At 42.7% G+C, this 72,089-nt stretch overlaps 1 protein-coding gene across 1 annotated transcript; it reads left to right on the forward strand.

The window, feature by feature from the left end:
• Positions 1-310: 310 nt before the first annotated feature.
• On the forward strand, positions 311-57,707 carry LOC124788310 (15-hydroxyprostaglandin dehydrogenase [NAD(+)]-like). The gene is made up of 7 exons (XM_047255545.1): positions 311-402; positions 6,796-6,889; positions 21,975-22,098; positions 24,795-24,901; positions 36,109-36,282; positions 41,551-41,708; positions 57,504-57,707. Exons 2-7 carry the CDS (start codon positions 6,797-6,799, stop codon positions 57,619-57,621), a joined length of 774 nt encoding a protein of 257 aa, XP_047111501.1. The 5' UTR covers positions 311-402; position 6,796; the 3' UTR covers positions 57,622-57,707.
• Positions 57,708-72,089: the final 14,382 nt, after the last annotated feature.

Raw genomic sequence — 72,089 nt, forward strand, 5'->3', positions numbered from 1 at the left:
CATGTGGCGTTGCCTTACTGCTACATGCCATCGTGTCGACGGAAAACAAACTGCATGTACGAGTGGACATGGTCCCCACGCATAGGTGCTTATTTGTGTTGATCCATTGTGTCTTCGAGAATGACGAGATCGGCCAGGAAATGCTACGAAAACATCCCCAGACCACTCAGCCAGAGCTATCAACTTCGTTCACGTGGGCCACCGCCGAAGATAAGCTGCAGAGATCAGGCGATGAGGGATTCGCCGCTGAGACGGCCCGCGCCGATACCACGTGCCGCTGGACCTTGCTCCTGCCGTGACGTCACGAGAAGCGACGCCCGTGAGGTCTGGCAGAGCGCGGGGCAGTCGCCTGTTGCAACAGCAGACGCGCGCAGCCGGCCACAGCTACAGAGACAGAGACAGGTAGGCGGCGTATCAGGATGCTAAGTTCACCCAACCTGGATATGATGTGACGTCATTATGACGTATATACGCTTTAGTCGATTAACGCACCTATCGACTTTTACGAACGTCTGAGAATCTAAACTGTCATCAGCTAGTGGTTTGTTTTGACACGTGCGATTCTGAAAACAGCTCAGTGTGGCAGCGTATATGTATTTCGCCAAAATAAAAGTAAAAGAGCTGTATATTAATAGAAATATTCCTGACCGTGGCCTTGAAAACACCACGGACAACACGTTTCGTAAAAAAGTGAAGTCTTCATATGTCCCGACCAGATTAGATTGTGTGATTGTTGTACTGAATGCTTACGCCGAAAATAATATTTATTTATTATCAACATTTTAGTACGGTTTCATACAATTGGTCTTGTCAGTACATATTAGATTGTAGCAGCATACTCTTGCTGACCTTTTTTTCTTAATTTATATAGCTGAAAGAGAACTCGTGCCAGTTTGTTAGCTAAGTAATTTATATGACCATCCCAAGATAGTCTTTTATCAACCATAATTCCAGGTAATTTTACACTCGGACCGCAGAGACAGGTACCTTAGTGTCCAGTAATGACTGGTGTGTAGAATGATTGAATTTCGAACTTAAAAAGAAAAATATGAGGCATTGTTGAAGAAAAATCGTCGACCGGAGATGAAATACGAGGGGAAGTGGATTTCTCAATGTAATCTTAACCAAAGGTTAGTGTCTAGTACTCATTGACGTATGAAATGATTGAATGCAGTGTCAAAGCATTCCATGGTGGTACGATAAACCAGACGTACTGTATATTATGTCATGTATACAGCCACAATAGTTTTAGCATGTGCCTGGCCATGTCAATGTGGTTTATGTCAGCAGTATAATTTTCTAAGACAAGATTATGCAAAATACGAATTGCATCACATCATGAGCGGATACCTTAAACTATGCAGAAGTCTCGTCACTTTTGCTGGATGCAGCTTGCAGAAGATGGCACCAGTAAAGGTCTCTTACTCGGAGAACCAATGTGTTTAGTCATCATATACTCAGTTCAGCTTTGGAGTCTACTGTTCACAAACGAATGGCGCAGAGCACTGCGCTACCCTGTCACAACCTCTCGAAAGTTCACAAAAGTCGAATAGTTGATATACGGTTTCTATCGTTTTCGATGTAGCGTGTATACGTCATAATGACGTCACATCGTATCCAAGTCCGGTGAACTTAGCATCCTCTAGGCGGCATAGCGCTGCGCCATTGCAGCTGCCAAGCGTGTCGAGGCCTACCCGCTAGGACTCTTTAATATTTTTAACAGCGTCGATATTCCGATATATCGATATATAAGGGAAATCATTGTCAACGCACGATACATCGAGAAAATACATCGACATGTACGTATCGAAGTAGCGGCCTATAAAATGTTGGCTGTAAATATACTGCTAGTTTTAGAGCTCTATATCTAAGTATTGATCTATTATTAAACATTTCGTACATCAACTTGCTAGCAGCCTGCTTATCCCTCTTCGAGCAAGAACTGAAACGAAAACGATGCACGTTCACATTTGGCGATAATAGCTGTGCTGACAACGGCAACTGCATGTAAGCCGCACAATAAAAGGTGTCCGATAGGCCCATCCTTATGTTTCGTCACACACCGGATTTGTACTGAACATTTCATGTCGACATCCCTTTTTTTTTCATGACTGCAAAACCCAGCGGCCTAGCAGTTGTGTGATGAAGTTAAACGTTGTCGTTTGTGTTGGCAGCGCCGAGGGCCGATTGCGTTAGCATTTCTCCTCACATGTCTCCGCCCACGGCAAAGACCGATCTTCTCATTTAGATTTTTGTTAATCAAATGGTTCAAATGGCTCTGAGCACTATGCGACTTGACTTCTGAGGTCATCAGTCCCCTAGAACTTATAAATGCTTAAATCTAACTAACCTAAGGACATCACATACATCCATGCCCGAGGCAGGATTCGAACCTGCGACCGTAGCGGTCGCTCGGCTCCAGACTGTAGCGCCTAGAACCGCACGGCCACTCCGGCCGGCATTTTTGTTCTTCATTTTCAGCATTTGATCTCGAAGAGTGCCGATGTGAAGAAATAGCACGCTAGTTGCGTTAAAAATTGATTTTTAAATCTACTGGTATGCTATTTCTTCACTTCGGAAATCTTGTTATTCCATTCACGCCGCCACCTTCCAGTGAATCGGAATACTTCTTTCGTGCCACTTGTATTTGCTTCACACAGTCAAAGAGAAACACTGCACGCATTGAAACCTCAAAACGAGCTAAGACTCCTTCATACACTGAAAGTAAAATTATGTTCTATTACAATTTCAAATGATCAGTTTCAAACATTTATGGTAAAGTGCGAAAAAATAAAAATAAACGCACCCAGTATAACCATTTCAGTACCGGTATATCAATATGTTTGGCTTGCATACAGCAGGAACGTATCGATATTGCATTGGTGTCATTTCGATGTATCAATTAATCGATATTTACTACAGCGCTACTACCGTGAGCGACTACTGCAGCCAATATCGGCGTTGCTTATCGGACAGCATCTAACAATCCTGGCTTACACCACAGTGAATGCAAGCAAACGCAAGCGAACGAGCTATTGCAGACTGTACGCCAGTGTTCGCTACCATTCACTACAACCTATGAACTAGCGTTTACATTAAAACACTGGTTCCCAACCTTTGGACAGCATTACCCCTGAGTGCAGTCAGCTATTAGTTGCTGCACTCAGCCCCCTTTGAAAACTTTTATTTTTGAAGTGCTAAAACGTAACTGATATTTACATTTTGTAGGTGTTTTATTAAACCACGAACTGATTACTGGACTGCTTACTTCTGGACTGGTATAAATTGAAAGACTTCACGTTACTAACGCTTTTTGTCCGATTCAGATTACTAGTGGTTTGTGTCTGACCACTGCCACTAATAACAGTAGTTAATAATAATACTGTTTACAGCGCTATAGTAGCCAATATGTACTTGCTGGTGTGTTGTGTTTCATTGTATATGTATTTACTGCTGCTTTGTGTTTCAAAGCATCAGCAAAAATTACTTTTGAATACATTGTGTGAGTGAACAGTGATCAATGTATTACAAATATTTACTATTAAAAATTGTGATCAAGACTGTTTTTGATTGTAAAAAAATCAGTAAATAATTCCAAGAAATCCGCAAACACGTTTTTGCAATTGCAAACAAAATGACTTTGTGGCCAGCTCAGGTACAATTAACGTACTTGTAGGTTCCATCACTAGTGGCAGTACTATGCGAGAACAGACTGTAGCTGACCAGTACATTGAGTTTTGACCAGAGTATCCACAAATACTATAAATATGTATCTATGTATGTGCTTATGTTCAACATCTCCTTCTAAACCACTGGACCGATTTCAACAAACTTGGTACGTATGTGCCTTACTGTCAGGGAACAATTGCTGTGGGTGTAAGAACTACCTACCTGCCATAGTTTAGCAAATATGGCGGCATAAGCAACGAGATGCGGGAAAAAAAATGCTGCATCACCCTTGAAGTTTTAATACACCTATTCTTTACTACAGGAACTCTCGTAGAATCGAATCAGCTTAGGGAAATCCCTGACATCGGCTGCTCTTTTGACAGCTTTCGACTGCGAAGCGCAACTGGCTGCAGACGAAAGAAATGACCGTCTCTAGAGCTCTGAAGAGGTGTAGCCATAAAAACGTTTACAAAATCGCGTTGTAGACAAGCGAAGCAACTGCGCCCAGCGTACAGAAACTGTTTCGTAATTTATAAACTGAGTTCACTAATACATAGAATTTTCCCGATATTACACTGCAAACACAGTCCATTGTTTTTGTTTTCGTCTCCAACAGAAAGCTGTCGCAATGACTACACGAGGTATGCCGGAATTGCGAGCTACTGTAGTTTATGAACAAAAAGGAAAAGTGTCCTTTTGTGACAGACTAATAACTCAGTCGCAAAGCTACTCAGTTTTTCTGGCAGTTCATTTTTCATACATCGTGAAGCCATGGCATAGTTTCACAGAGCTTTCTAATGCGGACAGCCACAGCCATTAAACTGCATACTGAATGGAAATAAACGGATCGAAAGACAAAAAAAATGGTTCAATGGCTCTGAGCACTATGAGACTTAACATCTGCTGTCATCAGTCCCCTAGAACTCAGAACTACTTAAACCTAACTAACCTAAGGACATCACACACACCCATGCCCAAGGCAGGATTCGAACCTGCGACCGAAGCGGTCGCGCGGTTCCAGACTGTAGCGCCTAGAACCGCTCGGCCACCCCGGCCGGCCTGATCGCAAGACAGCTGCGACTGGCACACATATTCAAATCACAACATACTGATATAGTTATTGACAAGTTAATTTTTAAAATTTTCTTATAGTATTTAGATCATATGTATTATGTGGGAATTTTTAATTCTTATACAGTTCAACTGAGGATGCTGTTTTAGTGCAGCGAAACCGGTTGTAGCAAGAACGATACCACCAATTACAACAGTCTTGCAGTTCATTTTACTTCCATCCATCATGGCTTTGTTATCAGAACGGAAAATCTAGATAAACGAAATAGAACACAGCCAGCTGCCAGGTGTCGTTGGTGCAGAGCTACTAAGAGTGGTCATGATAACCTAAAACAGTGTTGTAATGGCGCCGCAAAGAAGACAAACTGAGAGCACTTAGCCATCCGAATGTTCAAATGTGTATGAATTCAATAATTTTATCTTGGAACTCTTCCATTTGGCCCGTGTTTGCATAGAAAAACAGTAATATCAAAAATTGAGTCCACCTTGATGCAAAACACCTTGTTATTCGTTTAATTTCGTTATTATCCCGAACTACTTACGGCGACAAATATCACCATCATCACTGGGGTTTCCGAACGAGGTACACAGAGCACATGAGAGCTCTAAAAAATGAAAGCACACATTCAGCTTCTGCAGAACATCTAATGTACAAAAACCATAACCCCACGAATATCGAAAACGATCTACGCATTCTGAGAAACAGCAACAGTCTATACCGAAAATTACTACATACAAAAGGCTATAGTCCAAGGGAAAAATGTAATAAATGAAAATACAACACTTTGCAACAACACACTCCTTACCGCTCTGAGAGAACTGACCAAGGACACACAACAGAAAGCACACACGCGCAAAACAACCACTTCCCCATCACACACAGAGACATAAATAATGAACAGAAGTCGTCGTAATTCGCGCTACAGTTTTTCATAGCCTTTCTCGCCACATGCGATACGCCTCTCGCGACACACGCGAACAGCAAGATGGCGTAATATTCTGGATCAGAAACAAAAGTGCATAAGATTTGTCTTTCTGTGTATAAAAGCAGCCACATACCATCCTACGAAGGTGAGTACACGAATAGCTAAGCAACAGCTCAGTACACACCAAATAACTGGTTTCCACTACACTACCACAACCCCAAGTGTATACTGCTGACATATAAAGTTCACGAAATGGTTCAAATGGCTCTGAGCTCTATGGGACTCAACTGCTGCGGTCATAAGTCCCCTAGAACTTAGAACTACTTAAACCTAACTAACCTACAGACAGCACACAACACCCAGCCATCACGAGGCAGAGAAAATCCCTGACCCCGCCGGGAATCGAACCCGGGAACCCGGGCGTGGGAAGCGAGAACGCTACCGCACGACCACGAGATGCGGGCTATAAAGTTCACGTTTTAGTATTTGTTTACTAACAGCCGCTCACATGGTTGCAGACGACATGATGTTCGCTAAGTAAAAAGACGGCAACAGAAAAAGAGCATAGAAAATAAGTCGCAAACAGCGCCAATAATTGCTTAAAACATGCTGTAACATACAATAAATAAGGTAGTATGAAAGTATGAATAAAAAACTGTATTTCAAAAGACAAATTGCAAAAATGTAATAATGATTTATTGTGTTTGTACAACCATGCCATTTTTTGCTGCATGTTTTAGATTAAAAAACCCTACTGATGATGGTGGTATTTGTCGCCGAAACTAGATTGGGATAATAAAGAAATAAACGAATAACAAGGTGTTTTGCATCAAGGCGGACTCAATTTCTGATATTACTGTTTATGTGTGAATTCCCAAGGGCCCAAACTGCTGAGTTCATCGGTCGCTAGACTTACACACTACTTAACCTGACTTAAACTAACTTATGCCAAGAACAAGACACACACCCATGCCCGAGGAAGGACTCGAACCTCCGCCGGGAGGGGGCGCGCAAAGCGTGACACGACGCCTTAAACCATGCGGCCACTTCGCGCGGTCCATCTGAATGGTGTAGCCTGTTTAGCCCACACATACGACTTGTGCTGCTGAGACGGTGTCCTGTGTTGCAGGATGGACCCCTCTGGCAAGGTGGCGCTGATCACGGGGGCGGCCGGCGGTCTGGGCAGAGCCTTCAGCAGGGCGCTGCTGACTGCAGGAGCCAAGGTGAGTCGCTGCCTCTGCTCATACCCCACTTACAGCCTTGGCACATACGGCCCCTAACAGTCTGATCACTGAAAGGCCAAAGGAACCGCTATCTTGTTGTACAGACCTTCTCATGCAGCACCTGTTTTGTTCTTATATCTTTCTCCTTCTAAACCTTGAAAAGCGTCAAAGCTTTTCATGTTTATAATTAAAGGACATAATTGCTTTTAAAATCAGCCATTAGTTTATTGCAATATATGAAGTGTGATGGAGGTGAATTATTGTGTCATTAAGCATCGGTAAAGGGCTATGGTTCTTCTCTTTGCAAACTTGGTACACTTTGTGCATGAAAGGAATTCTTCTGGTGCGTTCCTAGCTGGGAAGCCTGGCGACCAGGTGGACTCAGCTAGTGCTCACGGGCGAGCGGCGGTCGCGCGCCCATGTCGGCACGCTTCACAGAGGGCAGGCCCCCAGAGGATTAGCGACAGGCAAAGAGGCTGAGTACATCAACACGCTGCCGAGGGAAGCCGTGGACATTCGCACGTGTGCCCGAGGCAGCGGAAACTACAAACTTAGAGCGAAAAACAGCTTTGTCACGATCCTACGTAACGCGGACAGAACGGCGAGTTGTATAGCAACAGCACGACTAGGGTGTCCAAGAATCTCAACTGACCCGGGGAATTTTGGCCGTTTCCCGCGAGCAGAACACCTGGGAACGTAGCGGCAGTACTCAAAGGGAGAAGTCTTGGTTTATTTGTATACTCTGTCTCACACAGAGTGTCGCTACCTTTTCCTCGCGGAATGCGACGGCAAGGAGGGAGGAGATTTTGAAAGGGACCTCTTCATTGGCAAGAATCTAATGTTTGCTTTGAAAAATAGTACGAGCTATGTAATTTGCGGATGGGCAGAGACAAGACGCTGGAGGGGACCGGCTCTCTCTCTCCAAGTGCGAGGAGCGCACTAGTATTGGGCATTCCGAATATTGCTTCTGAAGAGGTAGGAGTTCACTCTTGACTGCTTCCGATAAGTCGCAACGATTCTCTTGTCGCTTGTCATGAGACAGTGCACTTTGCATTCGTCGAAAACAGCGTAGAGAGCAAAGTTTGTCAGATCCAAGTAGGCGAACTTCACTCACTGTGCGCGTTATCAAGAGTTTAACTCAGGATCACATTTTGATTTACTACATGTTCGATGATGGTAGTACTGTCAGAACAGTTTTGAATTTCGTTTAATGCAGTTTCACGTAGGTTTGCACTTGCAGATGGACGCATACCGTCGTCCAGTAATGATCCAGTAGCAGGTTTCGGCCACTATTTTCAGCGTAGGGCATGTTAGACGCCATCAACTACGTCGCCGGCAGAGTCTTGATGCAGCCGCACGCAATCAGCCGACTCCACCGCTACGCTGACCACGCTGTGAACATGGTAATACAGAAAACGTCCGCTTTCATAGCTGCTGATTCTTCTTTCACTTTCTTCAATTTCTTTGCAATGATTTAGATGTTCATAAAGACGCAAGGCACAGTATTCACCGTTTGCCCGTTAAGAGAGTCATATGTTCAGCTGTTTTTTTGTTTTTTAATTCCTTCCTCATTTATTACACCAGGTCAACCCGTCTCGTGTAATTTAAATTAGAATGAAGTCACACAATGGTCATGCTAAAAGGCAAATACCAGGACAGGCACCTTATAAAATTCACTTGTTGTGAGCTCTTGGTGCCAATTCAATTCTATTTGTTGTTGGTTTTTTTTAACATTTTCTATATAGTATCTGGCGACCCAAATTTTTTATTTTGGTTTATCATTATTTGAATAATTTGTGAGTGATTGTTAAATGAATTTGATAAAATTTCAATAATTATTGCATATGCAGTTTAATCCAGTTTCACTGAATAAATCACTTATACACTCCTGGAAATTGAAATAAGAACACCGTGAATTCATTGTCCCAGGAAGGGGAAACTTTATTGACACATTCCTGGGGTCAGATACATCACATGATCACACTGACAGAACCACAGGCACATAGACACAGGCAACAGAGCATGCACAATGTCGGCACTAGTACAGTGTATATCCACCTTTCGCAGCAATGCAGGCTGCTATTCTCCCATGGAGACGATCGTAGAGATGCTGGATGTAGTCCTGTGGAACGGCTTGCCATGCCATTTCCACCTGGCGCCTCAGTTGGACCATCGTTCGTGCTGGACGTGCAGACCGCGTGAGACGACGCTTCATCCAGTCCCAAATATGCTCAATGGGGGACAGATCCGGAGATCTTGCTGGCCAGGGTAGTTGACTAACACCTTCTAGAGCACGTTGGGTGGCACGGGATACATGCGGACGTGCATTGTCCTGTTGGAACAGCAAGTTCCCTTGCCGGTCTAGGAATGGTAGAACGATGGGTTCGATGACGGTTTGGATGTACCGTGCACTATTCAGTGTCCCCTCGACGATCACCAGTGGTGTACGGCCAGTGTAGGAGATCGCTCCCCACACCATGATGCCGGGTGTTGGCGCTGTGTGCCTCGGTCGTATGCAGTCCTGATTGTGGCGCTCACCTGCACGGCGCCAAACACGCATACGACCATCATTGGCACCAAGGCAGAAGCGACTCTCATCGCTGAAGACGACACGTCTCCATTCGTCCCTCCATTCACGCCTGTCGCGACACCACTGGAGGCGGGCTGCACGACGTTGGGGCGTGAGCGGAAGACGGCCTAACGGTGTGCGGGACCGTAGCCCAGCTTCATGGAGACGGTTGCGAATGGTCCTCGCCGATACCCCAGGAGCAACAGTGTCCCTAATTTGCTGGGAAGTGGCGGTGCGGTCCCCTACGGCACTGCGTAGGATCCTACGGTCTTGGCGTGCATCCGTGCGTCGCTGCGGTCCGGTCCCGGGTCGACGGGCACGTGCACCTTCCGCCGACCACTGGCGACAACATCGATGTACTGTGGAGACCTCACGCCCCACGTGTTTAGCAATTCGGCGGTGCGTCCACCCGGCCTCCCGCATGCCCACTATACGCCCTCGCTCAAAGTCCGTCAACTGCACATACGGTTCCCGTCCACGCTGTCGCGGCATGCTACCAGTGTTAAAGACTGCGATGGAGCTCCGTATGCCACGTCAAACTGGCTGACACTGACGGCGGCGGTGCACAAATGCTGCGCAGCTAGCGCCATTCGACGGCCAACACCGCGGTTCCTGGTGTGTCCGCTGTGCCGTGCGTGTGATCATTGCTTGTACAGCCCTCTCGCAGTGTCTGGAGCAAGTATGGTGGGTCTGACACACCGGTGTCAATGTGTTCTTTTTTCCATTTCCAGGAGTATATGTTGAACAGCACTCCTTGCATTTCATTTATACAATTTAAATAAAACTCACATCTCTTTCTTCCTCCCACACAAGGTATCTTGCAACCTCTGTCAAGTTTCATTATTATCGTTATAATTACTAATTTTTCCGAGGGCAAAGAAGATCTTATGTTGTCACATAAAATCACGGCATTCATAGAGAAAAAAAATTCGGATAAGTTCGAGTAGATCTTGCACACCGAGGGTTCTGTTCAAACTGAATTATGTATACTGACAGTTCATCCATCCCAGGAATCGAGGATCTCGACGATTTTTGGCTTTTATCGATATCGACACAGACAAGGTATGAGTTTACTCAATCCTGAGAAAAAAGGTAGTCTTAACAGACAGTTGGATAACGAATGACAAAAAATTAATTTTTTCGTATGTTGTAAATCAAGCATTTTTGGATTTTTTTCCTTTGAACAGCACTCTTTGCATCTCATTTATAGAATTTAAATAAAATTCACATCTCTTTCTCCCTCCCACACAAGGTATCTTGCAACCTCTCCTCTGTCAAGTTTCACTATTATCGTTATAATTACTAATTTTTCCGAAGGCAAAGAAGATCCCTCAGAATATTTGCTTAGAAGTAAGGGAGAGCTTGGAGCAGCTGGAAAATAATCGTATGGCATCAGTGGAGTAGAGTTCCCAGGCGGGAAGTTCGGCCGCCAGGTGCGACGCCACATTGGGCAGCTTGCCCGTCGACAGTGCGGATGAAATGATGATGACAGGACAACACCCAGTCCCTGAGGGGAGGAAATATCCCACACCAGCCGGGAATCGAACCCGGGCCCCCGTGCGTGGCATTCCAACGCGCTGACCGTTCAGCCCGGACTTGGAGCACCTAATATTGTCACATAAAATCACCGCATTCATAAAAAAAAAAATCGGATAAGTTCAAGTAGATCTTGCACACCGATGGTTCTGTTCAAACTGAATTATGTATACTGACATATACGAAGAAAGGTGGTCCGAATGGTCAGAGGTTTAAAACTTTCAGGCGGACAATGTGCCAGAACCATTGACCATAGGCGCTAGCTATTCCGTGAATCCCTACCTGCAAACTTTCAAGAAACAGTATTAAGTGAAGACTCGAGATATATTGATCAGACCCGTACGTATCTCGATCGCGAAGACAAGATTACAGTAATTACATCACGAGCAGAGCTATCTAAGCAGCCATTCTTCACACGCTTCATATCATGAATGGAACGGGAAGAAACTTTAACATGGAGTACCGTGTGAGGAGGATGAGGAGGAGATTAGTGTTTAACGTCCCGTCGATATCGGGGTCGTTAGAGCGGAGCACAAGCTCGGATTAGGGAAGGATGGGGAAGCAAATCGGCCGTGCCCTTTCAAAGGAAGCATGTCGGCATTACCCTCAAGTGATTTAAGGGAGGCACGGAAAACCTAAATGTGGATGGGCGGACGTGGGCTTGAATCGTCGTCCTCCCGAATACGAGTCCAGTGTGCAAACCACTGCGCTACCATACTAAGCAACCTCTGTCATCCACTCCAGTGTTACGCAGAGTACGGACGTAGAAATATATCCATAGGAAGACAGCTCCCTAAAATTACGTGGGGTGAGTGAAATGAAAACCTTAAATTTGTAATAACAAATCGAAATTTCGCGCCATTATCCTGGAAGTTGGTAAGCGTGCTACAAACAGCGTGCAGAATGGCATGTAGGTGGCAGCACAGTGCAGATACACACACACCGTCGCAGTATCAGTATAAAGATGGCCGCCCCACTTGCGACTTGTACCAGGGAAGAACAGCGTTCTGTTGTGGTGTGAAACTTATTGGAATTCATGGACGAATGAAGTTTCAGTATGGTGATGCACGTTTGTCACAGCAGCAAGTCTACGAATGGAGTAGGAAGTTCGCAAATGGTGTGACTTCAGTGGAAGGTGCTACTCGTCCAGATCAGACACAACGAGTTGTGACTCCCCAGAACGTTGCAGTAGTTGAATCCATAGTGAAGGAAAACCACCGAGTGACACTGAATGACATTGCAGTATGTTTACAGATTAGTCATGGGTCAGCACACCACATTGTGCATGATGTGCTCTAGTTTCACAAAGTGTCTGCAAGATGGGTGCCACGACGGCTGACTTCTGAAATGAGAGAACGACGTGTTGATGCCTGTGAAGAACTTCTTCGGCGCTTTGAACGAGATGGTGGTGGCTTCCTTGCAAGAATCGTTACTGGGGACGAAACCTGGGTTCACTTCCACCAACCGAAAACGAAGAGAGCAAGCAAGGAATGGCACCATTCCTCATCACCAAAACCAAAGAAGTTTCGAACGGAACATCAGCAGGGAACGTTATTCTGTCTCTCTTTTGGGACGAAAAAGGCGTCATTTTGGAGCACTACATGCTTAGAGTTACTACTGTCACCAGTGCCTCATACACAGATCTCCTAAAAAATCATTTGCGGCGTGCAATCAAATCAAAGCGACGTAGACTACTGTCAGCAGGTGTCCTTTTGCAACATGACAATGCAAGGCTCCACACTTCCCGTACAACAGTTGCATTTTGAGTGTCTTCCTCATCCACCATACTCATCAGATCTAGCCCCAAGTGATTTCCATATGTTTGGACCACTCAAAGACGCAATGGGAGGAAAGACGTTCCGTTCTGATTAAGAGGTACGCCACACGGTGCATGAGTGGTTGTGCGGACTACCAAAAGAATTTTTTTCTAAAGGAATTTATGCATTTTGTAAGCGATGAAGGACTTGCATTGAGCGTGGGGGAGATTATGTTGAAAAGTAATACATCTTTGTACCACTTCTGCACAATAAAAAATATTTAAAAAATTATTTAAGATTTTCATTTGACTCACCCTCGTAGAACAATGCTGTAATTTTTCTACTTCACAAGACCGTGTACAGACGAGATACAATAAACTACATGTCTGTCAGTCCCCCCTCCCGTATGGGAGACACATGAAAGACGTTATATTTAAATGTAGCAAAGGAAGAGAAGTGAATATAGCATTTGTCAGTTGGGAACATAGTTACAGAACAGAGCACTGAATATGTTACCACTCTGGTAATTCAAGACTTTGGAAACGCATTTGAGTCAATTTTTTGACATCTGCGGTAATGTCTTATGGGACCAAACTGCTAAGGTCATTGGTCCCTAAGCTTAAGCAATACTTAATCTAATTTAACTAACTTACGCTAAGGACAACACACACACCCATGCCGCAGGGAGGACTCGAACCTCCGACAGGCGGAGCCGCGAGCTTTTGAGTCAGAATAAAAAGAACGCACTCCTTATAATATTGATATGTTGAACAATGTAGGTAAAACTGGAATGGAGTTTTATCCTGAGCGTCATCATTCTGGACTGTGTTGTCGCCGGCCGCTGCAGCCGAGCGGTTCTAAGCGCTTCAATCCGGAACCGCGGGCCTGCTACGGTTGCAGGTTCGAATCCTGCTTCAGGCATGGATGTGTGTGATATCCTTAGGTCAGATAGGTTTAAGTACACTACTGGTTGCTACACCACGAAGATGACGTGCTACAGAAGCGAAATTTAACCGACAGGAAGAAGATGCTGTGATATGCAAATGATTAGCTTTTCAGAGCATTCACTCAAGGTTGGCGCCGGTGGCGACACCTACAACGTGCTGATATGAGGAAAGTTTCCAACCGATTTCTCATACACAAACAGCAGTTGACCGGAGTTGTCTGGTGAAACGTTGTTGTGATGTCTCGTGTAAGGAGGAGAAATGCGTACCATCACGTTTCTGACTTTGACAAAGGTCGGATTGTAGCCTATCGCGATTGCGGTTTATCGTATCGCGACATTGCTGCTCGCGTTGGTCGAGATCCAATGGCTGTTAGCAGAATATGGAATCGGTGGGTACAGGAGGGTAATACGGAACGCCGTGCTGGATCCCAACGGCCTCGTATCACCAGCAGTCAAGATGACAGGCATCTTATCCGCATGGCTGTAACGGGTTGTGCAGCCACGTCTCGATCCCTGACTCAACAGATGGGGACGTTTGCAAGACAACAACCATCTGCACGAACAGTTCGACAACGTTTTCAGCAGCATGGACTATCAGCTCGGAGACCATGGGTGTGGTTACCCTTGACGCTGCATCACAGACAGGAACGTCTGCGATGGTGTGCTCAACGACGAACCTGGCTGCACGAATGGCAAAACGCCATTTTTTCGGATGAATCCAGGTTCTCTTTACAGGATCATGATGGTCGCATCCGTGTTTGGCGACATCGCGGTGAACGCACATTGGAAGCGTGTATTCATCATCGCCATACTGGCGTATCACCCAGTGTGATGGTACGGGGTGCCACTGGTTACACGTCTCAGTCACCTCTTGTTCGCATTGACGGCACTTTGAACAGTGGACATTACATTTCAGATGTATTACGACCCGTGGCTCTACCCTTCATTCGATGCCTGCGAAACCCAACATTTCAGCAGGATAATGCACGACCGCATGTTGCAGGTCCTGTACAGGCGTTTCCGGATACAGAAAATGTTCGATTGCTGCCCTGGCCAGCACATTATCCAGATCTCTCACCAACTGAAAACGTCTGGTCAATGATGACCGAGCAACTGGCGCGTCTCAATACGCCAGTCACTACTGTTGTAAGGTGTCAGGCAAATCCAACACCTTCCATGAAAACCCTGACATGATAAGCAAATCCTGTAGTATGTCACATAGCTCCGAATAGATCGTGACATTAAATTAACCAAAGTAATACGAGTAACGACTGAGCAAACGGAATACCACAGACTAACACAAGAATGCCTAAATGGGTGTCATACCTTCCCACCGTGAGACAGATGCAGTTCCGAGGGAAGAAACGAGAACGGAAGCCGAGAGCAGAACCGTGTTAAGCTGGAAGGCCCTACGATAAGGGATGGACACCCACGTCGCCAGCTAACCGCTAGGACCACACCCCAGCCGCAAGATTTAGCGTGAGACTTTTTCGCGTCTCTGTTACATCAAGACCACTCCCCAGCCCATGTTAAAAGCTAGAGCCCTCCAGAAGAACAGTATAGATCTTATGATAACACAAAAAGGGCCACCCCAACCGCAAGTTTTAGCGTGAGACTTTTTCGCTTCTCTGTTACTTTGCAAACTTTAAAAACATTGCCCCACCACAAAAAAGTACAACGTTTCTCATTTGATAGACAGAATTTTTGTAGGCGGAGCTTAAGGTTAACATTGAGACCCTGATTGGTCAGATGAAAACACAACCAGATAGTTTTTTTAAACCAACTTCGGTAAATTGTAGTAAGGAGAAGTTAGGAGGGAGTTGCTTCCGAGATGGCGAGGTGAGCGGAGCTGTGCTGCCCGCCGCCCCCTGACGAACACCGACAAGGTAATGAACGCACGTGATGCTGCATAACAGCGCATAAAGCTTCACTCAGAACTGCAGAAGTCTCATCAGTTACACCCCCTTTTTGCGTAATACTAGTGTCGATCGTCAATTAAAGCTCATGGTGTTCACATTTGCCACTTGAAGTAAAAATCTGAAACGCGATGATTTTTCTGTTATATAGTTATTGAGAAGCCACATCAGCCACTGTAATTTACGACAAGTTAGATAAGTAATTAAAGATAGTTGAGGGTCACTGTAGACCATTTTGATAGTTTTCTCTTTTGTGAAACTTAATTTAAACCTAGATTATAGATGTGATATGGCATAGGTCATCCTTTGATCCATTGTAGAACTTGGAAACCCATTCAGGGAATATTCGTTCACATTTTTGTTGAACGCAGTTGGTTTTTACCATCCTGTATTAAAACATTTCCTTTTATCAATAGTGCAATTTATAAACAATGTTTTGAGAGTAGAATAAAATTTCCAGTGGTAAACTTAACTGCTTTTTCGACGTTATTTTACCAGCTAACTAAAAATAGGAAAGCCTTTAACCCCTTCCACTAAATTTAGTTAGTATTAAGATTCTTTTACAGGGAGTGCAGTGGAGCTGACGCTGAAATCATTAAGTATTTGGTTATATCATCGTTAGTCTCACTGAACTCTTCTGAACTCTACACGTCATGTGTGGTCTGACGTCTCCTTACCAGCAACAGGTCCCAGGTTCAAACTAGTCAGTTCCCTAAAAAACACGCTCAGAGCGTCGTTGCGCGAAAGTGGTAGGGAGACACGATGTAGAACAAACCATGCAGAATGTTAGACTTTTGATGAACTGTGGTATCGTGTTGAAGCTGCATGGGCAGCTGTACCTGTACACGCCATCCAAACTCTGTTTGACTCAATCCCCAGGCGCATCAAGGCCGTTATTACGGCCAGAGGTGGTTGTTCTAGGAACTGATTTCTCAGGATCTATGCAACCAAATTGCGTGAAAAAGTAATCATATGTCAGTTCTAGTATAATATATTTGTCCAACGAATACCCGTTTATCATCTGCATTTCTTCTTGGTGTAGCAGTTTTAATAGGCAGTAGTGTAGTTCTATCCAGGGGACTGATAACCTCAGATGTTAAGCCCCATAGTGCTCAGAGCCATTTGAACCATTTGACGTCAAGGAGGGTAAACGTATCCGTACTACAGTTAGTGTTATCAACAGGGATGTGAGATTTCAACCAAGTGCTGCCTGAGCTCCAGCACTGGCTGTCTTTAAGTTAAAACGGCAGAAACAGAAACCTCTGATTTCGGCCCTGTCGCACAGCATACCAGAGTCGATTCAGCTTCTAACCACAGCAACACCTTGCGAGATGCCGGGGCTAGCAGTGTATTTAACACTATATTCTTCTAGAATCTTTTTATGGAAATGATGCCCTAAGCCCCCCCTTTTCTAACTCCGACGTTTGCTGTTGCATATGGATTAAGAAGAAACGCGAACTGACTGTAATCGACCTTGCAAGTGGAGTAGAAAAGAGTTTGGCACCTGCAATAATTTGATAGAAATTAATTTGATAAAGGAAAGTTTCATTAACGTAGTGAGAAATGGAAGGGTTGCTTTACCGATCCACAGAATGAAAGTTCTGTCCAAAATAACGATTTGATTTATTATGACTAAACTGAAAATAATAAACATAACACATGAAACATTTACAATACGTCAAATTGGATACTCAAATAAATGCTGTGAAGGTGAAGTTGTCCATAAGCTAGATTGTGACATTTATGACCAAGTGGTATGTGGAACCAATTCCTTGCAACTCAAATCTTAAGAGAAACACCCAGCGAACCCAACATTAATTGCTGCTAAAGTAGTGAGAACTCAGACAATGAACACCCAAGACAGAACCACGTTAGAAAAGATGGGAATTGGCGCGCTCTGCTGAGCTCTGATTTAGCAAAATTCCCTGATTTGCCGGTGCTGCGGACATACATGACCAAGCTGTCTTCTTAACTGCAAGGACACAGTCTGGCATACTGGAGGTGATGGCTGGTTGCTTCGACATCCCGTCGTGGTGATAATAATGTCGCGAGTATAACCTGAAACAAATTATCCTGGTCTGGTTGTTTCAGACTGAAGACTTCCTAGCAACACAAATACGCCTCTGAGGGAGACGAAGAAGGCTCGCTACACAATCACTGACGGTATAGTGAGTTATTTTAACAAGCGAAGTCACACAGTAACTCCAATACAGTCTTTAGCCAAAACTGCTCAAGACGGACAACATAGGTCACTTGTACACAGAACGCTCAATTGCCAACTGTACGCGGAAAGTTATGTTGAAGTTGAAACTTCAGCAACTTCGTCAAACAGTTACAATTAAATGAAAGTATTTTAGACAGGAGGCAGGCTGTCCAGAGCAGCGAGAGCTCAGTCTTGTAACCTACTCCGACCAAAAGGCGAGAGCCAACTCTCTCAAGAGCACCCGTACAAGCTGAACACAGAACATTCCCGCCCCCACGACAATAGCCGTGGTTAAACGTTCCAATCAGCAACTCGAAAACCGGCGGAAAATTCCACTCTATTGCTGAAGACTACCATTCCACGAATGGAGATACTTGGCGCCAATTCCTGCACCGATTTTGTTACGTCACGGAGCTATGCCCTGAGCAAGCCAATCACAGTTATGATTTTGCAGAAAACGCGGGAACTTGCCCGCCAAGACTGCCTGGGAACACAAGTCATTCCCACGCCTCGCTGGTAGCCCACCAGAAAGTGTTTTCACTACGTTTCTGCGAAGTAACAGAATCTCTAGCCCAGCTGCTCTGTGGGGCCTCTGTGGGCGTGTCACCCCCACTCTTATGACAATGTCCCTCACACCCGTCGGCTTAACCCTTTCAAGATCAGCAGTACCTGCCTGTCACCGGACCACCCGGGTGACGAGAGACGCTGCGTGGGAAGTCCGTGTATGAAGGAATAGCAACTTTTCACCGCTTGCAATTAGAGAGAAAAATCGAATTACTCAGAGTAAGATAAAAATATGAGAGGGGGCTCATGCCACCTCTCAACCCGACGAGCATCATTGCCCTCTGCGCATGCACACCGGAAGTGGACACGACTATCGCTACATTCATACAACTATGAGTGCCCCTCCGGCCATGGCAAATCCCTGGTATTGGCTCTGATTGTCACTTGTCAAATCCTGTAGCAGTAACGACAGCAACTACCACCACATGAAGATGCCACGTAGTTCTTTCCCTGAAATACTGCGTGACTTGCGGAGTGTCATCCAGCGGCATACCAGAGAAATTCATTTGCAAGAATATATACCTAAGTTCTACAGCTTGCACTATACTTCAACACGGTAGTGAGGAATTCAGAATTGGAACAGGGCTCAGACAAAGTGATTTCAAGGCAGCAGTACTTACACTGGGCAAAGAATGTAGGAATATGGGTTCATGTAATAAACCTAAAACAACTGCTTTCTAAAAACGGCATTGTTCTTTTGGCTCTACTACAAATAAACTTCAAAGTGAATTAAAAAAACTTAATGCATCGACGATTACGTCGCGGCAATTGAAAATCTGTGTCTAATTGAGACTCTGCCCAGAATATCCTGGTTTAGACGAGAGCCGCCGTACGTGTCGCTCTCTTTGAGCACACCACCTGACGTGACTGGTTATACTTTCATGGTCTCTCATCTCTCAGCATCCGGACATCGTTTTAACTTTCTTGCTCGCGTCACAGGAATTTTCAGAGTATGTGCGAGCGTTGCAACATTCATAGTGGGCGCTATTTATTTACAGCTCACACAGAATATTTCGAACTTTAACTGTCGTTCACCGTAGCCGCCGGCACTGTGTATAACGCGCGCTGCCAGCCATGTGGCTGTCGTTGGAGACCCTCAGCAGCACCAGCTGTGGTGATGTTCGATGTTCGAGTGGAGCTCTCTGCTGCCTGACGAGTCGCTCAAATAGTCCTTCAATCTAGGACTAAAGCTGAAGTCACAAGGGCTTATGTGTGACGAGTGTGCTGCAGATCCCTGTGCCATCGCTCGAACAATTTGGTCACAACTTCAGCCAAATACGCCTGAACATTGTGCTTTAAAATGTCGTGCGCGATCACGCACAAAGTGTCGCCGCTTCTTTTTCTCAGTTGGTAGCCGGCTGTGTTCCAAGAATGAACAACTTAGAGAGAGACACCGCCCAACATTGTGCAGGACTGTGCTCGGACGCCTACGCCCTAGGGTGTGCACGACTTGTTCAATCGATTGTATGAATATCAAGAGCTCAGATGGAAACCCAGTTCTAAGTAAAGAAGAGAAAGCAGAAAGGTGGAAGGAGTATATAGAGGGTGTGTACAAGGGTGATGTACTTGAGGACAACATTATGGAAATGGAAAAGGATGTAGATGAAGATGAAACGGGAGATATGATACTGCGTGAAGAGTTTGACAGATCACTGAAAGACCTAAGCCGAAACAAGGCCCCTGGAATAGACAACATTCTGTTAGAACTACCGATAGCCTTGGGAGAGCCATCCATGACAAAACTCTACCATCTGGTGAGCACGATGTATGAGACTGGCGAAATACCCCCAGACTTCAAGATGAGTATAATAATTCCAATCCCAAAGAAAGCAGGTGTTGACAAATGTGAAAATTACCGAACTATCAGTTGACTAAGCCACGGCTGCAAAATACTGACACGAATTCTTTACAGAAGAATGGAAAAACTCGTAGAAGCCGACCTCGAGGAAGATCAGTTTGGATTCCGTAGAAATGTTGGAACACGTGAAGCAATACTGACCTTACGACTTATCTTAGAAAATAGGTTAGGGAAAGGCAAACTACGTTTCTAGCATTTGTAGACTTAGAGAAAGCTTTTGACAATGTTGACTGGAATACTCTCTTTCAAATTCTAAAGGTGATAGGGGTAAAATACAGGGAGCGAAAGGCTATTTACAATTTGTACAGAAATCAGATGGTACTTATAAGAGTCGAGGGGCATGAAAGGGAAGCAGTGGTTTGGAAGGGAATGAGACAGAGTTGTAGCGTATCCCCGAGGTTATTCAATCTGTATATTGAGCTAGCAGTAAAGTAAACAAAAGAAAAATTCGGAGTAGGAATTAAAATCCATGGAGAAGAAATAAAAACTTTGAGGTTCGCCGATGACATTGTACTTGCGTCAGAGACAGGAAAGGACCTGGAAGAGCAGTTGAACGGAATGGACAGTGTCTTGAAAGGAGGATATGAGATGAACATCAACAAAAGCAAAACGAGGATAATGGAATGAAATCGAATAAAATCGGGTGATGATGAGGGTGTTAGATTAGGAAATGAGACGCTTAAAGTAGTAAATGAGTTTTGCTATTTAGGGAGCAAAATAACTGATTGTCGAAGTAGAGAGGATATAAAATGTAGACTGGCAATGGCAAGGAAAGCGTTTCTGAAGAAGAGAAATTTGTTAACATCGAGTATAGATTTAAGTGTCAGGAAGTCGTTTCTGAAGGTATTTGTATGGAGTGTGGCCATGTATGGAAGTGAAACATGGACGATAAGTGGTTTGGACAAGAAGAGAATAGAAGCTTTCGAAATGTGGTGCTACAGAAGAATGCTGAAGATTAGATGGGTAGATCACATAACTAATGAGGAGCTATTGAATAGCATTAGGGAGAAGAGAAATTTGTGGCACACCTTGACTAGAAGGGATCGGTTGGTAGGACATGTTCTGAGGCATCAAGGGATCACCAATTTAGTATTGGAGGGCAGCGTGGAGGGTAAAAATCGTAGAGGGAGACCAAGAGATGGATACACTAAGCAAATTCAGAAGGATGTAGGTTGCAGTAGGTACTGGGAGATGAAAAAGCTTGCACAGTATAGAGTAGCATGGAGAGCTGCATCAAACCAGTCTCTGGACTGAAGACCACAACAACAACAAGGCTGGAAAGCGCTGTACTACTCACCATACTTGCCGGACTTAAGTCCTTGTGGCTTCAACTTGATTCCAAAACTGAAGGAAACGCTTCACGGTATTCGCTTTAGAACCGATATAAAGATTTGTCAGGCAACAGACTGCTCCACTCGAACTACCAGCACAACTGGCCCTGCTGCGGCTATCCCACGACTTTCACATCGTTGGCAACAGGTTATACGGCACGACTGTAAAACTTTCAAGCATGTATATCTACTTGGTATAAGCTGTGAATAAATAGTCGTCTCTACTAATGTTTAACACTGTTGTGTAGATGTAGATGTAGGTGCAGAACAGTAACAATGAAAGTTAGGTCTGGAGGCGTACTCACATAACCTAATGACTGAGGCGATTGCTTGCGTGCAGCAGGAAATCCAAATTAGAAATCCGATGCGTTCTCCTTCGTGCTGCTAATGAATTTGCTTTTCCAGATCGTGGCGTCGGACGCTGACGAGGCGGCCGGGAAGAAGGCCCTGGAGGAACTGGAGAAGCAGTTCGGAAAGGGGAAGATCGTCTTCGTCAAAGCGGACGTCACCAACAGCAGCTCGCTGGAAGGTAGCACCCCATCTCTGGAACCACTGGAGCTGTCTTCCAGGAGGCCTCCAAGGCTCTTCATGTTATTGATTCTACTGCCCACTGTGCATAACGCTAGCATAGTAAAGTGTCCTATCTTCTAAATAAGATTTTAATGTGTTTTGCTCAAGAGGGACGTGCTGAAGTAATTCTTTAGATTAGTTCTAGTTACCCTTGTGTAAGCCATTACTAGTGTGATCTCCCTTCCATCTCCTGTCTAAGCACGCTGTTCTGACGTGCATCATTTGGCTCACAAAGTTCGTGGATGATGAAACTGTATGTGCAAATTTTCAGACTGTAGTACATCGGACTGACTTCATTTGAAGGTATCTGCAAAATAGTTTGTAAATCAAATGTGAAACTTATACATGTATTTCCTGCTTTACATTTTCTTTATTAGCAGCCTTCACGTGAGTGCATTCATTTTTTCCTGCAATATGCTCATTATGTTGTGTCTCCAATGCTTGCTTTTCTTCATTACTCTTCCTTCCGACTCATACACTTTTGACATTCATCCTTTTTAGGTTCGCACCGTGTGAGAACGCAGTTCTGAAATTCTGAAAGAATATACTCCTATAAGTTATTGATGGTTATGAACTGCTTGAAATGTTTATATTCTTCCTTGTATGTACTATAAATACGAGGCGTGTTTTTTAAGTAAGTACCGTTTTGAAATTAAAGAAGACGTGCTAAGATATCTCAATAATTTTATTTTTACATGAAAGCCTGTACCCTAATCTACTTTTATACATAATTGCCGTCAATATTAAGGCACTTGTCATAAGGTTGTACAAGTTTTTGAATACCCTCCTCATATAAGTCTGCCGCCTGACTTGTTAAGCACTGGATAACCATCGTCTTGAAGACGCTGACCGCCCAGGTGTTTCTTCAAGTGCAGGAACAGATGGTAGTCACTGGGCGCAAGATCGGGGCTGTACGGAGGATGATCTAGAGTTTCCCATCGAAAAGATGTGATGAGATCTTTGGTCTGATTCGCCACATACGGACGGGCATTGTCTTGCAGCAAAACGATGCCGTTGCTGGTTTAGTTTCATTATGTGGAAGTCCCTTGCCTCTCTTACCACTTCCTATCAAAAGTTCATTCGCCCTTTTCCCTTTATGTACTGTATCAATGACGTCAGCTGACACAAACTTTTAAATTAGGTCTCCTTGCAGACTCTGTCTTTCTTATTATTTTTATTTAAGTACTCTACCGTAGAATCTTTACGTTGTTTCAGTGGCTCATCAGTACTTCGCTTCGTGCTGGAGTTAAACTCAATGTTTTACCAAGTATAAAATTCTTCTGCCTTGTATAATCGCAGTTGCAGAAGCTTCCGCAAAAGGAGTACGTCATTTCACCTGAAAAACTTTTGTTGCAGGTGTATCTTCATCTTTGGTTTATTAGTTTCAGTTGTAGTTATATTCTTCTTCCATATTTTGGGATAACTTTTTTCAATCTCGATCCTTTACCACTGTTTTCTTTTTTGCGACACTGACTTATTCACTCAGGAGATCTGTATCACTGCAACCAGGTTCATAGTCAGGATCCTTGATGTGGCAATCAGAGTCAAATTCGTTCACTATGCTTGATCATTTCACGAAAAGCATCCCTCCCCCAGACTCAGTTGATACAAGTTGTGCTTTGGTTTGTCTTCTGTTGTAGGGGGACTTAATCGTGTACTGTGCTTGTATGATCCGCTCTCCTTTCACTTGATGCATTTGAATATTCACCCTAATTTCCTTGAAACAAAAATATGAAATAAAATTAATTTACGCATGTTTAAAACATCAAAGTATCGTGAGAATTCAGTTCATGCTTGGAGTACAATTTTATTGCTTACCACCAATTACATCCTTTGTAGGTATCATTCTCTTGGCCAGTGACAAATGCAGGGCGCCTCTTGAAAACATTTTTCACAATTAAACTCAGTATGAGGTACTGTAGTGCTGCACTCACTGAACTCACTGCAGCTTCTGGTACAGTGGGCATTCTGCTATCCGCGTACGTAAACTAAAATAATCGACAATAATACTGATTCAATATTGTTAAAATAATGTGTCATTGTTACGTGACACCTTTGAATCACCTGCTTTCTTGCTGGCTGTTGAGAATTCGAAACACAGAGGTACCGAAGCCTGCTAATAAAATTTGTCTTAGATATCTTTCAAATAAGGGATAATAATATCTATGTGTCACTGTTTATGTCGTATAATATCACTGCTCACAAACTTGAGATCATTTTGCTTGTAGCCGAGGCTAAGAAGCACCAGCTGACTGCAGTCTACTTATAAAATTTATCTTAGGTATATCCTGTAATCCTACTGGTACCAATTAAGTGCACTTGATGGATTACTGTTGTTTAAACAATTTTATCAAGCCTGTCGGCAACGTGCAGGAAAAATCGTATAAGTGCACCTAAATGATTTTTGCGGTATTGAATATTGAACTGCGCACTTAACGTATTTGTGCCACGTCTGTTTAACTTCTTTGAGCGAGAACAGCCCTTAACTGGTTTTTCTGGACGAAAGATACTCATTTTTTTATATGAAATACATGGATAACCCAAAAATGATCAAATCTGCACTTGACTTGTTTTTGCAGTAAGCCAAAGGGTGTTGTGTTTTTATGAGTACGTGTCGACACTATTATTAACGATGTCCGTTTATTGTTGTTGCAGAGGCCTTCAAGACAGCCAAATCCACATTCAACAGGCTGGACATTGTTATCAATAATGCAGGCATGATGAGGGATTCGGCCTGGGAGAAGGAAATCGACGTCAACATGGTAAGTGGGAGATACGGAAGAAGAAGGACTGCTACGAAAGAGCGATGGACGGTATAGAGTTTATAGCATGGCTTCTACACTCTGCGACCACATATAAAGAAAACACATTGAGGAACATGTGGGCAAGGCTGCTGACTGTTTCATTCCTGTACAGCCACATTTTTATTGAATTTGCACAGACGAGTCAAAAAATTGCGACTACCTGCTTAACGGCGTGTTGCTCCGCCTTTGGATCGCAATGCAGTGGCGATTCGGCAAGGCACACATTTTACATGCACTCAGTAGGTTTCCGGTGGTATGACGAACGTGATGTCTACTCAACGGTCACACAAATCCCATAAATTGCAGGTTGGTGTTGTACGAGGTGCATTCAAGTTTTTTCTAATTAACTACTCACCCGAAATCGATGAAACTGGCGTTACTTCTCGACGTAATCGCCCTGCAGACGTACACATTTTTTACAACGCTGACGCCATGATTCCATGGCAGCGGCGAAGGCTTCTTTAGGAGTCTGTTTTGACCTCTGGAAAATCGCTGAGGCAATAGCAGCACGGCTGGTGAATGTGCGGCCACGGAGAGTGTCTTTCATTGTTGGAAAAAGCTAAAAGTCACTAGGAGCCAGGTCAGGTGAGTAGGGAGCATGAGGAATCACTTCAAAGTTGTTATCACGAAGAAACTGTTGCATAACGTTAGCTCGATGTGTGGGTGCGTTGTCTTGGTGAAACAGCACACGCGCAGCCCTTCCCGGACGTTTTTGTTGCAGTGCAGGAAGGAATTTGTTCTTCAAAACATTTTCGTAGGATGCACCTGTTACCGTAGTGCCCTTTGGAACGCAATGGGTAAGAATTACGCCCTCGCTGTCCCAGAACATGGACACCATCATTTTTTCAGCACTGGCGGTTACCCGAAATTTTTTTGGTGGCGGTGAATCTGTGTGCTTCCATTGAGTGGCGCTTTGTATCTGGATTGAAAAATGGCATCCACGTCTTATCCATTGTCACAACCGACGAAAAGGAAGTCCCATTCATGCTGTCGTTGCGCGTCAACATTGCTTGGCAACATGTCACACGGGCAGCCATGTGGTCGACCGTCAGCATACGTGGCACCCACCTGGATGACACTTTTCGCATTTTCATGTCATCATGCAGGATTGTGTGCACAGAAATGCCAACTCTGGAGGCGATCTATTCAACAGTCATTCGGCGATCCCCCAAAACAATTCTCTCCACTTTCTCGATCATGTCGTCAGACCGGCTTGTGCGAGCCTGAGGTTGTTTCAGTTTGTTGTCACATGATGTTCTGCCTTCATTAAACTGTCGCACCCACGAACGCACTTTCGACACATCCATAACTCCATCACCACATGTCTCCTTCAAGTGTCGATGAATTTCAATTGGTTTCACACCCCACAAATTCAGAAAACGAATGATTGCACGCTGTTCAAGTAAGGAAAACGTCGCCATTTTAAGTATTTAAAACAGTTCTCATTCTCGCCGCTGGCGGTAAAATTCCATCTGCCGTACGGTGCTGCCATCTCTGGGACGTATTGACAATGAACGCGGCCTCATTTTAAATCAATGCGCATGTTTCTATCTCTTTCCAGTCCGGAGAAAAAAAATCGGAGGCCTTAGAACTTGAATGCAACTCGTATGGGCATGGAGTTGGCGCCCGATAGCGTCCCAGGTACGTTCAGTCGGGTTCAGACCACGTGAGTGTTGTGGTTGCATCACATGCGTGCAACGCCCGGACGGAACTCAGTCTCATTGTGAGCAGTGGTCATGATGTTTTGCCTTATCGGTGTACATAGTCACCAGGAGGGTTATGTCGTATCATATTTCTATTTTTCTTAGATAATGATACACTACACGAGCCATGGGCAACCTTGGGCGACGCATGGGCCTTATTCACATATTTAATCTCGCGGCCACCTAGTCACGTGACACTACAGCAGTACCCCTAGCGCATAAAGTCAAAACTAAAACGTACAAGACATTAGGTTTTTTTTATTTTTGGGAGGGGCGTTAGGGGTGAGTCATGCTGTAACAACCAGTTTTTTTGACTTTACTGCGTAAATGTGGTGGTTAGTCTTACCTCAAGACATGTGCTAAGAATAGCATAGTGTAATGATTTTTATTTTTTATTTATGGTTCTTAGTTACATCAAAAGTAAAAGAGCTGGAATTACAAGGCTTGTAGAAAGTGTCTTGCAGCATCCACCACTGTCTTTTCCATGATAATATCGCTTGTTAATTATACATTGCAATGATACTTGTTCAATAATAATATAATAGATAAGAATTGGAACTTATTGTTATTATTTCAACTGAATTCACCATTGTTTAGCTCATTGCTTTACAAATGCCGCAGTGTTTCCATCCATCTCGATATATCGGAACCGTCACCATTGTAGACCTCTTGTCCCGCCATCCTGACAAGACCCGTTTTGTCCAGATTTTGCAAGATATTGTTACGAGCATGGCTCAAGTACTGAGGAGACGTCAACTGTTAACGGAACGTGTAAATACAGCATTAGTTTTATTAGTGTCAACAGGTTAATGTTGACAATGGCGTTCCATGTTGCGTATCCCGTATTGAAGATGCAAGCACCTTCTAGAACTAGCTCCATCATTCGAGAAAATTCCAGACCTCTCCCATAGTAAGGGGCTGGAACGATTTAAGCAGCACCACGGGGAGGAATCAGGCAGTTCCCGTTTGAATAACGATCTAACAAGACAATTCTTTCTAAACGTATCACGAACAACGAGTGCAAGTAACATTCGTAGTGTTTACTGCGGGTATATGGGGCGTGAAGTGTAGAGTGACGTGTACTTCCACGACTAAAGTGTCTACAGTCTAATGAACGTATCATAGCTTATGAAAATGCCTAAGGATGGAAAAAGAATGTGTCATTTTTTGGATAATTAAACAAAAGAATGGTCTTTTGTCAAGAAAGGACGTACGGGCGAGGAAACATTGTGTGGGCTTTGTACTGTTTCATCTGAGGATATCACGGAGGTAAGACGGCTGTGAGGCATCACATTTATACGAAGTCTCATACACTACTGGCCACTAAAATTGCTACACCAAGAAGAAATGCAGATGATAAACGGGTATTCATTGGACAAATATATTATACTTGAACTCACACATGATTACATTTTCACGCAATTTGGTTCATAGATTCTGAGAAATCAGTACCCAGAACAACCACCTCTGACCGTAATGACGGCCTTGATTCGCCTGGGCATTGAGTCAAACAGAGCTTGGATGGCGGGCACATGTACAGCTGCCCTTGCAGTTTCAACACGCTACCACAGTTCATCAAGAGTAGTGACTGGCGTATTGTGACGAGCCAGTTGCTCGGCCACCATTGACCAGACGTTTTCAGTTGGTGAGAGATCTGGAGAATGTGCTGGCCAGGGCAGCTGTAGAACATTTTCTGTATCGAGAAAGGCCCATACAGGACCTGCAACATGGTGCCGCGCATTATCCTGCTGAAATGTAGGGTTTTGTAGGGATCGAATGAAGGGTAGAGCCACGGGTCGTAACACATCTGAAATGTAACGTCCACTGTTCAAAGTGCCGTCAATGCGAACAAGAGGTGACCGAGACTTGTAACCAATGGCACCCTATACCATCAAGCTGTGTGATACGCCAGTATGGCGATGACGACTACACGCTTCCAATGTGCGTTCACCCCAATGTCGCCAAACACGGATGCGACCATCATGATGCTGTAAACAGAACCTGGATTCATCCGAAAAAATGACGTTTTGCCATTAGTGCACCCAGGTTCGTCGTTGAGTACACCATCGCAGGTGCTCCTGTCTGTGATTCAGCGTCAAGGGTAACCGCAGCCATGGTCTCCGAGCTGATAGTCCATGCTGCTGGAAACGTCGTCGAACTGTTCGTGCAGATGGTTGTTGTCTTACAAACGTCCCCATCTGTTGACTCAGGGATCGAGACGTGACTGCATGATCCGTTACAGCCATGCGGATAAGACGCCTGTCATCTCAACTGCTAGTGATACGAGGCCGTTGGGATCCAGCACGGCGTTTCGTATTACCCTCCTGAACCCACCGATTCCATATTCTGCTAACAGTCATTGGATCTCCACCGACGCGAGCAGCAATGTCGCGATACGATCAACTGCAATCGCGAAAGGCTACTATCCGACTTTTGTCAAAATCGGAAACGTGATGGTACGCATTTCTCCTCCTTACATGAGGCATCACAATAACGTTTCACCAGGCAACTCCGGTCAACTGCTGTTTGTGTATGAGAAATCGGTTGGAAATTTTCCTCATGTCAGCACGTTGCAGGTTTCGCCACCTGCGCAAACCTTGTGTGAATGCTCTGAAAAGCTAATCATTTGCATGTCACAGCATCTTCTTCCTGTTGGTCAAATTTCGCGTCTGTAGCACGTCATCTTCGTGGTGTAGCAATTTTAATGGCCAGTAGTGTATTTAAGCAGCACCACGGGGAAGAATCGGGCAGTTCCCATTTTAATAGCGATCTGATAAGACGATTCTTTCTAAACGCATTACTAAAACGAGTGCAAGTTAGTAACATTCGAAGTGTTTACTACGGGTATATGGGCCGTGAAGTGTATAGTAACGTGTACTTACACGACTAAAGTGTCTACAGTCTAATAAACGTATCATAGCTTACGAAAATGCCTAAGGATGGAAAGAGAAAGTGTCATTTTTCGGATGATTACACAAAAGAGTGGTCTTTTGTCAAGAAAGGACGTACGTGTCAGGAAACATTATGTGGGCTTTGTACTGTTTCATCTCAGGACAGCTGTAAGGCATCACATTTCCACGAAAAATCATAGAAACAGATTCACGGTAACATCAACATTAAAGGCTGTTTCTGCATTCACGGTTAAAGAAGATATCCAGGAAGAACTGCTCGTTGCTGCTGCAGGACTAACAACAGCTTATAAAGTTGTCAGACATCATCAATCCTTCTGTTCCGTTGACTGTGCCGTAAAACTGAATGCCGCAATGTATCCTGACACCAAAGTCACCGCCAAGCAGCCTAGAGCCAGGACCAAAGTTACAGCGATTTCAAAACATATTCTTGCATCACATCTGCATTCGAATGCATAAAGAAATTGCACGAAGTTTCGCTTTAGGATATAGGGGCCGACGCAGCGAACCACAAGGCTGAAAAGATGTTTCCTTTAGTTGTTCAATGCTTTACCGAAACTGACGGAATCCAACAGAGGCTGTTGAAGTTTGATTCGCTTATTAACAAAACATCGTCTAGACAGTTTAAGACAACTGCAAATTCGATTAGATATATTAATCACTTTTTGTGGAGGCAATACCAATACCAACTTCGCAGGGCTCCATCGACGCGGCCTGTGGAAAATGTTTCACCAAATTAAGGAAGGACGACGGAAAAAAATCTAGGAGGAATTGGATGCCCCACCCATATTCTCTACAATACTATATCAAGCACTGTCGACATTGAAACAATGCTCATGAAAATGTTCAATTATTTTTCAATATAGATAGTAAGGATAGAGATGGCGAAAGGGTTCTCCTTACACGTTGATATCAGAAAACACAACAGATCTCCATGCTTCCCTCCAATGAGATTAAACTTGGCACCATTCAAGTCGCAAATGACTGCGGTTTGGGGTCAGTGGAACGCACGCTACAGTCTTTGAACTAACTGTATCAGGTCGTTACGTCACTGTGGTGCCAACTGCTGTTCAATTTCCCACTGCAGATGCGGTGCGATGCGTCAGAGCCTTACACAGAACACGATCGCCTTCCCTCTTGGTGCTGCCACGTGGCCGTACGCAGCCCGGTCCTTTTCGACCGTCCATTCTCGTGACCACCGTTGCCAGCAATGTACAGTGGATGTATTCCTGCCAAGTTCATCTACATCTACATATATACTCCGCTAGCCACCAAGCGGTGTGTAGCGGAGGGCACAATTCGCGCCAAAATTTCTCCCCTTCTGTTCCACTCGCGGATCGCACGAGGGGAAAACGACTGTCTGAACGCCTCAATACGAGCTCTTCTTTCCCTTATCTTTGAATGCTGATCATTACGCGATTTGAAAGTTGATGGTAATAATATATACTCTACGTCCTCAGTGAAGATTGGATTTCGGAACTTGGTGAGCAGCCCCTTCTGTTTAGCGCGTCGTCTATCTGCAAGTGTGTCCCATTTCAAATTTTCTATGAGATTTGTAACGCTCTCGCGATGGCTAAATGTACCAGTCACGAATCTTACCGCTCTTCTTTGGACCTTCTCAATTTCTTGAATCAGACCCAACTGGTAAGGGTCCCACATAGGCGAACAATACTCCAAGACAGGACGAACTAATGTATTGTAAGCTATTTCCTTTGTTGAAGGACTGCATCGCTTCAGGATTCTACCAATAAACCGCAATCTAGAGTTCGCCTTACCCGTTACTTGTGTAATCTGATAATTCCATTTGAGATCATTTCGAATAGTCACACCCAGATACTTGACTGATGTTACCGCTTCCAAAGACTGATCATTTATTTTGTACTCGTACATTAATGGGGATTTTCGCCTTGTTATACGCAGTAGGTTACACTTACTAATATTGAGAGATAACTGCCAGTCATTACACCACGCATTTATTTTCTACAAATCCTCATTGATTTGTTCACAACTTTCGTGTGATACTACTTTCCTGTAGACAACAGCATCATCGGCAAACAGTCTAAGTCCGCTGTCAATACCATCAACCAGATCGTTTATGTAACACGTAAAAAGCAGAGGACCTATTACGCTGACCTGGGGCACACCTGAAGTTACTCTTGTTTCTGTTGAAGTTACCCCTTTCAGGACGACATACTGCTCCCTGTCTGTTAGAAAACTTTCTATCCAACCGCATCTGTCATTGGATAGACCGTAAGCGCGCACTTTTTGTAGCAAGCTACAGTGCGGAACTGAGTCGAACGCCTTTCGAAAGTCGAGAAATATGGCATCAACCTGGGAGCCGGTATCTAGAGCCTGTTGTATATCATGCAGAAAGAGGGCCAGCTGTGTCTCGCATGACCGCTTTTTCCTAAAACCGTGCTGGTTTCTGCAGATGAGCTTCTCAGAGTCTAGAAAGGTCATTATGTCTGAACACAGCAGTATCGCAGAAGGAACATCCAGCTTCCCGTAGCCGTATTACACGCCCTTGTTGAAATTCAGTGAGGGTTTGCTGATGGCGTCTTTGTCGCCTAAAAGGCATCAACTCACCACGTTGACTCTCAAAGGTAGCCGACGTTCACAATCGTTATAGCATGTATTTAAAGCAAACCTGATTTGCATCCTTATAGAGGTTCTACTGGCGCCGCTCTTATGCGACGGGCGTGAAATTTGAACAGACATCATCTTTCATATGTAGAAACACACTTACCAACTTTCGTTTATTTCTCACAACTCCTCCTACGCGTTGTGACTCTTTTCCATCAGTGTAATTTCTATAACGGATATTAAGTTTATTTCCGACAACTGTCAAAAGTGAGAAATCTGATTTCGTAATATACTTCATGTTTTCAGAGATAAAGGGAAAATATAAAGAAATGGATTATTAAAATATAATGGGAAAACTATAATTTCATAAATGAGATATCGATTGCTAGTCGCCAAATATCAGAATGGTTCCGAAAACTTCCTTTTAGAACATAAGATATACAAATTTCAAAGAAACAACGGTAGAAAGAGAATGTAAATAAGTTATACAAAACTGCAACCAGCCACTTTTTTGAATAATTATGTTTTATTCCATGAACCGGTTTGCGAACCTTTTCAAGTTTATCTTCAGATGGTTTCAGGAAGTTACATCATTATTGCTAGCATAATGCTGGGTGCTGGCTCTATGACAAAAAGATGGAACACACTTTAATGTATCGCCATCACTATAGCTTATTTGTTCATACGGATGTAAATTTAGTTTTTTACTTACTGCGACAGTATAGGCGGCTTTTTCCGGTTAGTGTCCATCTGTCTGCCTCCATTTTGATGTCCAGTTGTTATATCACTACACACACTTCCACACAAACTATATTAATTAACGCTCTGACAGAGCGACTTTTCCAGCATCCAACATGCGCTTTACAACTGTTGCTTGTAACAAAGATCTTGACAGAAAGATATGGCATAGGCCTACTTTGCACAAAAGAAATCGAATGTTCTCGGAAGGTCCATCTAACACACTGCATTGTCGTCTACTACTAAACAGATGTCACAAAAGTATATATCCATTTCAAATGTTACTATGACTATTTATTTTATTTATTTATTTTTCTTATTTCGAAAAACTTTGACATTAATCTCCAGTTCAGAGTTTAGTAAAAGAACATTATCAAATAGTGTTATAAAAACTGCACCTTCTTTCAAAGGACTTGGCAGCAAGTTTCTTCTTTCTTCTAAGCTTTCTGCCCCCGCCCTATAAACCTCTTCCCCCCCCCTCCCCCAACCCCCACCCCCACCCCAAACGCTCCCGCCCGTGTTGGGAACCACTGCATTACAACACAGTAGTTCGTTGTCCAGTTCGGCAACACTTCCGCGCAACTCGTCCTCAGCTAAGTTTCAGAGAAAGCGGGTGATTGCGTGTTCTCTTCGCCAGCTCCAACCGACGCTGCTCCACGTCGCACCACAGCGCCACGGCAGTGACGGCGGCGGAGGTGTCAGTTACAAACGCACGCCCTTCAGACGCGGCGAACAGCGGCGGGAATTTCAACTGCGAGCGGGATGACGGGCTGTACCCTCAGAATTCTATAATTGTCTCACAGAAACTTCCACATCAACTTCAACTTAATCTGTGTATCTTCTTCCTATTCATACCAAATTTTACACTCAATATGGTTGAAATACTTTACATCTTCAATTTTTTTTTCATTCTTGTTGTTGTGGTCTTCAGTCCAGAGACTGGTTCGATGCAGCTCTCCATTCCATGCTACTCTATCCCAGTACATACTGTAACCTACATCCTTCTGAATCTGCTTAGTGTATTAATCTCATGGTCTTCCTCTACTACTATTTTTACCCTCCACACTGCCCTCCAATACTAAATTGATGATCCCTTGATGCCTCAGAACATGTCCTACGAACCACTCCCTTCTTCTAGCTAAGTTGTGCATTTATCCTAGAATTTCACCTACAAACTTCATCATTAATGTAGATATGAACAGCATAAGAGAAAATCTACAGCCTTGTCTCACCCCTTTATTTTTTGTATGCCTTCTATATATAAGATTATTGTTTTTTTATACAGAATTTCGACAGCTGATATAAACTGCAAAGGAAGTGCCACATTTTCCCCATAAGTTTCCTCTAACTACTTAAAACGATCTATTAAAGGAATATGTGTTTCTTTGTTCAAAATTTCTCTGCCTTTCAATAAACCGCTGAAAAATAAAAACTGCAACAGTCTTTTATCGCATCAGTCTAAATCCAAGCAGTTCTTCCACTAGTACACATTCTGCTGTTGTTTTTAGTTTTGTGTAAAAATTCTTGCACAAATTCTGTGTGCTGTAAGCTTATTCAGCTGTTTTTCTCAAATATATTTTTCTCCTTTCCCATATATAGTTTTTTTTTTGCTTTTCCCCAGTTTCGTGGTACATCTTTCTCCTTACAGCACATGTCAAACAAATGTATCTATTTAAGGTGTAGTGATAATCCTCCATATTTAATTAACTCTGCACTAATTCCATCTAAAACTGTTGCTTTTCGATTTTTGCTGTCGTTTTGAGAGATGCTGTAAGTTCTTATGGTACTATTTGATCTATGTGTTTTACTTCTGTTTCTGGATCTTTTTTCTTTCTTCTCTTCCGTATTAGCATTATATCACAGGTTTTTGTAGTACATATTCCAATCATCGTTTTTAATATTATTCAAACGAGTTGTGTCCTCTTGTGTATTGTTTAATGTTTGCAAAGATTTATATGCTCTCTGCTGATGACCATGAATATCATGTTCTATACTAGTAATCTATCAGTCTCAGGTTTGCTGCTGGGCTGTCTTTAGTTTAATTCCTGATCTGTTTATAGATGTGTTTATTTTCCACAGTAGGCATAGAAAGATAATTATTATATGCTGTTTGTTTTTCTTGTATTGCTTCGGCAATTTCTATTGACCAAATTTTTAATCTATACCTTTGGCGATATTTCTTTGTGTTTCCTAATGACTCATTTGCAGCTTTTTTGTCGAATTTTCATTATTCGTCCATTCTTCTGCAATCGTCTGCCCGGTAGCTAGTTGTTCTAATTGTTTCTTAATATACAGGATGTCCCCAAAAAAATGACCCGATTTTAAATAGAATTATTTATTATGAAGAAGGGCTTAACACCAACAAATTGCATACTAAATTACTCAGAAAAGACAGAAGTTTATAAAAATCCATCATAAATGTTCAATATGTCCTCCATTGGCTGCACAGACGACATCTAGCCGATAGCAAAATTCATCCGAAACTGAGCGTAAGGTGTCTTCTGTCATTGAAGCAACAGCTGCTGGTATTCCTGTTTCCTCAAACTGTTTATACCACCGTCGAATGTTCTTTGGTGATAGTGGTTTAGCACGAAATCGTATATGAAACGCCCACTGAACTGATTTACTAAATTCTGATTTACTAAATTCAATAACACAATACGCCTTCTGTTGCGCGGACGCCATATTGCACGAGACTGGCTGCACGCTCCAGGTCAGCGCTCGTAGCGACATCTAGCGGATTTTTTCTGAAACTCGAGACCATTCCGATTACATCTTGCGCTGCTTCAGTTACCTAGTGACATTTGTCTCAATATTATTACAAGTTAAAATCGGGTCATTCTTTTTGGGACACCCTGTATTCTGATATAGGCTCTTAATACTTACATCCTCGATTGAATATCCTTGGTAGATCTATTCTTGGTTTGTGTTGTAAACGGTTTCTTTTGCTTCCGTTTCAGGTATCACAAGATAGTGATCAGTCTGCATAGTCTTGTTTCTTTTACTTTAATTTATATCATTAACTATACTAATAATAAAGTTGTTGCAAATATTTGTGGCTATCCTTGGATTCGGAGAACTGTGGAAATTGGCAGGTACGGTGGATGCTGGTTTTATAGGTGCCTTGTCTCAGATTCTGTGGCAGAATTGTTTCGATGTTAGCTGAGTGATTGGAACGACAGAAGTGACCCTGTGCCGTTGAACATGTTTGGTGGTTTGTGTGTTCCTACAGAAGGGCGTGGTGCACGGCATCCTGTTGGCCTACAAGTACATGGGCAAGCACAACGGGGGCGCGGGCGGCCTGGTGGTCAACCTATCATCCACAGCCGGCCTCGAAGCCGTCCCCCAAATGGCCATCTACTGCGGCACCAAGCACGCCGTGTGTGCCATGACGCGCTCCTACGGGGTGAGTACGAGCAGCACAATGTCCAGCATATGTACAACTTGTGAGTGTGAATAATTTTGACACTTACTTTGCAAGAATTCAGTTATCTCAAAGACAACACTATGAAATTTCGCTGTATTGCAATGTGCACCCGGCATACCACACTGAAACATTTTAGATTAAGGTGACCATATTTTCTAGACCAGAACTCGGGACACATTAAAAGGAATGATACTGCAAAAAGGAAAAAAAGATCTTAATTAAATGTAATAGATTAAGGAAGGCCAAACCTATGTTTCTAGCATTTGTAGACTTAGAGAAAACTTTTGACAATGTTGGCTGGAATACTCTCTTTCAAATTTTAAAGGTGGCATGGGTAAAATACATGGAGCGAAAGGCTATTTACAATTTGTACAGAAACCAGATGGCAGTTATAAGAGTCGAGGGGTATGAAAGGGAAGCAGTGGTTGGGATGGGAGTGAGACAGGGTTGTAGTCTCTCCCCGATGTTATTCAATCTGTATACTCAGCAAGCAGTGAAGGAAACAAAAGAAAAATTCGGAGTAGGTATTAAAATCCATGGAGAAGAAATAAAAACTTTGCGGTTCGCCGATGACATCGTAATTCTGTCAGAGACACCAAAGGACTTGGAAGAACAATGGAACGGAATGGACAGTGTCATGAAAGGAGGATATAAGATGAACATCAACAAAAGCAAAACGAGGATAATGGAAAGTAGTCGAATTAAGTCGGGTGATGCTGAGGGAATTAGATTAGGAAATGAGACACTTAAAGTAATAAAAGTGTTTTGCTATTTGGGGAGCAAAATAACTGATGACGGTCGAAGTAGAGAAGATATAAAATGTAGACTGGCAGTGGCAAGGAAAGCGTTTCTGAAGAAGAGAAATTTGTTAACATCCAGTATTGATTTAAGTGTCAGGAAGTCGTTTCTGAAAGTATTTTTATGGAGTGTAGCCATGTATGGAAGTGAAACATGGACGATAAATGGTTTGGACAAGAAGAGAATAGAAGCTTTCTCAATGTGGTGCTACAGAAGAATGCTGAAGATTAGATGGGTAGATCAAATAATTAATGAGGAAGTATTGAATAGGATTGGGGAGAAGAGAAGTTTGTGGCACAACTGGACTAGAAGAAGGGATTGGTTGGTAGGACATGTTCTGAGGCATCATGGGATCACCAATTTAGTATTGGAGGGCAGCGTGGAGGGTAAAAATCGTAGAGGGAGACCAAGAGATGAATACAGTAAGCAGATTAAGAAGGATGTAGGTTGCGGTAGGTACCGGGAGATGAAGAAGCTTGCACAGGATAGAGTAGCATGGAGAGCTGCATCAAACCAGTCTCAGGACTGACGACCACAACAACAAGTCGCCCCCCACCCCCCACCCCACGAGAGAATAGTGACTGCAGACGAATGCGACAATAGAGGGCACATTATGATTCACATCAACTGTCATCAGTGAAATATTGTGACTCGTCAACTGAGAGCCTATATCTCTGACATTGATCTGTTGTAGAATTTAGAACATGTTTTTTGCACGCGTATCATGTCATTTCTGGAAACCCAGAATCTACTCCGTAGGAATCAACATGGATTCCGGAAACAGCGATCGTGTGAGACCCAACTCGCTTTATTTGTTCATGAGACCCAGAAAATATTTGATACAGGCTCCCAGGTAGATGCTATTTTCCTTGACTTCCGGAAGGCGTTCGATACAGTTCCGCACTGTCGCCTGATAAACAAAGTAAGAGCCTAAGGAATATCAGACCAGCTGTGCTGCTGGATTGAAGGGTTTTTAGAAAACAGAAAACAGCATGTTGTCATCAGTGGAGAGACGTCTACAGACGTTAAAGTAACCTCTGGCGTGCCACAGGGGAGTGTTATGGGACCATTGCTTTTCACAATATACATAACTGACCTAGTAGATAGTGTCAGAAGTTCCATGCGGCTTTTCGCGGATGATGCTGTAGTATACAGAAAAGTTGCAGCATAAGAAAATTGTAGCGAAATGCAGGAAGATCTGCAGCGGATAGGCACTTGGTGCAGGGAGTGGCAACTGACCCTTAGCATAGGCAAACATAACGTATTGCGAATACACAGAAAGAAGGATCCTTTATTGTATGATTATATGATAGCGGAACAAACACTGGTAACAGTTACTTCTGTAATATATCTGGGAGTTTGCGTGCGGAACGATTTGAAGTGGAAACTGCGCGGTTTTGACGCTGCGTTGTGTTGTAAGAGACGTCCATAATCGTTGATGGAGCGAACAACACTCTTGTTCGTGATCAAGAAAATGTAAGGGTCTGCATCCCGTCAAGTTCCAACTACAGATCTTACCGCCTTAATGTTGTTTACTAAATGTCCCTTCGACCCATTAGGAGTTGTTGTAGAGGGGCTGGACCAAAATACGGAAACACCGCTAGAAACGCCTGCTTCAGGACACAGGGTGTTAGGTGTATAATACAGATATTATGATCATTGGTACCTTAATATGTACCCACTTCAGCGTGTTACTTGTTTTTTTCTCTGCATCTAACAGACTTGTTGCAAACACCTCATGTAATTTACCACTTGATATTTCCTGCACAGTCTTAACTGCACTGCGGACTATGCCTGACAGTATAGACTAATAGTTTTATGTCCACACTTCAACACCTGACCTGCTACCTGGGCGAAAATAATCATTAATGACTTGCTCTTGCCACATGTTCTTGGAAATACTAACCAACATAAAAACATACTACCTGTAATAGCAAGAATTATGAGCCTGCAAATGAAGTAAATGCTGATGTAATGTTGTTCAGCACATTGCTCTCAGTCGTCAACAAAAATACCCCTAACGCCATGTATATGCAGATGCTAGATATGCCTCTAGGTTTCACTGTTCTATTTGACCACAAACAGGACCTTTGCTATGTTATCAACACATTTCAAGTGTCAGTTATGGTCAGGAAAGTGTTCTGTGTAGTTGTGAGTGCGTGATGTTGGAGCTAAGTGAGTTCAAATGTGGACAAATTGCTGTTGCTCATATGGGGGAGGGGAGTGCTTTTGTAACCACGGGAACTGAGATGTTTGGTGTGTCAAGATGCACAGCAATTGAAGGATTATACCGCTTACAGGAAAGGCGGAAAAATATCGTCCACCAAGTCACAATGGGAACGGAAATGTGTACTGAGTGATCTTGATGGTCACTAAAGAGGAATGTGACGAAAAATGAGAGAATAATAGCTGTAAAAGTCACTGCAGGACTGAATGTCACACTCTCGAACCCTGTCAGCACCAAAACAACTCAAAGGGAGGTCCAGAGGCAGGGAATTGTAGGGTGAGATGGAATTCAAAAACCACTCGTCAGTGATGCACATGCCCACAACAGGAAAACGTGGTGCCAAAGCCATAATATCTTGATTATGGAGCAATGAAAGAAAGTCATTTGTTCGGATGAGTTTTGTTTCACACTGCTTCCATTATCTGCCCGAGTTAACATACAGGGAGTGAAACATGGCGTGTATTCGGTGATGATTTGGGCAGCAGTGTCTTGGTATTCCATGTTTATTCTGCGAGGTCGCATTACAGCCAAGGACTATGTGACCATGAAACGGTACAGCAGTTTCCGCTCTATAAGCAGCAGGTTTCGCTGCTCGCTCGCACCGGGAAATACAAACAGAAATACAAATTGCACGACGCGGCCGGCCGCGGGTGCAATGGAACCCATGTGGACTGGTGGAAAGAAATGTGTCAGGCTTCATAATACATATTTATATGTGTCGTATATTATGGATTTCTTGTACGTGAATGTGAATCTGCACATGAACTTTCCTAATCCTCCTCACAACTTTCCATAAAGCATGGCCAAATCTTAGTTGGGAAGTAGTTCTGTAGTATAGTACTGCAGCCTTACTCCTGGACAGGGGATCAGAGAGACAGCACAGGCAGGTAAAAGTCAAAGACGTTCCAGTGTCACAAGATTTGAGGTGGAGAGGTTGGTCACAGCCAAGTGGTTGGACCCCCCCTCCACCGGGACTAGGAAGACCTCCGGGTGCCCGCCATATTTTGGGAGTGTTGCAGAAGACAGTGAGCAGACGTGGCCTCAGTGCGTCTGTCTTAATGTTCACGCGTGAAAGAGAGCTATTTGAATATTTGTACTAATCCTTTTATTTCCAGCTTCGGATTGTGTAAGGAAACGAATGATCTCGTTAATTTAGCAAATTTGACCCCCTGTGTTAATGTACCTGGTCCCCTGTTTGCCCGTTATCCTCCTCACATAGTGGATGTCCTATGTAAAATATTGGGAGACTTTGATGGTATACATTTGGCCAACGCAATTCCGTCTTGCCCGTAGAAATGTGCGTGCAGATTTGTATATAATATACCCGAGCTATAAGTTGTAAAATTGTAATATCTGTAAACTGGAACAATTGCTGCAATCGCTGTAAAGTCGAGAGATAATGTTTAAAATAAATAGGTAATCAGTTGTCATCAATCTTTAACATACCTTAAAAAATCACAAAGAAGTCAAGTTGAAGGAATTCATTTAAGATAAAAGCTATAGAATGCAGGAACCCACACATCAGTGTGTGAGCCCTCCAGCCCCTTGCCTAGTATCGTACAGAAAGGGCACGCTCTCTAGGTAGCGCTCTCAAGCTCCCCTCCCCAGTTATCCGTTGCGCAATTTTCATTCAGGGCTTGACGACATCAACTTTCATGTGGCGTCCCTAGGCAAGGAGGTCTGACGGTAATCTTTCAACCATTTCGTTTTATCATGCCCATCCCACCTATCATGTTTGCTCCCCAGTGGTCGCGGTGTGTTACAAGGCGACAAAGCCCCAGTTCAAACAGCTGGCATTGTCTAGGACTGGTTTTGTGAGCACAAAGGTGCACTGTCGCATCTTTCCTAGACACCAGATCTCAGTATTATTCAAACTTTTGATCTCCTTTGGAGAGAAGGGTGCTTGGTAGTTATCCACCTGTGGCTTAAGATTCCCTTGAAGACTATACAGGAACTGTGTTTATCCGTTCAGAGATGACTGGATGCTGTTTTGAATGCCAACAGTGTTCACACACCATAATAGGTGTGGTAAAGTGATGTATTTTTGGAGTTCCCATATTTTCACCCATTTCCTCCCCAACCACTCCCTGTACGTCGTCTCGTGAGCTGGCATTTTTGGAGGGTGACCCGAGCCAAAATTCTGGTAGTTTGCATGTATCACAATTGACACTGTGAACTAATACACGGAATGTTTCCCTATGACATATAGTGTTGTGTTTCAGGACGAGCTGCACGTGAATCAGACGGGCGTGAGGATGGTGGCGGTGTGCCCAGGGCCCACAGACACGCCGATGGCGACCGAAGCCCACCACTACTGCCTGCACGACTACGCCAAGCAGTCTCTGATCGATGGCATAGCCGCCTTCGGGCCTCTCGACACGTATGTACCACTTTCTTCTTCAGTTTTATTGACGTTTAGTGTACTTACCGGCATCCAGTACCATGTTACATTTGTAGAACGTCTGATGACTTCAACAAACACATCTTAGTACGTACAAACTGTATGTTTATGTGGTCTCCAGTTTGATGCTGCTGTCCACGCTAGTTTACAATCGTTAAGCCTCTTCATCTCTGAATAAATACTGCGATCGACAACCACGTGAATCTGTTTACTGATCCGAGCTTTTGTCTCCGCCTACAGTTGCGGTTGGATAGAAGGTTTTCTTAACACCCAGGGAGCAGTATGTCGTCCTGAACGTGGTGACTTCAACAGAAACAAGCTTAACTTCAGGTGTGTCCCAGGGCAACGTAATAGGTCCTCTGCTTTTTACGATTTACATAAACGATCTGGTTGATTGTATTGACAGCGGCCTGAGACCGTTTGCCGATGATGCTGTAGTCTACAGATAATTAGTATCACACGAAAGTTGCGAGCAAATCAATGATGATTTGCAGAAAATAAATGCGTGGTGTAATGACTGGCAGTTATCTCTCAATATTAGTAAGTGTAACCTACTGCCTATAACAAGGCGAAAATCGCCATTAATGTATGAGTACAAAATAAATCCCCAGTCTTTGGAAGCGGTAACGTCCGTCAAGTATCTGGAGTGACTATTCGAAATGATCTCAAATGGATCAGAATACACAAGTAACGGCTAAGACGAACTCTAGATTGCGGTTTATTGGTAGAATCCTGAAGCGATGCAGTCCTTCAACAAAGGAAATAGCTTACAATACGTTAGTTCGTCCAGTCTTGGAGTGTTGTTCGTCTGAATGGGACCCTTACCAGTTGGGTCTGATTCAAGAGATTGAGAAGGTCCAAAGAAGTGCGGGAAGATTCGTGACTGGTACATTTAGCCATCGCGAGAGCGTCACAAATCTCACAGGAAGTTTGAAGTGGGGCACACTTGCAGATAGACGGCGCGCTAAACAGAAGGGGCTGCTCACTAAATTCCGAAATCCGATCTTCACCGAGGATGTAGAGCATATATTATTACCACCAACTTCCAAATCGCGCAATGATCACCATTCAAAGACAAGGGAAATAAGAGCTCGTACTGAGACGTTCTGACAATCGTTTTTCCCTTGCGCGATCCGCTAGTGGCACAGAGGTGGGGAAATACGATTTTGGCCCGAATTGTGCCCTCCGCCAAACACCGCTTGGTGGCTCGCGGAGTATGTATGTAAATGTAGATGTAGTTGTTGACCTTCACCCACCCCTCCACGTCACATCAGGCGATGACTTCTCATGGCGCGACAGCCCTATAAAACACTGTACACACCGTACAAACCTACGCACCACACCATTGCTCGCTCACCCATAGAAAGACTCTTTCATTGAGCGACGAGGCCCTATGGAAATTGCGCGAATGAGACGGATGTTGCCGGTTTTAAAATTTTACGCCAATGGTGGCTCTTAAACAGGAACAGAATTATTTTAGACTTGGCAAATTAAAAGAAAGATTGTACTCCAGATTTTTCGTTGAAGTCTCGTTTCTTAACAATTTAGATAGTCATCACAGCTTTAAAGTTGTGTACACAGAAGGTTCCCAACAAGGGAACTCCCTCGGCTGTTCGGTCGTATTTCTCGATCGTGTCTTCAGGATCTGCCTTCTTCGTAACTATACGGTATTTTATGCAGAGCTCCGAGCAGGGCAACCAGTATCTCATCTGCTCCGATTCCCTTAGTGCCCTACAAAAAATGAAATAAAATGATCGTGTGGTATTGATGTCCGGGAAACCTCATCTGGGCAAGTTCGGCCGCCGGGGTGTAAGTCTTATTTCAGGTGACGCTACACTGGGCGACTTGCACGTCGGTGATGATGAAATGATGGTGAGGACAAAACACCCAGTCCACGAGTGGAGAAAATCTCCGACGTGGCCGGGAATCGAACACAGGCCAGCTCCATGAGAGACAGAAACGTTACCACTCGGCTAAGCTGGTGGACAGAGCCTTACAATCGTTGCAGCACACGTACCCAGCTGAGAAAATAATCCATCTCATACTTGACGAATTGTACCTCCCACAGCGGCAGGGGAGAAAGGTGTAATTCTGCTGGGTACAAAGGCACAGGGAATTCCAGGAAATGAATAGGCAGACAAAGACACCGAAGAGGCCCGCAGGGAACGTCACGTTACAAAATGAGCCATTCCTCTGCAGACTGTCATTTCGCTGAAGGGTGGGCCATCCATGCAATTGTGGAAGGAGGAGTGTCTGGCAGGGACGAACAGCTGAAGCCAACAACCCGGTAGTGGCGTTCCTCACGCTGGTGACTTTGGAGAGATGAGGTGGCCCTGACCCGTCTCCGAATTGGTCAACGGCTTCTAACACGTGGCGTTGTGCTCCGGCGAAAGGACCGCCAAGCCTGTAATGCTTTGGATGTGCAAATCACGCCACATTTTAAGTGAGTGCATTTTATTTTGTGATAATCGGAAATATATAAATTTAGGGAGGGATCTATCCTCTATTTAAGCTGATGATGAGACGAATATGGTTTGATTTTTAAAATTTTGTGATGTGTCTGGACTCTGGCCTAAGCTTTTAGGTTGGTTCAAATGGTTCAAATGGCTCTGAGCACTATGGGACTTAACATCTATGGTCATCAGTCCCCTAGAACTTAGAACTACTTAAACCTAACTAACCTAAGGACAGCACACAACACCCAGCCATCACGAGGCAGAGAAAATCCCTGACCCCGCCGGGAATCGAACCCGGGAACCCGGGCGTGGGAAGCGAGAACGCTACCGCACGACCACGAGATGCGGGCTTTTAGGTTGGAGATTTTAGTGTGTTGCAGTATGGCTGGCTCTTACCTTTTATTCCAGTGCAGCTGTCTGCTGTCTTCTTTTAATTAATTCCACTGCTTTTTCCTCTTTTTACTGTATGTTAGATCCCATAATGAGGTGTACATTATTTGTAGATGAATGTGTGTGTGTGTGTGTGTGTGTGTGTGTGTGTGTGTGTGTGTGTAGAAGTTTTTATGACGTTCTTTACGTTTTTTATCTACAGTCCCATTTAAATAATTTTACGACCTATATCCACAGTCGCCTTATTATATTTTGGTATGGGCACTAAAGACATATCTGTCGTGTGCCCATAACATCATATCATCATCCCTCCACTATCAAATTAACTGATCCTAGATGGCTCAGTACGTGTCCTATCAACGCGTCCCGTCATTTTTGTCCGTTGTGTCATACATTTCTTCCCATTTCCATTCTGTACCTCTTCATTAGATGTCGGCTCTGTTCTATGCTTCAGCAAACTTCTGGTACATTACATTCCGCAACCTTCTACTTTCGTTTTGTTTGCTTATAAGACTGCTTATTAACGAATACTTCCGGAAAAAAATATTCCATATACTTAAATTTATATTAGCTTAAAGAAATTTCCCATTCTGAGAGAAGCTTTTCTTGTTGTTCCCAACCTGCATTTTATATACGCTTTACTTCTGCCATAGGTACTTATTTGCTTCCACAATAACAAAACACATCTACCAATGATTTCCTAATCTAATTTTCACAGCATTACCTTACTTAATTCGGCTAAGATCTGTTCTGTCACCCTTGTTTTACCTTTGTTGATAATCATCTTATAACTCCGTGTCAAAACCATATCCATTTCTTTAAACTCATCTTTCAAGTCCTTTGCCGTCTCTGACAGAATATAATGTCATCTGCAAACCTCAACGTTCTTCTCTGAACTTTCATTCTCTCTCTGAATTTCTTCTTGTTACCCTACTACACTGGACGCTCAGTGTATATACTGAATAACATTGGGGATAGATTACAACATTGTATCACTCCCTTCTCAACTACTGCTCACTTTTGTGTCTTTCAACTCTTACAAATTCAGTCTGGTTTCTGTTCTAGTTGTAGTTGATTGTTAGCTCCCTTTTATCCGTGCTAACTTCAGTATTCCAAAGACTGTACATATTCCAGTCTACATCGACGAAAGCTTTGGCAAAATCTAAAAATGCTATAAATTTAGGTTTGACTTTCTACAGTCTATCTCCTAATATAACGCATAGTATAATATTGCCACGCTTGTTTCCATATTTCTCCAGAACCCAAAACGATATATTCTCAATAGGGTGTCTATCAACAGTTCCATTCTTCTGTAGACAATTTACGCTAGAGTTATGTAACCATGGATTATTAAACTAACGGTTAGATTATGCTCACATCTGTAAGCACCTAATGGTCAGATGAATGTAGAGAAATATCAGCAACAACAGACAATAACACAACAACAGTTTGGATAGGAAGGCAAGACAAAAAGTTGAATGACAGGATTATTCTCATCAAACAGCAACACAATGCTTACAACAATAGTTCACGTATATAATCCGTTCCTCGGCATAAGCAGACAGAAGGATAGAGGGAGGGAGAGAGAGAGAGAGAGAGAGAGAGAGAGAGAGAGAGAGAAATGTGGGGGCACTGATTGGTAAAGCAATATATTAAGTACGATTAAAATCTAAAATCGTGGGGGATTGTAACCCTAGAACAGACGAAGCAGTGGAAGACAGAATTTCGGGAGAATATCGGCTTGGCAGTAGGAAAAAGAGAAAGGAGAAAAGCTCCTTGGTTTACGAAATAAATTTTAGGTAGTCATAGCAAAGAAACTGTTCAACAACCAGGAGAGAAGTGGGTACACTTGGAAGAGGCCGGAAGACACTGGACGAAACCAGATTAATTACTTCCTGGTGAGACACCGGTTCTGAAATCAGATATTGGATTGTATCATGGAGATACATAGATCAAATAACACTTTAGTAATGAAGAATTAAAGTGTAACAAGATGAGGAAGGATCAGTATCTAAAGAACTAGTATACTGAACTACTGAGGAACGATCAGGTGCGTTTGAAATTCTCTGAGGCTGTAGATCTGCAGTAATGAATACCACAGAAGGCAGTTCAGCTGAACTGGAATGGACAGCTCCAAAAAGGGCAGTCCCAGACGTTGGACAGTTCGCTATACATACAAGACAGGTAACTGTGAAGAAACCCAGAAGAAATAATTCAATTAATCGATGAAAGAAGGAAATATAAAAACATTCATGAAAGTGAATGGGATCCATACCTATTATAAAAATAGATGTGTGTGTGTGTGTGTGTGTGTGTGTGTGTGTGTGTGTGTGTACACCTCCTCCTAAACCACGAGACCGATTTCAACCAAACTTGGTAAACATATCCCTTACTGACAGGCAAAAATCGCTGCCTGGACAAGATTCATCTGTCTATCGTAGTTCAGTAGATATGACGTCATAAACAATGAGATGGGCGAAAAACTGCCACATGATGCATGACGTTCAGATTTGTTACTTCTGTACTAGGAACTCTATTCGCAATAAATTTCGCAGACAGTGTCCACATATGCCGCTAGATGCACCTGCAAATTTTTATCATGTTATCAAGCATAGCTCAGGAAATATGTCATGAACGCTGAGATGCTTGAAAAACTGGCACACTGTGCATGGCGTTTACATTTACTACTTCTTTACTAATAACTCTATTCCCAGCACATTTTGCAGATAGTACGAGAAAAGAGAACCACCTGCATGAATATCAAGAACTCAGATGGAAACCCAGTTCTAAGCAAAGAAGGGAAAGGAGAAATGTGGAAGGAGTATGTAGATGGTCTATACAAGGGCATTGTTGTTGAGGACAATATTATGGAAATGGAAGCGGATGTAGATGAAGATCAAATGGGAGATATGATACCGCGTGAAGAGTTTGTCAGAACACTGAAAGACCTAAGACGAAACAAGGCCCCGGGAGTAGACAATATTCCATCAGAACGACTGACAGCCTTGGGAGAGCCAGGCCTAACAAAACTCTATGTACCATCTGGTGAACAAGATGTATGAGACAGGCGAAATACCTTCAGACTTCAAGAAGAATATAACAATTCCAATCCCAAAGAAAGTAGGTGTTGACGGATATGAAAATTACCGAACTATCAGTTTAATAGGCCACGGCTACAAAATACTGACACGAATTCTTTACAGACGAATGGAAAAACTGATAGAAGCCGACCTCGGGGAAGATCAGTTTGGATTCCGTAGAAATGTTGGAAGACGTGAGGCAGTACTGCCATTACGACTTATCATAGGAAATAGATTAAGGAAAGGCAAACCTATGTTTCTAGCATTTGTAGACTTAAAGAAAGCTTTTGACAAGATTGAGTGGAATACTCTCTTTCAAATTCTGAAGGTGGCAGGGGTAAAATACAGGGAGCGAAAGACTATTTTCAATTAGTACAGAAACCAGAAAGCAGTTTTAAGAGTCGAGGGGTATGAAAGGGAAGCAGTGGTTTGGATGGGAGTGAGACAGGGTTGTAGAGTATCCCCGATGTTATTCAATCTGTATATTGAGCTAGCAGTAAAGGAAACAAAAGAATAATTCGGAGTAAGTATTAAAATTCATGGAGAAGAAACAAAAACTTTGAGGTTCGCCGATGACATTGCAATTCTGTCAGAGACAGCAAAGGATCTGGAAGAGCAGTTGAACGGAATGGACAATGTCTTGAAAGGAGGATATAAGATGAACATCAACAAAAGCAAAACGAGGATAATGGAATGTAGTCGAATTAAATCGGGTGATGCTGCGGGAATTAGATTAGGAAATGAGACGCTTAAAGTAGTAAATGAGTTTTGCTATTTGGGGAGCAAAATAACTGATGATGGTCGAAGTAGAGTGGATATAAAATGTAGACTGGCAATGGCAAGGAAAGCGCTTCTGAAGAAGAGAAATTTCTTAACATCATGTATGATTTGTCAGAAAGTCGTTTCTGAAAGTATTTGTATGGTATGTAGCCGTGTATCGAAGTGAAACATGGACGATAAATAGTTTAGACAAGAAGAGAATAGAAGCTTTGTGCTGCTACAGAAGAATGCTGAAGATTAGATGGCCAGATCACATAACTAATGATGAGGTATTGAATAGAAATGGAGAGAAGAGAAATTTATGGCACAACTTGACTAGAAGAAGGGATTGGTTGGTAGGGCACATTCTGAGGCATCAAGGGATCATCAGTTTAGTACTCGAGGGCAGTGTGGAGGGTAAAAATCGTAGAGGGAGACCAAGAGATGAATACACTCAACAGGTTCAGAAGGACGTAAGTTGCAGTAGCTACTGGGAGATGAAGAAGCTTGCACAGGATAGAGTTGCATGGAGAACTGCATCAAACCAGTCTCCAGACTGAAGACCACAACAACAACATCCAAATATGCTCGTAAGTGTACCTACATACACACAGTTCAAGAGATATGACATCATAAACACTGAAATTCATGAAGTTTTAATACATTCATTCTTTACTGCTAAGACATGAAGTTTTAATACATTCATTCTTTACTACTAAGACACTCCTACAGTCGAGTCAACGGTTTTGACAGTTTTCAACTTCGAAGCGGAAAAGGTAGTAACCAAGAACAATAACAGTCTTGAGGGATATGAAAAGGTGTTGCCATAGAGACGTTTACAAAATCGCGCTGCAGACAAGCGAAACAGCTCTAATTACACATTCGTACATTATGCATATTTCTTTCTACGACTATTTCATAATTTCAAAAGTGCTTTCACCAACAGATGCAAATTAATTTTTTTTCTGTATCACACAACAAACACAGTTCGTTTTTTGTTTTCGTTTCTAGTAGGAAATATGCAAAATGAATACCCGAGGAATGCCGGATTTGTTAGCTAGTGGAAAAATATAAAAGCAATGTACATGAAGTGTAAGTAAGCTAAAGCGAAATGGATGCAGGAAAATGCAAAGAAATCGAAAAAGTAATGTTCAACGGAAGGACAGGTTGGGAAACTGGAAAAGTGGTAATAACTTTCGGTGAAAGTAACATCAAGCGCATCGACATTAAGAATTAAACAGGAATTCCACTGTCGAATGTAGAGTACATTGAAAGCCTGTATAATGAGGAAGAGGAACTGTCTGATGACGTGATAGAATAAGAAGTTGAAGTCGACTAGGACGACATTGGAGAATCAGTATTAGTCAGTTTGACAGAACTTTGTTAGACTTTCGAAGAGACAAGGTAGAAGAGACAGATAACATTCCTCTGAATTTACAAGATCATTGGAATAAGTGGAAAACGAACGAGTATTCAAGTTAGTGCGTGGAATCTATGAGACTGCAACCAACCGAATATTCAAGTTGGTGTGTGGGATTTATGAGTCTGCAGACGTGCCATCAGGGTTTTGGAAGAATATCATCCAGACAATCACGATGCAAGACTGGATAAAAGCGAGAACTATCGCACAGTCGGCTTAACAGCTCATGCATCAAAGTTGCTTACAAAAACAATCAATACACAGAGGCATAAAAAAGATTTGAGCATCTGTTCAATAAATGTAATCTGAAGAAGGGAAAAGGCACCACAGAGGCAGTTCTGACATTGCGATTGATAAGGGATATTAGTCTTAAGGGAAATGAAGAAACGTTTATATGATTTTTTGACCTAGAAAAAATGTTCCAAAAATTATGTAAGATGACTGAAATTTTCAGTAAAATAGGTAAAGCTATAGGGAAAGACGGGTAATATACGGTTTGTCCAAAAGCCCCACTATCATCTAAAAACAGCATAACTTGGAAACTATTAGAGGTAGTGCGTCCTGGGTTATTGTAAAACGTGTACTGAGTCACCTTTGCATTCCACTAACTCGCAGGAGATATACTGTATGAGCAGGCACCGACAGCATTGCAATACATAGGTGAAAAGGAACGTTGGACATGTCGCAATACTACAATAAGTTGTACGGATAATACCTTGCCTACACTCAAAGGCGTAATCTGTTTGACTTGAAATAATCGTCTGTACTAACACAACGACGTCGAGTAAGAGTTGATATTCAGTTCCTCGCGCTATAAATCACACTACAGTTCGATACGTTATTGTGTACAAAATGATTGACACAGTAACACTTTTTTTGGTATATTGGGGTCAGTGGTAGCTATCTGGATATTAATTACAACAACTGACTACCGGTGTTTACTAGGTTCGAAAGATAAACTACCACCAAAGTTAGTATCAACACCAGAAAAATACTAAATATGAGAGTCTACGGAGAGTAGGAATGACGCAACATTGCGTAATACACTAACTAATCAGTATTTTCAAATCATAGGCGGCCGCTGCCGCATTCCAAAAAAAAAACTCGCAACCTAACCTCAAGTGGGCTACGCTACAGATCACTTTATTTATGAAAATACAAAGTACAATCACCAACAAACTTTACATATTCACCCACAAAGCTCTCCAAGCCAGATACATTTGGAATGAAAAATTTTTTCCGTACCTGCTAAACTGCATAAATTGATCTGTAGCGTAGCCCACTTGAGGTTAGGTTGGGAGTTTTTTATTTGGAATGCGGCCGCGGCAGCGGCCGCCTATGATTTGAAAATACTGATTAGTTAGTGTATTACGCAATGTTGCGTCATCGGCAGCGCCGCGCTTATCGGGCAGAAGATATCGCCGACGGTCAAGGGAAAATGAAAATGGATGTTATATTCGAAATCAGCGCATCAGAATTCACTATATCGACAAAATATTGAAAAATAAAAAAATTTTAAAAAAATTTAAAACAATTTTTTTGATGTAAATAATTGACTGGGGCGAAAATAAATATCGTATTCGTAATCAGCGTATCAAATTTGACTATAATCGATGAAATTTTGAAAAAAAAATGAAAAATTTTTTCCGTACCTGCTAAACTGCATAAGTGCCCACAACTGAACACTTTTTGAGCAACGAGATACCATAATCTACAGCTTTCGTATATAAATGATGAATTTTTATAGATACATTGGCTCTTGTAGTTGCTCCTCTTTTAAAGTTTCAACGAATAATCGTATATACAAGCAATCAGTGCGAACGTTATAAATTTTTACGTAAATTGTAAATACTTTCACAAGGCAAAGATATAATTTAATACTGTTTATCTTTCGTTGTCCATCAACGATAATCTCTGTACGTAGCTTCTTGCTATAACAATATCCTTGACGCTATTGAAATTTTACGGTAATAAACTCTTTCGTCAACCCAACCTTTCAGAATTAAGTGGAATAACTTTTCATTTATAATTAATCACTTTTCAATAAAACGTAAATTTCCTTTCTCTGTCTTTCTATTCGTTGCAAGTTATTAACTGAAAAATACTATTCTTTCTCTTTAGGGTCTTAATTTCTTTGAACTTTGCTTTTACCAATATGAAAGTCTTTTACTTTAACGGCCTTTGGATTTACTTTTATACGAAAAGATATAGCCGAGATATTAGTCTGGCTTGAAATAAACTATTCAATACTTTTTTGGTAATAGTTTAGGGATAAAGGACAAATCGGATACTGACTTTTTCAGTTCAAAACAGTTAATTATTTATTTCCTGCGATTAGTTCGTTTACAGGTACAAGTCAGAGTCTTACTGTTATCGCCACTTTTCAACCATATGTACTTTAAATAATCAAACAAAGCTCAACCACTTCAGCCGTTGACTGCCACGACCCTCTAAAATTTAAAACTCAAAACACAGGACTTGATGATCTCGTTTAGAGAGAATTAGCGCGTTCTCTAATAAATGGTTCTTGATTTGTCGTTTAGGAACAAGGGGGAAAGATATCAAATTCTCAATAATCTTCCGACTGTTCCTCAATAAATAACTATTACGTAGGACGACCGTTCTCCTTAACATAGACTACACATTCGGAGTTTTTCATTTAACTGGCGAGTCTACACTCTGCCAAAATCGGCGAAATAATCACTTTCTAGACAAGCCAATAATCTTCTCAAAATATCTTTCTAAACGACTTAGAGCTGTTTCGAAAACACTTGAGTTCCATCCTTGTTGCAAACTTATTCACGTATCGTACGTGTAAGCCGATCTCATCACACTCTTGAGACAATCTCTCTCGAGGCTCACTACTCGAACATTACTCGGAAATTGAACTGAAGTTCTAAAAGAACAAGGCAAGAACCATTATTTGCGAGCAAATATATCACGCTAATTCTCTCTTTAACAGTAAGTGCCCTTCTTAGAAGTTACCGTCAAACCTTCATAGTGGCCAGCTGCGTCGTAGTTGTTATCTTTGCCACAGGACGCGATTCAGCAGTCGGCTGGACGTATCAAACTCGCTGATTTAAGAGGACACAGCTTTTCTCGAACATCAGGTGTCACATACCTACAACACTTTAACCCAAAAATATAAGAAAATTATACAGACAACAAACTCTTCATTCTCCTACAACATGTTGTTGTTGTTGTCTTCAGTCCTGAGACTGGTTTGATGCAGCTCTCCATGCTACTCTATCCTGTGCAAGCTTCTTCATCTCCCAGTACCTACTGCAACCTACATCCTTCTGAATCTGCTTAGTGTATTGATCTCTTGGTCTCCCTCTACGATTTTTACCCTCCACGCTGCTCTCCAATGCTAAATTTGTGATCCCTTGATGCCTCAAAACATGTCCTACCAACCGATCCCTTCTTCTAGTCAAGTTGTGCCACAAACTTCTCTTCTCCCCAATCCTATTCAATACCTCCTCATTAGTTACGTGATCTACCCACCTTATCTTCAGCATTCTTCTGTAGCACCACATTTCGAAAGCTTCTATTCTCTTCTTGTCCAAACTGGTTATCGTCCATGTTTCACTTCCATACATGGCTACACTCCATACAAATACTTTCAGAAACGACTTCCTGACACTTAAATCTATACTCGATGTTAACAAATTTCTCTCCTTTGAAACGATTTCCTTGTCATTACCAGTCTACATTTTATATCCTCTCTACTTCGACCATCATCAGTTATTTTACTCCCTAAATAGCAAAACTCCTTTACTACTTTAAGTGTCTTATTTCCTAATCTAATCCCCTCAGCATCACCCGATTTAATTTGACTACATTCCATTATCGTCGTTTTGCTTTTGTTGATGTTCATCTTATATCCTCCTTTCAAGACATTGTCCATTCCGTTCAACTGCTCTTCCAAGTCCTTTGTTGTCTCTGACAGAATTACAATGTCATCGGCGAACCTCAAAGTTTTTACTTCTTCTCCATGAATTTTAATACTTACTCCGAATTATTCTTTTGTTTCCTTTACTGCTTGCTCAATATACAGATTGAATAACATCGGGGAGAGGCTACAACCTTGTCTCACTCCTTTCCCAACCACTGCTTCCCTTTCATGCCCCTCGACTCTTATAACTGCCATCTGGTTTCTGTACAAATTGTAAATAGCCTTTCGCTCCCTGTATTTCACCCCTGCCACCTTCAGAATTTGAAAGAGAGTATTCCAGTTAACATTGTCAAAAGCTTTCTCTAAGTCTACAAATGCTAGAAACGTAGGTTTGCCTTTACTTAATCTTTCTTCTAAGATAAGTCGTAAGGTTAGTATTGCCTCACGTGTTCCAACATTTCTACGGAATCCAAACTGATCTTCCCCGAGGTCTGCTTCTACCAGTTTTTCCATTCGTCTGTAAAGAATTCGTGTTAGTATTTTACAGCTGTGACTTATTAAACTGATAGTTCGGTAATTTTCACATCTGTCAACACCTGCTTTCTTTGGGATTGGAATTATTATATTCTTCTTGAAGTCTGTGGGTATTTCGCCTGTCTCATACATCTTGCTCACCAGATGGTAGAGTTTTGTCATGACTGGCTCTCCCAAGGCCATCAGTAGTTCTAATGGAATGTTGTCTACTCCCGGGGCCTTGTTTCGACTCAGGTCTTTCAGTGCTCTGTCAAACTCTTCACGCAGTATCTTATCTCCCATTTCATCTTCATCTACATCCTCTTCCATTTCCATAATATTGTCCTCAAGTACATCGCCCTTGTATAAACCCTCTATATACTCCTTCCACCTTTCTGCCTTCCCTTCTTTGCTTAGAACTGGGTTGCCATCTGAGCTCTTGATATTCATACAAGTGGTTCTCTTCTCTCCAAAGGTCTCTTTAATTTTCCTGTAGGCAGTATCTATCTTACCCCTAGTGAGACAAGCCTCTACATCCTTACATTTGTCCTCTAGCCATCCCTGCTTAGCCATTTTGCACTTCCTGTTGATCTCATTTTTGAGACGTTTGTATTCCTTTTTGCCTGCTTCATTTACTGCATTTTTATATTTTCTCCTTTCATCAACTAAATTCAATATTTCTTCTGTTATCCAAGGATTTCTACTAGCCCTCGTCTTTTTACCTACTTGATCCTCTGCTGCCTTCACTACTTCATCCCTCAGAGCTACCCATTCTTCTTCTACTGTATTTCTTTCCCCCATTCCTGTCAATTGTTCCCTTATGCTCTCCCTGAAACTCTCTACAATCTCTGGTTCTTTCAGTTTATCCAGGTCCCATCTCCTTAAATTCCCATCTTTTTGCAGTTTCTTCAGTTTCAATCTGCAGTTCATAACCAATAGATTGTGGTCAGAATCCACATCTGCCCCTGCAATATAAAAGTCGATAATAAGTTGAGACGATACAAACAAGTGATGCCCTTTTCTTTGAGCTGAAGAGGGTTTGACACATTACAAACATTTACCAGCTCTCAAAGTTTTTTTTTTAGTATGGTAGAATTTCATGTTGTGCTCCACCTGTCACTCCTAGATCATTAAGGCGATATCAGAGTTCTGCCCGTGTACGGGTCAGCATTGCAGCATTCTCATTGTTTCATTGATTCGTGCATGAAGGGTAGCAATGTCATTGACTGGTATTGTGTTCACGCCATCCTCGACGTAACTCGACAAAAAGAAGTTTAGCAGCGTCAGATCGGAAGAGCGCGAGTGCCATGCGATGGGACCATCACGACCCACACAGCTCTCAGGAAATACGGCACTCAACACATCCCACCGTTCAACTGCCATTGTAGGGGATTACGAGCGGGATAGCGCAGTGGTCAGCACACTAGATTCGCATTCGGGAGGACGACTGTTCAAACCAGCGTCTGGCCATTTTGATTTAGGTTTTGCGTGATTTCCGTAAATCGCTTCGCGCAAATGTCAGGATGGTTCCTTTGAAAGGGCTCTACCGATTTCCTTGTCCATCCTTGGCACCATCTGAGCTTGTGTCCGTCTCTAATGACTTCGTTGTCGACGGGACGTTATAGGGGTTCACCATCATACTGGAAGATGATAGACGGCTGCAGTCTCACGTAGCGTGCGCATATGCGGTCATGTACTCACGGCCACTACTATTTGCATACCAATCTTTTTGTCAAGCTTGAAAGTGTGGTCCCATCTAAGGAAACATGCACGCCTTCGCCGAAGGCACACACCAAAATTTAGACTATTTGTGACAAACGAGTTACCCGCAGTTTGTATACGATTACTGAAGATACTTAAAAAACTTGAAATGCGTCAATAAAGCTAGGAAACAGCATGGAACACGTGGATGCATACCGCAGAGGACGATCGCTTGGCTGCAATATACGGAGCATTTATGTTTTGTACTCAAAAAGGCGCAACTGCTTTTGTAAAGCATTACGGACAGTTGATCTGGCTTTCTGCAACTCGTGTGAAGCACGACGAACTGGCTCTAGTTGTTGGCGTGGAAATGTAGTTTGCACTTTCTGTCGGAATCAACATAGCAGACGAACCATTGCGCCGTACCCTGGCCTGTCTCCTATTTGATGCAATCCAAGTCAAATCTGGAAGAAATGGCACAGGAAAAATACTTTAAGACCTGTTAAACGTTTAACAGCAAATCGTGCTTCTCTATCTCTAATAGATTCCAAGTTATAATTTTTTAAAAAGGTAACGGGACTTTATCGACGCTGTATAACTCGTACAAGAGCTAAGAGGGAACAATAAGAAGATTAACAAAGGCGTGGTCGGTTTCAAAAGTGAAGAAGTTTGCATCCCTGCCTTTTCTCCCTTACTTCATAACCTATATATTGATGAAGCAATGATAGAAGTAAATGACAAGATCGTCTCGTGAGAGACCACCGATAAGATTCGCTAAAAGTGTGGAAGACTCGTAGGACTGTTGACTGAAATGAACAGTCTACTGAGCACAGAGTATGGATTCAGTGTAAAAATAAAGACGAAAATAATGAGGTGTGGCAAGAACATGAGTGGCGATAAACCTAACATCGGAACTGGAGACCACTTTGTAGACGAAACGTAATAACTCTGCTATGTTGGAAGTAAAATAGTAAAAATAAACAAGGATTAGCTTGCATGGGTGACTGGTTTCAGTAAATGGACTATTATATTTTTGTGTTTTGTATTAAAACAGAAACTAACATTTCTTATCGAGTTTACTTCATTAGTTTAGTCCTGTAGATTTTTTTAAAAATTAAGCAACATGTAGAGGTATGTGCAACAAGATTACGTCCTGTCAATTTGTCATGAACATGAAATTGATAAGCCTCCCACCTTTAAATTTAACATGATGTACCTTAATCAGAAACCTACGCCCAAAACTTATGTAAATAATGTATATAATAAATAATAATAAATTGATATGAAAAGTAGGAAAGGCAGGTGCTGTGCTGTATTGGAAGATTGTCTTTGTGCATTATATGCTATGATTCTGGCACTTGGTTGCAACACATTGTTATCCTTGCCCAAATGCTGTTTCCTACTTCCTCGTTTCTGGATTATGTAGGTACTCACAGCCATAAAATGATGCCACTGGTAATTCCCAGCGAGTACTTCATTTAATGTGGAGATTGGATTTACATATTTCCCGTTATGTTCTTTCGGAACAATGTAAATGACGCGTGTGTGTTGTCATCGCAGGACTGACTCCGTCGCCCAGAGCCTGATGACTGTCATCCGAGATGGCAAGTCGGGCTCCGTGTGGGCAGCCTACCACAACAAGACCAGGGAGATCGTCTATCAGCGGCTCGTCCAATAAGGATTGTTCTACACGTCACGTGAACCCCTGTCATTTTGTATATGTCACATTATCATGAATAAAGTATTGGTGATCTGAGTGATGAACTCATGTGTAAAAGTTACTCACTGTGGTTGCCACAGACCGAACGTGCCCCTTCTACTGACACATTTGGCTCCTGCAGACCACGTGGAAACCAATGTGAAACGTTGTTTGACGTTAATCTCGCTCTCAAATGCACACAGTCTTTTGCTGCTGAAGTCAGTTTCCATAAAATTCTTCTCGGTCTAAAACAATGTCATGTTCCGAAATAGTGCTTCAACATTTTGGCCACTATTTAGGGCATGTAACTATGAATAATGTATGCAATGAATTATTCGAACAATGACTAAAACAATTTTGTAAGTAGAAAAAAATTTTAGTAAGTGGAGGGAAAGTAAAAAGGAAATCCCTCAGGGTTCAAATTTGGGTCCACTCCACTTAACACTCATTAAGCAGAATTGGTATTTTCTGCTGGTGACACCAATGTTATAATAAATCTCATTAGAGAGACAGCAACAAAAGACTGTTAATAATGTTTTCCAAAGAGTTATTAAGTGGTTCTCTGAAAATGGATTTCCCATAAAAATAATGAAAACACAAACTGTACTCATTAATGGACGTCTTCTGTACACCATGAGCTGCACGGGAAATGTTTTATTTACCAAAACTGGTTTTTGGGTTGATAATCCATCATCATTGAGATCTGATAAAAAGGAACTAACAACTGTATGTATATCGATTTCTGCAAAGTAATAACTGTACATATAATAGCAGTAATGTAAGTCCACCTACATTATGTGCTTTTATAGCAATGACTTGTATGTCAGTTAATACAATAGGATCTGAGACACATCTCATAACATAGTACACAGTTTCTCATGTATGTTATTGCTGTCCTTATTTCTAATTACATACTTATATAAAGGATGAATCACCTAAAACTTGAACCGCAAATGCTATTGATGTGCAGTTTTCACAGAATGGATTGGTATTCAGGGGCTCTTGTTGTTAGCCAATCAATAGAGTGTAACAGTACTTAAAAAGTGGATTTTTTGTGCAGACATATACTTTTTTAAATAGAGCAATGCCTACTGACATTCATCATCATCATCATCATCATCATCATCATCATCATCATCATCGTTTTCCAACTTCAGGTTCTCCGGTGTCGTGTACAAGTATTCGCCATCTCGCTCTGTCTTCATACACCTTATGTTCCAGGAGAGCTACCCATTTTTGTCGTTTCTTCTCCACGTCTGATCTCACAGTCTCTATCCAGCTTTTTCTTGGTCTTCCCCGTGATCTTCTTCGTTCATTCTTATTATTTGCCTATACCACTGAAGCCTGGGTTTCTTTACGACACTGGTAACAGGAATCACAATACCAGCTACTTTTTTGTTCACCTCATTCCTGATTTTGTCCTTTCTATTTGTTTGATTCATAGTTCTAATGAATCTAATTTCTGTTACTGGAATTCTTCTGAACCCTTTGTTTAGTAGGGTACATTCTTCTAAACCATATCTTATTACTGGTACGAAATAGGTGTGGTACATTGCTGCTTTTGCTTTTCGCGGCGTTTTATCATCCCAGAGAAGATATCTGATTTAACTGGAAAAATTGGATGCTTTTTGTGTCCTGCTGAGTATTTCCTACTTAATGGTGCTTCCTAGTTACTTGAAATGTGAAACAGATTCTACTTTGACTCCTTATAGAAATATCTTTGAGGTTGTTCCTTGCCTTTTGATGATCATTTTTACTGAATTTGTTTTACTTATTTTTAGTCGGAAATTTTTGAGTGTGCTGTTCCAATCATTAGTTTTCTTGTGCTTCAGCTTCTGTCTCTTCCCATACTATCAAATCATCAGCAAAAACCAGGGCATTTGATTTGCTGTCTATTTTCTTGACAGTTTTTATGAACTTGTCCATTACTGTTACAAACAGTAGTGGTGATAGGGCATTTCCTTGTTGGACACCTCTCTTTGTTTCAAACCATTCTGATCGTCCGTTGCCTATCTGGACACAGCTGTTACACTTTTGGTGTAGCATCTTGATTTTGACGATAAGGTACTTTGACACCTTTAGGTCTTCCAAACATTCCCATATCTTGTTCGCAGAACACTGTGAAACGTCCCCTTTGAACAATTGTACAAGACTGTGCTTAACCTGACACACAATATTTTTAGCGCAACGCAATCTGACTTTCAGAAATCGCTACAAAAGAATGGTCCTGACTAACATTAACCTATGCATTTCACAAATCGCTTACCTCACAAAAATCTTGGTTACTCGAACTACTGCAATACAGCGAGCGCCACTACTGCCAGCTAAATAAAAGATTCAAACTATGGAAGGCACTAACTACTGATAGGGATAGTTAGCAAATGAAAGATATTAATAGAGAACAAACAATGTATTTACCTTAAATCATCAAAAGTCATAATATATATAGCAGTTCATGACAAATTACAAAACTCTGCCATCTCTCTCCCCACATCCACCACTGCTAGCGGCTCACCTCCAACTGCACAACGCTATGCGCTGGTCATATCCTGCTGCCGCTGCTCAACATTACAATGGCAGACAACAATGCAAACTAGACACAGACTGCACACAGCACAGCCAGTGATTTTTATACAGAGGTGGCGTTACCAATAAAAAAACCTAAACAGCCTACTTACAACTGTCATACGCTTTTTCAATGTCCACAAATACAATCACAAGATTTCTTCCCTATTCGCAGTACTTTTATGTCAATATTCTTTCTGCAAAAATAAGATCCATAGTACCTCGGTCTTTCCTGAATCCACGTAGTTCTTCCTCAAGCGAAGGTTCTACTATCTTCCTATGTCTCATTTCTATGATATTTTCTAACAGCTTCAAACTGTGTGACAGCAGCGTGATGCCTCTGTAATTTCCACATTTTCGTCGATTGTCGTTTTTGAACAGAGGGATGATGATTTCTTTACTCCAGTCTTCTGGGATTTTGTTTTCTTTCCAAACCACTGATAATACTCTATGTAGCCAAAATTAAGTCTAATATATCAGCTGCCTTTATCGTGTCTGAGCCGGGATCATCAAAGCCTGTCGATTTTCCATTCCGCGTGTTCTTTAATTCTGTTTCTACCTCACACCTTGTTAACGGATATCCATTAGTTTGGACTTCACTAATTACTCTACAGTTTTTGATGGTTGTTTGTCCCCATCTCCATTCAAAAGCATGTTTAAGTACTTTTTCATTTCATCTCTGATCCCTTCCTCTGTTGGTATTAAGTTACCGTCATCTGTTTCCAGGGCAAGGATATTTACATATTCATTTCGTTCGCTATTTAGTTACTGACATTAACAAATTAAAGGTAGTGTAAATTAGAATGTCAGTGGTGTTTTCCCAGGATTCTAATGCGAATCGTTCACGAGATATCGCGTTTTGCAAAGTTCCCACACGACACTTGAACAATATCTGTGGTAGCAAACACTAAAAAACAACAGAAATGCATGCAATAGTTATTTGGATTCTGAACAGTAACGAAACAGTTCACCATCAAATGTGTGCCAGCGGCAATACATGTTCAGTGTGGTATGTAACGATGGCTTCACACGTACTAGCATTTTAGCGGAGATTTACGAGCGAGCTGCATGTCATCAGGTGTAGTTAGTATATAATTGTAGACAGCAGTTTTCAGCTTTCCCCATAGAACAAAGTCTACAGGCGTCAAATCCATGGAGCTGCCCTTCCAAGGAACAGGTCCTCTGCTTCCAATTCAGCGATATGGAAACAATTCGTGAAGGCGCGCTGTAGTAATTTGTACACTATGGGCTGGACAGCCATCATATTGGTACTACTGGTACCTCCTAGTCTGCAAAGGAACGTTTTCTTGCATCCGTGTAAAATGGTCTGTTAGAAGGTAGCCATACTTGCGCGTGTTTAGTGTTCCGTCTATGAAAAGCGGGCATATGAGCTGATGGTTCACTATCCCACACCACACGTTGCATGGGGGCTTAATTATATATAATGCAAATATTTTTGGTAGCTGTTGTATGTCCGATTACGCAAGTCTCGTAAACGGTTGGCCCTGACCAGTATTATTACGCTATCTGACTGCAAAGAACAACAACAAAGAATGAAATGAAATTTTCGTTAACACAATTAATTAATTAAGTCCCCAGCAACTATAAAACCTACGAAACCAAAGCACAAGTGTAATTGTTCTGTGTGTGGGAGTGTGACTCAACGTACACATCTGGCACGGTTCTTCTTCAACAAGACAAGAAATTTTAAATATCATTTATACTGAAGTAATTAAAAAATAGAAATACTATAATTGCGTAAGAAAACCAGAATTACACTCTAATACAAGAACACAAGCCAGATGCTTTGTTGACTGAACCTGTAATGACGCATTATTCAGGACATTGAAATAATGAGAAAAAGAAACGGAGTTTGTTACCTCATTTACATTGATGAAAATCACTCTAATCCTTACAATATATCTCCACACCGACTCTCTACTACCACATCTCAACAAGACTCTTCAGTATCACATCTCAGCAAGCACTGCCTACTAGCACATCTCAACAAACACTCTCTGCTACGAGTTCTTAACAAGCACTGACTGCTACGAGTTCTTAACAGGCACTGACTACTACGAGACGTCGACAGGCACTGACTACTACGAGCTCTCCCCAAGCACTCCGTGGAGGCGGCTGAATAATAATCTTTGGCGCAATCTCTGGCGCTGTGGCTCAGTGTAGCCACCTTTCAACGTTCACAATCAATGGAAGCTGACGTTCCACCTGACGAAGCCAACTGGTCTGTCAACGGATAAATAGTTCATGTTACTGCTGTTTACCCGGCCTTGACTGTTAAATGTAGCTCCATCACTGAACAAGATACATAACACATCTGGAGTGTCCAGTCTTAATGCCCATGTACAGAAGTTAAGACGACTGTCGTAATCGTTTACATGCAGCTCTTGATGAAGCAAGGACGTAGCCAAGATTTTGTCGGAAAGGAGGAGTGGGGGGGGGGGGGGGGGGAATTGGGGGAGGGTCCCATTTGTTAATGAGGACTTTAAAAAGGTTCTGTGCATAATTTGCATTTGGGAGGTCTTCATAGAAATAGTATTCGGTCTCTAAAATTAAGCAAGAAAAGCTTTCATTTAATTAAGAGAACACACATTCCCACATTCAAAACTAAATATTTCTTTGTCTGGCACTGTGATTCTATTGCTACACGAACTGAAGTTCTTCTTCTTCTTTCTCCTATTGCGCTCCTCCTCTTTTCTCTTCTGCCAATATGTCTTCATCCTCTCTCTGTGCTGCTCCCTTCGGTCTTCTGTCCACACTGTTCCTCCAGTTCTTCTCTTCTTCACTTCAAATCCTTCAAAATGTTGAATTTTGTCTCTCATTAAGTCTCTGTTGGTTATATCATCTTCTCCTATACCCATCTCCTCTAAGTCTGCTTTGACTTCTTTGAACCAGGTAATTTGGGTTCTGGGGTTTTTGTCAAAAAACATGAATATTTTCTTTGTCAGCCTTTCATCATTCATTCTTTTCAAATGGGCATAAAAGCTTACTCTTCTCTTCCTCATAGTATCTCCCACTTTCTTAATTTTGTCATACACTTCTCTATTACTTCTAAGCTTCCAAGTCCCATTCTCAAACCTCGGCCCAAGTACTCTTCTAATGATTTTTCGCTCCTTTTTTGCTATAGCTTCCATTTCCTTGTTAGTGTTCATTGCTAAACATTCAGATGCATACAGACACTCTGGCTTAATCACAGTGTTGTAGTGCCTTATTTTCGCGTTAATTGATACTGACTTCTTGTTGTACACATTCTTTGTTAGCTGGAATGCCATTTCCATTTTTCTTGTTCTTGTTTTATTTCCTTCTTTATCTGAAGCATTGGACTGGATGATTTCCCCTAAATATTTGAACTTAGAAACCTTCTTTATCTGGCCATACTTTGTAATCATATTGTTCGGTGCCTCTTTTACATTGGTTAGGTACTCTGTCTTTTCAAAGGAGATTTTCAGTCCCGCTTTTTCTGCTGTTTCATTCAGAATATTGATCTGTTTGACTGCTTCTTCCAAACTTCCTGCCAGAATCGCTAAGTCACCAGCAAAAGCGAGGCAATCTACTTCTAATCCATCCTTTATTCTTCCTAATCTGATTTTTTGTATTCCTTCTTCAGTCGTTTTCTTCCTCCACTCTCTAATAACTTTTTCTAACACACAGTTGAATAGGGTAGGTGACAACCCATCTCTTTGTCTTAATCCTGTTCTGGTTTTGAATGGTCTGGATACCTCACCACGGAACTTTACTTTTGCATAGGTATCCGTAAGTGTTTCTTTGACGATTGCGACTGTTTTCTTGTCTGCTCCAAACTCACTAAGGATGTTAACCAAGGTTGTTCTGTCAACGGAGTCGTACGCCTTCTTGAAGTCAACAAACGTGATAAAGATGTCTTTTCCTCTTAATCGTCTATATTTAATAATTAACTTCAAGTTTAAAATTTGCTCCACACAAGATCTTCCCTTACTAAAGCCTGCTTGGTATTCACCAATTTCGTGATCAAGTTGTTTCTCCAATCTGTTTTGTAGTGCCTTAGATAGAATTTTATACGTTACCGGAAGTAAAGATATCCCTCTGTAGTTATTTGCATCGGTTTTATCCCCTTTCTTGAAGATGGGGTAGATTAATGCAGTTTTCCATTCTTCCGGTATACGTTCCGTTCTCCAAATCTCATTGATTATTCCCAGTAGTTTTTCTTGAGTTGTATTATCCACACTTTTCCACATTTCTGCAATTATCATGTCTTCCCCTGGTGCTTTATTGTTCTTAAGGTTTTTAATGATTCCTCTGATTTCTATGAGGCATGGGGGTTCAGAATTATTGTTTACTGTGTTTGGGGTGTTGGCTGGTAATTTTTCAATAGGTTCCTGACAGTTGAGGAGTTGTTCAAAATATTTTGCTAATATTTCACAATTTTCTTCATTATTCATTGCCAGTTTTCCACTGGTATTTTTAAAACACAGATTTGGTGCGACGTATTTTTGTAGTTTCTGTCTGAATGTGCTGTAAAAGGATCTGTTATTGTTTCTCTTAAAATTTTTATCCATTTGTGTAAGTTGGTTCTTTTCAAATAGTCTTTTTACTGATCTAATGAGTTTTGCTGTAGAAGATCTTTGCTGTTTGAACTCCAGGTAGTCCTTATCACTTTTGGTTGAGTGCCATTTCTTCCATGCCTTCATCCTTTGTTCTATTGCTTCCTCACATGTCTCATTCCACCATTCGTGTTTCTTTCTCTTTTTCATTTTTGCGACTTCTTGAGCAGATCTTATCATTCCTTCTTTTATATCTTCCCATTTATCCGAACATATAACTATGTTTTGACAGAATTCTTCTCTTTTCTCTTTCAAGATGTTTGCGTCTATCTTTTGAGTTTTCCTGTTTTGTATTTGTTTCTTTCTTTGTGGTATGAAATTTAATTTGATTGTCGATAAGTAGTGGTCAGTTACAATGTTTGCCCCTTTCCGAACTCTCACATTCGTTATTTCTTTTTGATTATAGTGCGTGATGGCTATGTGATCTATCTGGAACTCTCCAATACTTGTGTTTGGTGATTTCCATGTTTTCTGTATCTTAGGAGGTTTTTTGAAATTTGTAGACATTAATTTTAAGTTATGACCCTTGCATAGTTCTATTAATCTTTCTCCATTTCTGTTTGTCCTTTTGGGAGCCGGGTAGTTTCCTACTGTTTTTTTTGTATTTTTTTTCTTGGCCTATTTGTGCATTGAAGTCCCGAAACAGTATTTTCACATTTGATGTTGGGTTTTTAGAAAGTTCGTGGTCTAGAGATTCCCAATATGTATCTACTTTCTGAGGGTTTTTCTCATTGTCATTGTTGATGGGTGCGTGGCAATTAATAAGTGTATAGGTTTTATTTAGGGCGCGGAATGTGAGAAAAGACAAGCGTTCATTAGGTGACTGGAAGTCGGTTATTGAGTTTACCCAGTTAGATTTCACGATGAAGCCTGTTCCAAGGTGGGGAAGGCCTCTTCCACATGGGTTCCAGCCTTTCTTTCCTTTAAATATCCTGTATCCTTCATAATCCATTAAATCTTCATCTGTAAATCTGGTTTCCTGCAGCGCACATATTTGGATTTTATATACCTTCAAGACTTTGGTGAGCTGCTTCAGTTTTCCCGGCTTCAAGAGCGAGTTAATATTTAGGGTTCCAAAGAAATGTACGTTGTTTTTCTTCAGTTTAGAGTATTTTGAATTCCTTGAACGACATGGTGCTTCAGGCTCTCCAGAATCCTTAGGCCTGATTGCGCTGCTGTTAGCGGCGGAGGATTGGTTACCTCCTGGAGTAGTTCTATCTAGAGAAATTGACATCATGCATAGTTGTTTGAAATTCAGGGGGGAGATGGCTTTTTGGGCCATTCCGAGGTTAAAACTGGGATTGTAAGTTCCAGAGTGTGTGTTCAGCCGCTCCTAACGTGGAGAACAGACGCTGTTTGTAGCCGCTCCCCTAGGAGTTCAGACGCTACATTTCGTTAGTTTTTGGTCCGCCCTGGGTATTTGATTTCCCCAGTACCACCTATATCTAGGAGGCATTTCCCTATCCGCCACCTGGGGAGGCGCCCGATGGGGGTACTAGCAACCCCACACGGGAACTGAAGTTCTAATTTAATGTATTGCCTCCTTGCAAACAAAACACAGATCAGTCCTCTAACATAAGGTTCATTGTCACAAAGCAGAAGAATTTTAGCGTTGGATTGAATAACTTATAAAGGAAAGCGGGTTCAAATCTCTTTTGACAATAGGTATCATTCTTGTATTTAAATTTACGACTTATCCGAAACCAAGTCAGAATTCCTTCAGCACATTAATGCATCCAAGTTTCTTGAATTCAGTCTCAAATTTTATTAAATTATCTTTCATTTCATTAAAATTTTTCATTTTCCTTTACTGACGAAGAACTTTTCTTTGAAAATATTATTTCAACAGTAAACGTCAAAGTATAACAACCAAATTTATTTATAAAACGACATGGATTACACAAACACTATGACCTAGATTTTTGGGATCTGAAGATTGATTCGTACATTGGTTGCAACTAGAGTTCTAATGCATGCGACCTCATAAATGAGTTTGTATGTATCCACAGCAATATGGTTAAACAGTTTTTGATGCTAATAAACTCCTCTATGATGTGCGAGGCACATGGTTGTTTATGTGACATTTATTTTCTTTTAGAAACGAAGGAACTACAGAATATTCTGTCATCACACACTCATTCCGCGCTCCATGAACCCCTCTCCGACGTTCCAAACCGGAACCGCTTTTCGTAACTGAGTACCGCTCAGGTGACCATATTGGGTGATACTTTGTCATTTGCGCTGCTAATGATAAAATTTTGAGCAATTTCTTTAAATGTATGCAACCATCGTCGTTTGAGCGACATTTTTTGTCGAGCAACGCGATTTTGGGGCGATATAGGCAAATCCAAGGGTATCACTTACTCCTCTCTCTCTCCCTATCTATGTTCTCCTTCCCCTCTCCCCCCATCTCCTCCTGCCCTGTCTCTCTCCCTCTCCCTATCACCTCTTCTCCCTTTCCTCTATCCATCTACTCCCCCCTTTCTCCCCATTTCCTCCTGCCCCCTCTCTCTCCCCCTCTTTATCCATCATCTCCTCTCCCTTTCTATATCTCTCTTCTCCCCCTCTTTTTCCATCTCCTGCTCCCTCTCTCTGTCCATCTCCTCTTTTCCGCTTTCTGTGTCCATTTTCTTCCACTTTTCTGTAAAGCTCCTCTTTCCCCCCTCTAGCTGAACTTGAGCTTTGTTTTGTGTTATTGTAAATTCAGATTTCTTAGCAATATTCAAATCGGAAGCTGATAAGCCATACATATAACTTTCCTATGTGTTAAAAAGTTTCACTGATATATATATATATATATATATATATATATATATATATATATATATATATATATATAAAACAGAAAACAGAACGAAAATGTACATTAGTAAGTTTTGCAGAAATGATTAGCATCTGAAACTTGTCGGCCCTCAGGTTCAAGGTCAAAATCAATATCGTGGCGTAACACCACTTACAAGTAAAATGTGCCTGCAGCTCTCGTTGTCTCTGTGAACCGAAGGTAATCGATCAGTGTGATTCGAGCAGACGTGTAGGATGCCTCGCAGACGTATGCACGCACGGTACCATGAAATCAGTGGGTCTGAAAGAAGGAAAATTATTGGCATGTAAGAATGTGATGCATCCATCTGGGAAATTGCTCTTCGTGTGTGACGAAATATTTCAGCAGTGCAACAAGTGTGTGCAGAATGGTTCACAGAAGGCCATAGAACACGACGACATGAATCAGGTCGTACACAGACCCTCCCTCCCCCCAAGAGAATCGACACCTCATCTTCATTGCATGGCAGGACAGATCTGCGTCCTCCTCGACTGTGGCGCAGTAGTGGAACAGCGTTACACATCGTACATCTGGGACGACAGTCCGTCGCCGTTTATTATGGAATGGGTTACCTATGCGTCGTCCACTTCTCCGCCTGCCTATGACGAATATGCAGAAATATGATAGATGGCAATGGTATATGATATGACGTCACTGGCGAATGGCATCAGATAGTGTTTTCGCAGAAATCTAGGTTCTGCTTGTTTGAAAATGATGGCAGCATTTTGATTCGCTGCAGACAGGTGGAATGGCATCACAGTGACTGCATTAACACAAGAGATACAGCGCCAGTTCATGGCCTTATGGCGCATGTCCAGGGTACTGTGACCATTGCGACATATGTGAATGACATCCTGCAACCCGTAGCCATACCGTTTATGCACAGCACCCCAGACGCAATTGTTCAGCATGACAATGCACGAACACATGTTGCTGCACAAAGACGTGCCTTCTTGGTGTCACAGGAAGTCAGCCTTTTGCCTGGCCAGCCAGATCATCAGACTTGTCGCCAATCGAAAATGTGTGAGATATGGCGAAACGACAGGTGCAGTGCTGTGACCTGGTGCCAACCACAATAGATGAACGTTGGAACCAGTTATAGGCAGCCTGGATGGCTATACCACAAGACACCATTCGTGCTATGTACGCGTCGATGTTATGACGCATGAAACAAGTAATCAGGGCCCATGACGGACCCTGCGCCTACTAGGCAACAGGACACATGCTAAGGTGACTGAAATGTTAATCGTTTCTGCAGAACATACTAATGTATATCTCCTGTGAATATCAACGTCCTGTCTCTAGTCGTTCAAGGTGTTCCATTTTTTCCGAACATGAGTGTGTTTTTTGGGTTGTCGGGTGTTCTGCCGGATATCAGCGTCGTACTTGCACGATATTTCGGTCACGTAGCTCGAGACCTTCATCAGGTGCGACCTGAGACTGCTCCTCGAGTGGATCTGGTCCAGTATTTATGCCTATGGACTTCCCCCTCCACCAACGGCTGCAGGCGCTTCCTCTGTGGTCCGCGCCCATTCCCTGTGACCTGCTGGAGCGTTGCTGCTCCGTTTTCCGTCCGCTGCGGTTCTAGGTGTTCCCTCTGCGGTCCGCGCCCACCAAACCCGCTCCTGGGGGTTTCATCTACGGTCTGGGGTACCAGGCGTTCCCCCTGCGGTCCGCGCCCGCAGGGGGAACGCCTGGTACCCCAGACCGTAGATGAAACCCCCAGGAGCGGGTTTGGTGGGCGCGGACCGCAGAGGGAACACCTAGAACCGCAGCGGACGGAAAACGGAGCAGCAACGCTCCAGCAGGTCACAGGGAATGGGCGCGGACCACAGAGGAAGCGCCTGTAGCCGTTGGTGGAGGGGGAAGTCCATAGGCATAAATACTGGACCAGATCCACTCGAGGAGCCCCCATTCCGCTGTTAGACTCGCTGCGACGCACTTCGTCTCCGAGAACGCTATGGCTGGAAAGCAGATCGCCGCCGCACTAGAAGGCCTGATTAACGCGTTGGGCTTCACCGGCGGCCGCCAACGGCAGTCAAGGCGCAGGAGAAGCCAGCGGCAAGGGATGATGCTCCAGTGCTACAACTGCCAGCAGCTGGGGCACACCGCGCGCGGGTGTAAGAACGCCGTCGCGTGCTTAAAGTGCGCGGCGGCCCACGACACCCGCAGCTGCACGAAACCTCGTGGGGTGGCTTGTCGCTGCGCGAACTGCGGCGGGCCACACGCCGCCAACTCGCGTAGCTGCGGCTACCTCCGCGAGACACGCCGTCTCCTCGCCGCACCACGCCCTGCGGTGACGCCACGCGCCTCGGCGGCCTCCCCGCCCCCCCGCTCTGGCGTGGGGTGCGAGCCGCGCCGACGTGAGGCCGCTACCGACGACGCTCTGGCCGGCTTCCACGCCGCCTTCGCGGCCGAAAGGGCTGCACTGAAGGAGGAGCTCGCAGCGGTCCATCGCCAGCTCCAGCAGCTGCGCGATGAGCTGCGGGCTCTCAAGAAGAAGCCGCCAGTTCCCGCCGCCGCCCCCGCCGTGAGTCGTCCGGTGAGGGTCGACGCGACGACGCAGACAACCGCCGCTCCCCCTCCCGCAGCAATGCAGGAGGTGGCGCCCATGGAAGTAGAGGATGTGCCGCCAGGACTGCCCCCCACCAGGGTGGCAGCCGCAAGGAAGAGCACCAAGGCGTCTCCCGCCTACACGCCAGCCGGGAAGCCAAGGCAGCAGAGGAGGGTTAGCCTCCCATTCCCCGACGCGAACAACGTCCAGGTCATCCTTAAGGACGTCGCCGCGGCTCTGAAGCACGGGTCCTACCAGTATTCCGACCAGCCATATCCTTTCACGCCGCCAGACCAGCCCGTACCTCCCCTCCCTCATCGACCGCTCAACCTTCGAACGTATAAATACCGCGACGCGTTATTGGAAGCGCTCACGAGGAAAGAAATAGCCGCTATCAACTCACATCCCATTTTCACGCAGTCTCAATGGGACGATTTAGTCGATATCATCGACCTCTGGGCAAAGGAAGAGTACCGGTCTGGCCGGAAGAAGGTCCCTCCTGAAGAACAGGAAGCCATGGAAGGACTTGTATAAACAGCGACGGTTCCATAACGAAAATTGTGCGAGGCCATTACCATTGACGCAATACCCACCGGCCAGTCACTTCGGCCCTTCGATTTCCATTTCTCTCACTGTCTCTCTTCCTATCCTTTCATCTTTCTTTTATTTAAAAAAAAAAAAAATGCACAAAGAATCAAGCAGAACAATAACGTCATGTAAAACCCCTAGCCAAACCGTCATGCCAGAAGGTGAAGCGCCTTGTTGCTCTAGTACTTCGCCCCCAGTCGAGGATATAACCTCAGTCCATTGTGCAGGTGCAGGTACTCGAGGAGCAGTCTCAGGTCGCACCTGATGAAGGTCTCGAGCTACGTGACCGAAATATCGTGCAAGTACGACGCTGATATCCGGCAGAACACCCGACAACCCAAGATGTCATTAGATCGCCGGGAAAGCCTGAAGAGTTACATGAGTGTGTTTGTCCATCAAACATTCATTAGAGTGTTGCGTAAAAATTTGAAGTAAGTCAGTTATGAACTTTTAGATATTCCTGCTAACAACGACTCCCCTATACATGCTACGTATTTATTTGTATATAATATATACTAGCTGGGGTACCCGACTTCGCTCAGGGAGTTGATATCAGACTGTGGTAGCTGGAATGACAGGATAAACTTTAAAGTGTAAGAGGTAAGCAAATGTTATTCAAAAAAAAATGGCTTTGAGCACTATAGGACTTAACTGCTGAGGTCATTAGTCCCCTAGAACTTAGAACTACTTAAACCTAACTAACCTAAGGACATCACACAATCCAAGCCCGAGGCGGGATTCGAACTTGCGACCGTAGCGGTCGCGCAGCTCCAGACTGTAGCGCCTAGAACCGCTCGGCCACTCCGGCCGGCTTGTTATTGAAATCACATTCTATTAACAATACTTGTTAAAGTACAAGAGGTAAACAAATTTTTTTTTGAAAACGTATTCTAACTACGTACAATATTTGTTTATAAATGACATTTTTTGTTTTGTTATCGGAGGTATATATATACTATTTTTTGGAATTTCCTAATCGAGAGCAAGATACGTACAGTTGACCATGAGAGAAGCTGGAGTCCTTGAGGCAGGTTCCGCAATATTTTAAAGTTTGTCCTTGTGCTTTGTTAATCGTAAAACTGTAGGCTAAATTGATTGGAAATTGCGTTGTTGTAAAATGGAATGGCAGTTCAGTGGAGATCAGTCATATTCTGGGGATAAATAATGTGTGGCCTTTGTACGTTCCAGTCATAAGTTCGGCTTCGACGATGTTAATCGATAGCTGTTTGACAGTAATCCTTGTTCCATTACACAGGTTTAGTGAGGTGAGAATTTTGAGTACTATGATCGGACATCCAATTTTAAGTCGAAGACAGTTTAA

Source organism: Schistocerca piceifrons, chromosome 3, assembly GCF_021461385.2.
Source record: "Schistocerca piceifrons isolate TAMUIC-IGC-003096 chromosome 3, iqSchPice1.1, whole genome shotgun sequence".
Taxonomy (NCBI): Eukaryota; Metazoa; Arthropoda; class Insecta; order Orthoptera; family Acrididae; genus Schistocerca; species Schistocerca piceifrons.

Bases quoted from the DNA above. Each gene is read 5' to 3' on its own strand.
- LOC124788310 (XM_047255545.1), top strand. From the start codon at position 6,797: ATGGACCCCTCTGGCAAGGTGGCGCTGATCACGGGGGCGGCCGGCGGT. The intron at 22,099-24,794 runs GTAGCACCCCAT...TTGTTGTTGCAG, and splicing joins CAACAGCAGCTCGCTGGAAG to AGGCCTTCAAGACAGCCAAA. The intron at 24,902-36,108 runs GTAAGTGGGAGA...GTGTTCCTACAG, and splicing joins AGGAAATCGACGTCAACATG to AAGGGCGTGGTGCACGGCAT.